This window comes from Phodopus roborovskii, unplaced genomic scaffold (assembly GCF_943737965.1).
Source record: "Phodopus roborovskii unplaced genomic scaffold, PHOROB, whole genome shotgun sequence".
Lineage (NCBI taxonomy): Eukaryota > Metazoa > Chordata > Mammalia > Rodentia > Cricetidae > Phodopus > Phodopus roborovskii.
The window spans coordinates 13,576,481-13,648,569 of NW_026126460.1; the positions used below are offsets into that span (position 1 = coordinate 13,576,481).

The 72,089-nt window shown below is 40.8% G+C and overlaps 1 protein-coding gene across 1 annotated transcript; it reads right to left on the reverse strand.

Annotated features, from left to right (window-relative positions):
- Window positions 1-250: 250 nt before the first annotated feature.
- Window positions 251-30,213, reverse strand: Acadl (acyl-CoA dehydrogenase long chain). The gene is made up of 11 exons (XM_051190399.1): window positions 30,068-30,213; window positions 25,485-25,640; window positions 23,993-24,130; window positions 22,079-22,243; window positions 18,092-18,158; window positions 14,726-14,890; window positions 14,038-14,139; window positions 13,013-13,126; window positions 7,160-7,287; window positions 5,819-5,905; window positions 251-937 (listed from the first exon to the last, which is right to left on the reverse strand). The coding sequence occupies exons 1-11, from the start codon at window positions 30,142-30,144 to the stop codon at window positions 844-846; spliced, it is 1,293 nt and encodes a 430-aa protein (XP_051046356.1). The 5' UTR covers window positions 30,145-30,213; the 3' UTR covers window positions 251-843.
- Window positions 30,214-72,089: the final 41,876 nt, after the last annotated feature.

A 72,089-nucleotide genomic window follows, 5' to 3' on the forward strand; every position in this document is an offset into this window, starting at 1 on the left:
AATGGCCTAGTTTATAGATGACACACAACACTTAGAAACTATAGTAAATCACATTGTTGAAGAATAAAAGCCTTTGCTTTGATACCTTCCAAATATCTGGAAGTTAAGGATGATGAATTCCTGAGTTCTCCTATTGAAATTAAACTGGAATGGGATCTCTTGAGAGCCCATGTGTCTTATCTAACAGCCTATGTGGTCTCATCAGAACACGGTCTCATTTTTCAGTGCCTCCAACATATTCAACACATGATTTGTTTCAAAGTTTTACTTTATTTTTAATTGATACATAATTGACTCTCTGTGTACTGTATATGGTTGTCTGTTATTTTCTGAAGAGAGGGTTCTATTCACTGCTTAAAACTCAAGGGGTACATGGTAAGATGCTGGGAACCAATGTTCTAGAGAATTTGGAGCAAAAAGGACATGAAATGACTTACTTTCTATGAGTGACAATTATTTTGCTTTTTCAAAGTCTGCAAGTATTTAATGTTACAAGGATATAAAATTGTGTCTGCCTCTACTTTAAAGATCAAAGTAATTTATGCTCTTCAGAATTTGAACGACAAGTCAGACATTAAGGCTCTCAAGTCAGAAAATCTTTCATGTTCACTGTATAAAAAAAGGTTAAGCCTTTTACGGCATAACTTTTCTCTTTGGGTTCAAAATGTTTTCTTTCCCCTGTGTTAATCTTTGTAATTATATTTTCTTTCTTTCTTTCTTTCTCTGTAATAAACATACATAAAAGAGCTTTACTATTCACCCTTCCCAGGTTACATTTTATCCCAAGTAGAGTTCAATCCAGGTTAGCTGTGTGTAATAGGATTCCTGGATGTAGGCAGCTGTCTAGCTGTCACTGACGATCTGTCTTGCGATCAGCTCTTTCATTATCTCGTTGGTCCCACCGTAGATTGGCTGAACCCGGGCGTCCACATAAGCTCTAGATAAATTAGAAGAGAGTAGAACTCATATAAACAAGGTTGAGATTTTAAATTCTGGATAATTACTAATTATTTAAGGAACTCTAAGCAATAAGAGCTCCTTGTAAATAACTAGTTTTTCCAGTATGGCCTTCATACTAGGTTGATATACTAAAAGCCATTAAGATGAGACATTACAATTCAAGATAACAGGTACACTAACATAATTTTATAAAACTGAACATAAATAACAATAATCTGAAAAGTCTGTTTTACAACTGCATAGAGCATCTTAGTTTCTTATCTTTTAGTCTCCCCAGAAAGTTGAAGTCCATTGACCTTAAGGAAAAAAAAAATACTTATTTCCAGCCATTCCTTTTAATTTCATCACTACAACCAGCACCTGGTATTTTAGAAAGTTATTTTTTTCCCCAGAAGTTAACAAGTAGCTTATTCTGGTGGGAAATAATTAATAGTAACTCTTGTCACAGCTAGGATTAAGATCCTACGTGACATACACAGCCATAAACATACAACCAGGCGTTCACCTTTTTCTCATTCTGATGAAGCTGGGACAGAACCCTGACTATCCAGGGTCTGAACTTGCGATCTCGATGGGGAGAGATAACTCCACTGCTGACCCACATCCCTAGCCTTAGGACTCACCTTTGACAGCTTTGGAAGCCACCATCTGTTCTCACCCTTTTTCCTTTCCCTTTAGCCCTCTGGAATCTAGAGGGATACATATTACTGCTCTGCAGGCTAAAAAGGAGATTTAGAATGGCCAATGCATTTGTTAATTAATGATTACCATTTACTGGTGACATAACAGATAATTGTCGGACTGGAACAAGAATGTGGGTGTCTCACCCCTTTGGCAAGAGAAGTTTTATTAAGTCACAATGCTTTCATTGTCCTGGTACTGTGCAGCTTGTTACTGAGCTCTGAACTTTTCACAGCAGGAAAATTTAAAGACCTTTCTCAAATATATAATTGGGGCTTTAATTATTTAATTTCTAAGACAAAAATGTGCTAACTTCTCAGTATATGACCAGCTTTGAAGTTACATTTTCCCATATTTACCAGGGTACCTTGCAGATAAGTAAGTAGGCCCTCATTTAATATTTACCTATGCAATGAAGTGCATTATAAAAGGAATTAGGACATCAGTGCTTTCTGAGATATATGACACCCATCCCCAACCCCGGGAAGATTTGGTTGTTCTCTACAGAACCAAGCACTTTATCGTCTCAAGACTGCAGGCATTCCAGCCTACCTGAGCATTCCCACCACTTGGGACATTTTTCAGCTGGGTTGGGTATTTATTTTCCTATTAAAGGAGTTTCTGCCAGGATATGTAATGACAGACCAGCAGATCTTTCATAAGTTACTAATTAAAATTTCTCTACTAAGATTAACAGAGAAAGGCAGTAGAGAAAATGTTTAACTGCAGTGATGTCTTCTGTCTCGGTGTCTCCACCCTAGAATGGCTGAGATCTTCTAGGGTCTAAAGCTAAACCCTTTATTTATCGATAAAACTTAAGTCAGCTCACAGGCCAAGAATTAGCTAGCTAAAAACTGTAAAAGGGAACAAAACAACCCTTTTACCTATAAAGCCAAGACTCAATAACTTATCTCTTTCTCCCTACTCCACTCCCACACTAATAATGTAGCTTAATCTGAGGCAGGTGTGAGAATCCCAGGTTGGATGATTTCTTCCATCTGTATACTATAACCACATACTGTCTAATGTGTAGTTGGCTTTTGTGCTATCAGGACTTTCCACATCATTGGGGGAAAGAACAAACTTCCTAGATAAAGATCCACACACTCTTTGAACTGGCAAGCCAGGCAAGAATGGTGGTTATTATTTCTTAAAGGAGTTCAAGTCTCCTGAGCTGAAAGCAGAAATTGTAAGTCATCAGTCCCCATATTTTCTTGCTACTGACTTAAAGCAGAGGACTCTGAGAAAGCAGCCACCCCAGCTTATGGCACACTATAACCTATCACGGTAGTGAGGTAGTGGACCCTTCTTCATTTGACATGCCTTTCTCAGAACATAAACTGAGCCACCAAGACACAGAGCCAATACAAGAGCTTAAACTCACAGATATAAACATCATGTCACCCACAAAGCCCTTTTATACATAGGATGGATGAGTGCTGGGAAAACAAAAATGCACAGGGAAAATGATAACATTTGGGCTAGCATAATTCAAATCTTCACTTCTTTTTCATGATCTAAAAAGAAGTTCTGTCATAGCAAACTATGGCCCAAAGTAGTTCTGAAAGGACAAACCAGAGTCTAAGTCAGATGATTTACTTGGAAAAAAAAAAAAAAAAAAAAAAAAGCAATTCCATGCTTATGTTCTCTCAAAGAGAGAAACACCTGATCAATGCTGAGTTTTATAAAGTTAGATAAAGTTTTATAAAGTTATAAACTACAGACACCCAGTAAGTAAAACCCCTAAACTGTATGGTAACTATGGAATTAGCAAGTTATACCTGTGCAGGGACTTCTGCTCTTAATCAAACCACAATAAAAAGTTCATGTGCCTCAATACGGATTAGAAACACATGGGAGACCTCCACTTAGGCTCGTTAGAATGAGAAATTCAGATGTATCAGGCAAACAGTGTGAATAATTATTTGTTTGATCATGTTTCTACTTATACAAAGAAATCCAGGTAAAAAATTAGGTCAAGTTTTTAGAAGCCTATAGCATTCCTACTCTGAGAACTAAATTGGGTGTGTATGTATATTCATCAAAAAACTTCCTCAGGCAATTTTTATAAATTGAATATACTGTTAAGTATGAGTAAAAATATTTTCTAAGGTGATAAGGAAAAGCAAAGGAGAGGCAAGAGACTATGAGGAGAAATGAACAAGGAAGGGAGACATATAGAAGACACTAATTGCAACTTCTACAGTTTCTATCTGAGGAAATATGTGTTTAACTCATTAAAAAGAAGCACCTCTATTTTTCTTGAAGATAAGAATTACATTCAGAAAAAGACTTATTTTTCAAGCAAGATACTGAAGGCATGATATGTTAATTCTACTCTGCAAGCGAAATAATCAGTGTTGCTATTTTGTTGTTTTTTAAAAAGTAGCTAGGGATGGTGGTCAGTGGTAAATCGCTTGTCCAACATGTGCACAGTCTGAGTTCAATTTTTACAATGGCCAATTTTGATTATCAACTTGACAAAAATCTGGAAACATCTAAGACACAAGCTTCCAGATGTACCCGTGAGGGGTTATTTGGATTAGGTCAGCCTCTGGGCATAGCCTGTGAGAGACTGTCTCGATTGGGTTGAGGTGGGAGACTCACTCCAAAGTAAGATGGCACCATTCCCTGGTCTTGGGTCCTAAACCATGTACAGAGGAAGATATCAGCTGAGCAGCAGCATCCTTCATCCTCTGCTTCCTAACTGCAGGCCCAACCTGACCACCCACTTGATGGGGGAATATCCTCCTCTGTGCTGTGAATCTATGTTTCTCTTATTGGTTGGTGAATAAATGCTGATTGGCCAGTAGCCAGGTAGGAAGCATAGGTGGGACTACCAGACTAGGAGTGCTGGAAAGAGGGAGAGAGTCTCAAAGGAGACACCATGTAGCCACCAAAGGAGTAACATATCAGAACATTACAGGTAATCCACAGCCTCATGGCAATACACAGTTTAATAGAAATAAGTTAATAATTAAGATAGAGCTAACCAGTAAGAAGCCTAAGCCATTGACCAAACAGTTTATAATTTTTTTTTATTTTATATAACCAAGTCCATTTAAATGAAAACAAACATTTCAGTTTATAAATATTTAAGCTTCTGTGTGTTTAATTGGGACTGCTGGGCTGTGGAACCAGGTGGGACAGAACCTCCATCTACACCCACTGAAGCGCCTCCAGCCAGGATGTCCCCACTCTGGTGGGTATACCCTGAAACTATGAGCCCAAATCAACCCTTCTCTCCCTTCAGCTGCTTTTGTAAGGGTACTTTATCACACCAATAAGAAAATAAGAAATACAGGAGTGTGTGGAGGGAGGGGGAGTTGGAGACAGAGAGTCAGACAGAAACGGGGAATGTGAATACATTAAGGGATGATTTTTTTTAAATGATGTATCTTTTAAAGCCAAGCATCATATTTTCTTTAAAAAAAAATCCTAATGAGAAGCTGATAAAATAAAGCCACTTCTATTTGTATAAATATATTCATTGAAAATGTAGATTTTTTTAGATAAACTTTCCCTGTATATTTGCCATATAAGGTACAGTAAAGAAAATTTCCTTTGTCCATATTCTTAAGAAAAGCATCAGCCAGATAGTGGTGGTGCACACCTTAGATCCTAGCACTCAGGAGGCAGAGGCAGAGGCAGGTGGATCTCTATGAGTTTGAGGCCAGCCTGGTCTACAGAGTGAGTTCCAAGACATCCAGGGCCCCACAGAGAAACCCTGTCTCAAAAAAGAAAGGAAAGAAGAAAAGAAAAGCTTTAGCTAAGGAAAGAGAGAAAGAAAGGGTGTGGGTTTAGTGTTGAGGAGGTGAGAAGGATCTGGAAGGAGTTAGAGAAGAGGAAACTGTAATTTGAAATATTGTATGAAAAAAAATCTTTTTAACTTTAAAAACAATCACAATTTGTTTAATAAAGAAACAAAGCATCATAGGCTGGGTGTGGTGGTGGTGCCCACCATTAATATCAGCACTGTAGGCAGAGGCAGGTGGAGCCATGTTAGTCTGAGGCCAACCTGGCCAGACAGGGTTAAACAACAGGATCCTATCTGAGAGGGAAGGAGGGAAGAAGGGAGGGAGGGAGGGAGGGAGGGAGGGAAGGAGGGAGGGAGGGAGGGAGGGAGGGAGGGAGGGAGGGAGGGAGGGAATAAGCATTATAGAACCCCCATACTTACTTTGAAATCGGGTACTCCCACATGTATCCCCAGCCTCCATGGAGTTGTACACAGTCATAAGCTACACTGTTTTGTAATTCAGATGCCCTAAATGATCGAAGTAAGAAGCAGAAGAAGAGATATAGTTCAGTTTGTAGAGTACTCACAAATATTTAGGGTCAAACCCCTGCCACACAGGCACATGCCTGTAACCCAGCACTCAAGAGGTAGAGGCAGGAGGATCAGAAGTTCAAGACTTACCTTTGCTACATAGCGAGTAGGAGGCCACCCTTGATGCATGCACCTTAAAACTTTCTCATTACTCAACAATTTATAAACCATCTTTTAAGATTCAGCACCATTATGTCTATAAGCCTGATGTGTTCAAAAACCAATTGACATTAGCTATGCAAAATTCTCTTCCCAAAAGTATATAAAATTCTTTTCTATACCTTTTCCCATAAGTCAAAGAACTTGTCATAAATGTAAAATGTCTCCCCCTCAGCCCAAAGTGTAAGTTCACATTAATTTCACATTCCTTTTTAATCTCATAATGTGATCATTATAAAATCATTACAGGAAGTGCCATTCTGCATATTTCCCTTGTCTAGTAATGACTGAACTGAACTTGAGTTAATAAATAACAATGGGAATTTTTTTCTAGGCTGCTTTGGGCTAGGGTGATGAAATGGGTTTGTTTTGTTTTCCTTCTTCCTCTTCTTTTTTAAAGAAACCAATCCCCATTATACCATTGGATCACACTTGTATCCTAAAACACGTAATAACTTTACAGGAGTCTCTTGTCAAGCTCACCTTTGACACCATTGCTAACCATCCTTAACTCAGAGGCAAAAGTTTATCTAAACTCAATAGGATCTTGGCCAGACAGTCAGTACTTCAGCATTTTCTTTAGAAGTGGAAAACATGTCACATTCTATCCACCCTAAACACTTCCCGGATAACATAAAGCTGTCCCTAGAGAATTAAATTCACTTGGAGTTATTTAATGGAACTTGACATGGCAAGACTCCAAAACTTTATCCTTTTATTTTTTTCTGTCTCACTTTGTTGCCACTTTTTAGATAATTTGAAATTAAACTTACCACTTGAATGAAGTACTCACTGACCCTACTTCAGGCTCTTAATATTTTACTTTTAATAGCACGTTATGAGTTGCATACCAACTCAAGTAATTTTTAAGACATTATAAACAAACCCAATGGGACTTTCCAGATTTTTTTTAATGCTGCTTTTCACTTACAGACTTCTTCCTTTAATACCATCAAGGCTGAGTTTAAAGGCTGGCAAAATCCCATGGCCATCTGAACAAACACCACATTTTAATTACAGTAGTGTACATACCAATATTTTGCCATGGATGCTGAGCCAGAGTCCAGACGTTTTTCTTCATGCAACTGCAGACAGCTGTCCACAAAAGCTCTCGTTACACATATGTTTGTTTTTAATTCTGCCAGTTTATGCTGCACTGTCTTGAGATGAAGGTGGGGCAGGAAGAATGTTAAAAGTACAGATTTCAACTCAGCACCTCAAATTCTTACATTATTACATAATAAGAAAAATTTAAAGCAAAACAAAACTGGAGCTACGGAGGTTTTCTTCCAATAAAAGGGCACATGTTAACTTAAATGAAAAAAGAAAGAAAGAAAGAAAACCCCTGTATCTTAGCATTTACAAAGCTGTAGCAAATGATGTGAAAACAGGTAAGTGCCTGGAATGGTTTAAAGGCAACTGCTTTAAAGAACAACAGGTTTTAAAATGTGAGCACCATCTTGTGGTAGGAGCCATCACATACACCCACCAAAACACCCATTTCTTCTGTGTGTTAATGAAATTAAGGATATGTGTTTCCCTACTGTGTCTCTTTGGCTTAAAGTAAAACAATAAAATAACATGATAGAGGGGCAAGGTGGATTTATCTAATCACATACACATCATCAAATTTATTAGATTAGTAATCACAGTACTAATAATGGAAATGGAATAGGCAGAGACCAAATGAAGAGTCTCATGTACCCGCCCACTAGTTCTGAATGGTCTCATTTGCAGGTGTTATTAGCTATGTCTATCCTTTCCTGCTGCCCATAGACAGCCAACAGTGGGCTTGGAGATCACTCTCTTTACCCCATTCTCAATTGTTCCTCACTGGTCTGCCTTATGTCAGTTCCCTTTCACAGTTTCTTGGCTCTCACGACCCTGAGCTTTGATTCTGCATCTGTCCTCACAGCACCAGCTCTTAAACCTGCTTCAGGCTTGGACTGGGGTGGAGCTCCCAAAAGCACACCCTCGTCTAACTGAGGCCTGAGGCCCATCTGTGGCCAGATGCTCACCGCTCACTTCCTTGCGAAGGTACAATTTGATCATTCTGCTGTGGGGTGTATGAGACATCCATTATGGCCAACAGACGGCACACCTGTGGAGGCCGTACTGAATACCTGAAATACCTTATATTTCAGGGTCCAAAGGCAGGCTTGAGTTCCCACGGAGGTTGTGGGAGCTGTCTCTCAGGGGATGTTGGATCTACTTTTATACTTGTGGCTATGGCAATTTTCAAAGCATAAAGGTGAATGTTAAATGTGACTAGTGCAGTGCCGGGCACAATTTTGATATTTTTCATTGTTGGAAAACCAAGATTGGGAATGGAACAATGGCAGGACCAGGAGAGAGCTGGGTAAGTAAGTTGGAGTGGGGGCTCTGAGGAACAGATGCCTCATGAATGCATCAACGACTGTGTTGATGAAACCAAGTGTCTTCTTGTGATTTTGACCTATCCTCTTCTACAAACTGCAATCTCATGATTCCAAAACCAAGCCGTGGCAGGGCTGGCAGCACTCAATTGCCACCGGTGAGTCCAGGCCTCCCATGTGAAGCATGCTAGCAGGCCATACTTTTTCTATCTCCTTTTCTAACTCTGTAGGTCCTTTGGCTAAATCTCTGTCTTTACTCAGCATAAAGTCCTCCCTCCTACCTTACACATTCAAGTTTACAGAGAGAAGAATCTGAAAGAGTGGTCAAGTCATTTTCTATAGACATCGAAAATCCTAGACCCTGAATTCTATGTCTCCCACTGGTTTAAATCCATGACCCTATATAACATTAATTTTGAGAGAAAGAAGCTGGGATGGGGAGGGGGATCCAACAATTCCTAAGTACTATTGTTCCTGTATGATGTTACATATAAGGTTTTATGCACTACTTAGACTATGAAAAGGTCAAGCCCTCTCTCTTCTGAAAGCTATTCTATACAAATGCTGGGAGCTTCTAGAAGCTGAAGTTAAAAATCAGACCCACTTAACATTCTTACTGCAGCACATCCTCTAGGTCCAAAGGTCTACAAAGAAGGAATGTTGCCAAGAGTTCACAATTTACCGTCTGAAGATAAAGAGATTAAATATTTACATATTCTTGGCACCAAACTGGGAGCTTATGAACAGAATTGGCCTCTGTGTTTCACCAAAGACAGTTCACTCTTTCTGAACCCACTCTCTGATGAATTGCTGGGAATGACTGCATCACGCAGTACGGGTAGGCTGCTTTTCATGAATGATTGACATGCTCACAGAAGTGTCTTTAATGGTTACTGATATTTGCTAACAGTAAAAAGTGTGGCTCAAATTTAGAGAGAATCTTACCCATGCACAGTGGCATGAACCTGAAATTCCAGCACACGAGAGGGAGAGGTAGGGGGTTGGGAGTTCAAGGCCAGCCTATACTCTATGAGCCCCTGTCTCTGCCTCACTGTTTCCCTCTCTCTCACACGTATACACAAAGAAATCTCTGTAAGTAACTAAGTGAACTGACTAAAATCTCTCTGGACTTCCTGAATGAAGGCCAGGTGATAGCTCAGCAGGTAAAGGCGCTTTCTGGCATGCCTGAGACCTGCAATTCAATTCCTAAGACCCATATGGCGGAGGGAAGAGCAACTCCACATGTGTTTCTAACTTGAGCTATGGAAATACTATGCAAAGATTCTTACGAAAGAAAATGGAAGGAAATCTCAACATCTAGTTACTAGGAAAACAACAATACTTTACATTAGCATATGAACCTATAGGGAGCTGGTGAGGTGCTTGGTAAGTGAACAGCTTCCTACACAAGAATGAGGCCCTGCATTTGGATTCCCAACACCCACATAAAAGTCATGTGTGGTAGCATGTCCCTAGAACCCCCACGTACTGGATGCAATGACGGTGGGACTGCCAGGGTTCATTGGACAGCCACTCTAGCTAGAATAGTGTCAGATTCAGTAAGAGACCTTTCTCAAGTGAGCTGGAGAACACTGGATGGAGAAAAATACCCAGTCAACCTCTGGCCTCCATACATGTATACACAAGTGTACCCACCTGCACAATTCACGTACACACTCACCACACACAGCATACACCCACCCATCCATGACCCCCCCCACACACATAAGTAGATAGACCAGTGGTTCTCCCTCTTCCCTTGAATATAGTTGCTCATGTTATAGTGGCCCCCAAGCACAAAATCATTTCATTGCTCCTTCATAGCTATAATTTTGCTACTCTTATGAATCATAATGTAAATATCTGATATGTAGGGTATCTGATATTTGATCTCTGTGAAAGGGATATTCCATCCCGATCCCAGGAACTGTGACCCACAGGTTTAGACTAGAGATTACTACTGCCACCTACTGAAAGTCTAGTGAAGTACTTTTATTTTGTAGAAAGGTAACAAATGGCACATGCTTCTTTTTGCTATGAACATAAAGTGCAGCCATGTATTGCTTAACAAGGTGAACCAAGTAATAGGCCATTAAACAACTTCACCATTGTGTGAGCCACAGTGTCTCAACATAAATCTAAATGGTACAGGCCAAATGTTTGGCAAAGCATCTTGTCAAGCAAGCAAGAGAAATTGCAAACATAAGGCGTCTTGGGATTCTGCTGGCATAACATATTGTTCTAATGCAAACTTCCCTTAATGAAAGTAATGTAGCCTGAGACAATGAGTGTAGCACAACACATGGGCAATACATTTATTATCAAGCGTTATATACTGCCTAATTGAATGCACTATGTATCTGCATGACCCACAGACTACACCAGCATCCCTGCCATCATATACTGAACTACCATGTTATGAATGTTCCATCACCAGGTCATATTTGGTGACTACATTTTGAATTATATGCATTTATTTCTTGTGTGTGTATGTGTATGTGTATACATATGTATGTGTGGGCACAAACACACCACAGTGCCTGAGTCGAGGTTTTCAGGAGTCGGTTCTGTCCTACCATGTGGGTTCTGAGACTCAAAGTCAGGTCATCAGACTTGGTGGCATGTATGTTTACCCACTGAGCCACCTCACCAGCCCCAGGACGCATTTTAAAGGAATCCTTTTCTTCTATAGAACAAGAGTACAGATCTGTAGTAGATATTCACTCTGCCCGTGACCTTGGTGTTTCTTGTCTGCCTACACAACCTCTTTTAAGGAAGGAGGTGGGGGTCATGCTCTCTTAGGTGGTGAAGACCGGGCAAGGTGGCACAAAGCAGCATGTGATAGGTCCCCAGCTTTCCAAGGACTCTGCAACTCTGTATTCTTGAGTGTATTTCTCCCCTTTCATTCTTAAGAAATCCTTGATGCCCCTTAGACAGATGCACATGGATTTCTCATTACACACAGCAATTGCTACTTCCTTTATAGTCTAGTCATGTGCTCTATGAATCACTCAGGAAGTCTGGGTAGCATATTTTCGAGATTTATTACTTACTTATTTATTGTATGAGTGTGTGTGTGTGTGTGTGTGTGTGTGTGTGTGTGTGTGTGTGTGCATGCGCACGCACACATGTCCATGGAAGCAATATTCCAAGTACTTTATATGTTACTGCCCCATCAAATCCTTACAGTAAGCATACAAGGTGGGTATTAGTATTATTCATAAATAGAAAAATTATCACTACTTGTGAATAAACATGTCTTACAAACTTTAAGAATTTTTAATAGTAAGATTTTTCCAGTTTTGCATACCAAATGAAGTTTTAAAATATACAAACATGAAAATATATCTTCCAGGACACAACATGCCTTGACTGTGAGGCCGTAAGCTGCATGTGACCATAATGCTCCAAGGCTACTTCTGTAACCCTATCAAGATGCTGCCATTTCTAACCTTCCCTTCACAAAGCAGCTCCACCAGAGTCATTCTACTTTAAAAGGATCAAACTTAATGCCGAGCCTAAGTCTGCCCATGAGAAGCTCCACCAACATGGTGATCGTATGGTTTACATAGGAGAGTAGGGAGTTCAAGCTTCCGTGCTACTCCCTGTTGGCCTCTGTGACAAGCCTCTCCTCTCCTCCTCTCCCTTCCTTCGCCTTCCTCCTCTCCTCCTCTCCTCCTCTCCCTTTTCTCCTTTCCTTCTCTGCTTCTTGCAGAATCTTCCTTTACTATGCTACCATCAAAGCTTTTTTAAAATAATTTTTATTTAAATTACAAACAATCTTATTTTACAGATCAATCCCAGTTCCTTCTCCCTCCCGTCCTCCCAAGCCCCCTATCTCCCCATCCCAACCCCCATCCATTCCTCAGGGAGGGTGAGGCCTTCCATGAGGGATCATCAAAGTCTGTCACGTCATTTGGGGCAGGGCCTAGGCTCCCCCACCCATATCTAGGCTGAGAGAGTATCCCTCCATGAATGGGCTCTCAGAGTTCTTTCGTGCACTAAGGATAAATACTGGTTCCATTGCCAGAGGCCCCATAGATTGCCCAGTCCTCCTAACTGACACCTACATCCAGGGGGCCTGGTTCAGTCTTATGCTGGTTCCCCAGCTGTTGGACTGGGGACCATGAGCTCCCACTTGCTCAGGTCAGCTGTTTCTGTGGGTTTCCCCCGAATGGTCTTGACCCCTTTGCTCATCACTCCTCCCTCTCTACACCTGTATTCCAGGAGTTCGGCTCAGTGTGAATCTCTGCTTCTGCTTCTATCAGCTACTGGATGAAGGCTCTATGATGGCATTTAAGTTACCATCAATTAACAGTTTTTTTTCCAGGACTCTGCTCTGGGCCTTCTTATCTTAATATTTCTACTCTTTCCTTTAGGCATCTTATCCACTTTCATGTTTCCAAAACCACCTTGTATCAAAATTACACTTAATTAACATTTCACCCTGACCCAACTTTGATGACTAACTTGATAAACAAATACGCAGCTGCTGTAAAGACAAACTTACCTGTATGTGTGCAACTGTTTTCCCAAAAGCTTTCCTTTGTTTAACATAGTTCCTGGTTTCTTCAAACATGAACTCACAGGCAGAAATTGCCAAATCTGCAATTAACAGCCTTTCCTAGAACCCAAGAATCAGGCAGTAAGCATTATTACATAAACAATTTTCATACCATTTCAATGAGTCCTATAAATAATTGTTATAACAAACTACTAAAGATCACAATTTAACTTACTTCTTAGCTCTAAGAACGGGCTCCCACAGAAGTCTGTAGTTATTATAACATGACTAAGAACAATGCTAAGGTGCTTGGCTTTCATCCATGCTGTCATTACCACACAGATGAAATCAACTGTCACAGCTGATTGCTTTCCCTCCTTATCTACTACAGAACAGTGTGTCTGTGGAGCATTGCTCCACAACTTCTTCAAGTACCCTGTTCGGATTCTACCAATTAGGGCAAAAAAAAAAAAAAAAAAAAAAATAGCTTTAGTCACCGAATTCCAGCACGCTGGGGATTTCTGTTTTCTACTTTACTACTGGAGCCACTGGCTCTTGTCAGTTTCATCTTTAGCAGGAGCCATAGCCACCACCAGGTGAACACACTATACCAGCATGTAAGTGCCAATGGTTAGGCAATTACAAAGACTAATCTGAGGAATTTTTCTGTTTAACACCTTCTTTCTCCCCTTTGAGCCACAGTAAGTTTACAACCTGCCAAATGTTCTTGGTGATGTTTCTTTACAAAGAGCTATAAGTTCTTCACTTAGGAAGACGCTGGAATCGTTTCAAGAATGACAGAAATAAAATCCCGATTTTCCTTACTGTGGTTACATTTGGTTTGGACCCTGCTGAGATGTGTTACTTCCTTATCTGACCTGTAAGAGCCGTCCTTCTTTATATGTACCTTCATACTCAGATGCCTGTTGGGAAAGTTTGAAATGGGTGGACCTACAGGGCTCTGTATTCTGCTCAGTATCTAACCAGAAGTATCTAACCAGAAGTAGACAGCAACGTTAGGCATTTAATACCTGTGGAAGCTCTTGCATGAGGTAGTAGAAGCCTTTATTCTCTTCCCCAAGTAGGGCACTAGCTGGCAATCGGACATCTTCAAAGAATAGTTCTGCGGTGTCCTAAGAAATGTGGATTAAGCAGAGAATGAGCACATTGGTTTCCCAGTAACCCAATAAAGTTCATAGTTTCTACAGAAGAACCAAAAAACAAACTGGAATGGACTTGGAGATCAAAAGTTAAGTAGTGATCCATAACCTAGGGCATTTTTATCTAATTACATCTCATCCCATGATGCCTGACTTTCTCACTGGAATACACTGTAATTCAGGCTTTGACACTATCCAGTTCTCTAGGTCCTGGGAAGTTAGAAATTATAACAGACATTACACAAAACATGTTTTCTGGTAATATATACCAAAATACTCTTATTACTGCAGAATCTTCTTTATAAATTCAACAAATGGTTTATTACAATTACAAAAGCTAACGTTCCCATTTCTAAAACAGATAGTAAAAACGCCCTGATTGCTTCCCATTGCTGGACACAACAGAGGCAGTGGCATCACTGAAATAAGTCTCCTCCACCATTTCTGGAAACATTCACTGGCAATCAGCACAGGAAGATGCCATGAATCACTGCATATCTGCTTTCTGACTGAAGTAAACACAATGAATTGCCAGAATGTGACTCATACCATTACTTACCTGGGCTTTCATTCCCATTTTGTTTAGCTTCCGGCCCTTGATAAATCCTTTCATTCCATTCTCCACCAAGAAAAGGCTAATACCATGGGCAGGTGACCGAGCTTCACGATTGGTGATGGCAACTACGATCACAAGGTCACTTAACCAGCCATTAGTGATGAACACCTGCAAATATCCACACACCCTGTGATGCCCTGGAATATTCTGGTCCATGTGCAAGCTAATACTGGGGAGGAAAGTCTAGCAGAGGCAGGAGAAGCTAAGCTACCCCAGCTCTGCACACACAGAATGGTCTAGTCACAATGGAGGTGTAGTAAATAGCATGGGGTCACCAGGGCAATACTGAAGCGTACACATTTCTCCACTACTCAACATGATAAATAAAAATAGGAAACTAATAGACTATGTCTCTAAAATAAAACCAAACTCCCCATTCACTTGATAAACTGAGTTTTAGAGGGGAGCTACAGAGAGGAAAAGAGAATTGGCTTTTAAAAGATAATTTGAATTGATAGGTTTTTGAAAAGACAGTTTGGGGTAGTTTTTTTTTCTGTTGTTTGTTTGTTTTGTTTTTAATAAATAAAGATTGACTACTTTCAAAATGGCCTAAATAAGGGAAGCATTGTAATTAAGTTGTGTGGGGGTGGGGAAGGGGATGACAGCAAGCCAAACAGGAAATATGAGCTGATGATCCAAAGCAACTACCACCTCCTTCTATACCTTGCCTGGCTTAGTCACCCCCTAAGTCACCCCTGGAACTCCAAAGCTATCTCCTTCATCTTTATGAGATTGGATCTCACTAAATAGGTGGCCTGAACTTGTTACATAGCCCAGGCTGGCTCAAAATTTAAAGTCTTTCTGCTTCAGCCTCCAGCCACAATTCTTGATTCCATTTAGACCTGTACACCTACCTGGATTCCACAAAATGAGTAATGACCACAGCACATCTTTCCCATGCCATACTCCTACCCAATAATGAATGCTAACTCACCCTCTATTGCAACAGATGCTTTGATAAACTATGCTATCATCTGCTTCACATTCAGCTCTACATGATTCTTGCTGGCCCCGTTTACCGTTTGTGTCTATTTAACTTCCTTTTCTACTACTGCCGTTACTGTCCTCCCCTACCCTCATCAGTTCTTACACAGGGTTCTATGACAGCTCTATCATCCTCCAGGGTCTCAGAGGAACAATTCAAAAGGGCAATGAGATCTCACCATGTCCACACTCCAACATCCTTGAACAGCTAGGCTTCAAGACAAATTGTAACCCCTTAGAGCAGGCATATAAAACTCCTCACAAACAGATGCTAGTTTAGACCTCCTAACTCCTGTCTCATCCTATTTTGCCTCCATTTTCTGTCCTCGGCTCAGCTCTACTCAAGGACCAGTTGTCTCACACATTCTAAAGCCTTCCAGACCTATGTGTCTTTGGAGACTGCATTTCCTCCCCTATGGAGGCCCTTTCTAACTCTGACAAAGTGAATCCTTCTCATCTAGGTTGGATTAAGGTGTGTATCACATCATCTAAAATTCTTCCAGCCCTCCACATTAAGTATTTCTAATGGGCCATCAACTTATCTCCATGCCAGGCTTAGATGTTTCCTTTGGTTTTTTAGGCATCAAAATCAGAGCCTGGACCATAGAAGACACAGTCTCTCCCACTGAGCCATATCCACTCCTAGGACACTGCTTCTTAAAGAATATTTGAATGATGTCGGTGATTCACGACAGTTTATAAAAGGAAATTTCCTAGGATACAAGATACACTGTCTTCAACTTTTAGACACTCACAATGCACATATCAAAGAACGAGAAGTTCTTCCCACTTCTCCAAATTCTGCTATTTTCCTGTACAGGAATTACTGATGTCAAAAACAAACTGTTACTTGACACTAACAACATAAGTTGGAAAATCAGATTTTAAGGACCTGACAGTACCACAATATTGTTTGCTTTTGTAAAGATAAAAGCATTAACTTAAAGCAAATTGAAAAAAAAAAGTTAAGTGAATAAACACAACATAGTTGTATATGCTTGGAATGCTAGCACTTGGGCAGATAACACAGGAAGATCATGAGTTCAAAGCCATCCTGACTTTATAGCAAGACCCTGTCTCAAACAAACAAACAGCCCAAATAATAAAAAATGTTCCCCAACCCCCACCTCCACCACAGTGATAATATTTAGCATTAGAGAAACCCTGGGCTCAAACTCTTGCATCAAAAAGAGAGCAATCAAACAAGAAAATTCATCTACAGTAGGCCTTGTATTAAAAAGGAACATCTTTCCTTAACATTTAGTCAACTGGAACAGTTCTTTGGGGATACATTTGCTCTTGAGCCACTTGCACCTGTTTGGGGAGCTCTTCAAGTCTATCAGTAAGTTGATTCTCAGGTGAACTGGAGGTTCTTGAAATCCTATCACCTGCACTTGTATCTCTTAAGATCCTTTGAAACTTTCTGATATTTGCTTGAAAGCTTCCTCCCCCCCTCCCCCGCAATCTTTCTTTTTTCCATCTTGTTTTGTAAGTGTTGGGGTAATTTTTCTTACATCTGTGCACATGCATACTGTACCCACAGAAACCAGATGAGGGCATCAGATTCCCTGGAACTGGATCTACTGCGAGTTATAAACCACCATGTGGGTACTGGTAATTGAACCTAGGTCCTCCAGAAGAGAGGCCAGTCCTCTTAATTGCTGTACCATCTCTCCAGCTCCCTCTTCATCCTTTTCATAAAATTTACTTATACTTATTTGTTTGTATACATATGTGCGAGGTTCCTCCTCTATCATCCACCACATTGTTCTTTGAAAGCAGGTTCTTCTCTCCTTAAACCTGGGGCTTGCATTTTTCCCCTCTGCTAGTAGCCAGCAAGCCCTGATGATTCTCTCATCTGTCCCCTTCAGTGCTGGGTTAAAGGTCTTCGTGGAACCACACCCACCTTCACCCAATCTTTTATCAGTGTAAAGTTCACCACTGTTTGTCTTCATTTTTGACATTGTTGTCGTCGCCTCCCCCTCCTCCTCTCCCTCGTCCTTCTTCCTCCTCCTCTTCCTGTTCTTCCTTCTTCCTATTCTTCCTACTCCCCCTTCTTCTCTTCTCTCCTTGCTTTGGGGGCATTTATTTCCAAGGGTTATTTAGAAGTTAGAAGAACCTTTGCAGTAATTGTCGAGGGTCATGCAACATGGAACATGGAAGAGGCTAGCTATAGATTCTGCCATATAAAAATTGTAAATTTCTTACTACACTGACAACTCTAAAACAATTTCTGTCAGAGTCCTTAGATTGCTCATATCATCAACTATGTGTGGTTTTTGGACTGGTACCCATGGCCCGCACTCAGAGAAGCCCTTCACACACCTTGCTTCCATTGAGAATCCAATCGCTCCCAGACTTTTTGGCATTGGTTCTTACTCCCTGTAAGTCACTACAATGGAAAACAAAGGTCATCAATTAGTAATAATCAAATTATGCTAAAGCTATTATGTAAAGTCTCAGGTATTAAAAAATCCTAATATCAGAAATGGTCAAGAATTGCACTAAAAATACATCTGATATATTTTAAAGATCTTACATAAATGAATATATGATGATGGTAACATTTCAAGTCTTACTATCTCCCTAGAGTATGAATCAGCATGTACTTACCTGCCTTTATTTGGTTCCTATTACTCTCTTTAAAAAAATCCAGGGCCTAGAGAGATGGCTCTGTAGCTAATAGCACTTGCTGCTCTTCCAGAGGATCTCGGTCTAGCTCCCTAGAATCTCTGGTGGCTCACTGCCATTCAATGCCCTCTTCTGACCTCCATGGGCAGCTGTCATACAGGAGGTACACATATATACATGTAGGCAAAAGCAGTTATATATGGAAGATAAATCTAAAAATGTTAAACATTTTTCACCTGCCTTCCTCCTAGCAAACCAACTGGAATAGCAGTGTATCTTTCTAGATATTTCTATTTAAAATACGAAAAGGGGCTGGAGTGAGGCTCGGTGGTGAAGAACACTGCCTGCTCTTCCAGATGTGGTCCCAGCATCAACATCAGCTGGCTCAAAGCTACCTGTCTTCCAGGGGACCCAGTAAACACAACCACACACACACACACACACACACACACACACACACAACCACACACACAAAATCACACACACACAACCACACACACAGAACCACACACATACACAAAATCACACACACAACCACACACATACACAACCACTTCCACCCCCCACATATACATAATTTTAAAACAATAAAAATATAAAAACATTATTCGAAGAAGAAAATTTTTCCATTTACTTTTGAGACAAGATTTGATATGTAGCTCAGGCTGTCTAGAACTCACTATGTAGCCCAGCCTGTCCTCAAACTAAGAATCCTCCTGCCTCAGCCTCACAAGTGCTAGGATTTCAAGTGTGTACCATGAGGCCTGATTTTTTTTTTTTTAAAAAAAAATGTATTTCTTAAATGAACATTCTTCAAATATACCCACCTAATATTTTCAATGGATATAAGCATAAATATGTATTTTTTTATAAAATTAGAACCACACATGGCTTTATCTTCATATCTAATATTTTTTGGTGAGATAATTTTGGGTCTTTTTTGTGGGTTTTTTGTTTGTTTGTTTTAGCTTTTGGTTTTGTTTTTTGAGACAGGGCCTTTCTATTATGTAGCTCCAGCTGTTGTGGAACTTGCTTGTAAACCACATTGGCTTTAAACTCATCTGCCTATGGTTCAATGGTATAACACCACACCCAGCCCAGTAGGACAATTTTCATTCACATAAGTTCTTTTTGTTTTAACTACATGATTTATTTTGTGAGTGTGTGTGTATGTGTGTGTTCACGTGAACACTACTACAGCATTCGTGTAGAGGTCAGAGGTCAACTTGTAAGCGTTAGTTCACCTCCATCATGTGGGTCCTGGGAGGAGATCAAACTTGGGTTATCAGGCTTGGTGGCAGACATCTTTATCCACTGAGCCATCTCACCAGCCCAAGCATTAGCTTTTCATTTTCTTTAATACTCTACAATGAATAGCACAGTGTATACTAATCCACACTACATTATTGTATGTGATCCTTGTATTTTTATACTGCACAGTCTTAAAAAAAAATACTTTCTACACTAGGTTAAATAATGCTACCCACCATTCCAAAGACACCGGGTCCTAACCTGGGATAGCTATATTACATCATTCTGGAATGGGGATCTGGCAGATGTGACCAATTTAAGGATGTTTGAGGCAGAAAAATTACCATGGACTATCTGGTTGAGCTCTAAAACCCAGATAAACTTAGGAGAGGTGCAGGGTGAGAAAGGAGGGGGCAACAAAACCAAGGTAATAAGCAGTGAACCCCAGGATCCACCAGGAGAAGAGAGGGCAAGCAGTGAGTTCTTCTTGTTACGCTCTAGGGGGTATGCCCAACTAATACACTGATTTGGGACCAAAGATGCCAAATGTGGATTTCTAGCCCCCCAGAAATGTGAGAGAAACTCATTTAAAGGGTAAGTAATGTTGAATTCCATTAAAATCAGTTCCTAAAATCTGTAGGTTTCATAGGTTGTTAAAATAGTTGTCCCAGAGACTGGAGAGATGAGTCAGAGGTTAAGAGCACTTGCTCCTCTTGCAGAGGACCGGGGTTCAGTTCCCAGCACCCACAGCAGGCAGTTCATAATGGCAACTCCAGTTCCAGGGAATCTGATGCCCTCTTCCAGCTTCCATGGGCACCCACCCACATACAGCATATGCACACAGAGACACAAACACATACAACAACAACAAAACCTGATTGTTCCATGCAGGGTCATAAACACAACCACACACATACAAACACACACACACACACACACACACACACACACCATACACACACACACCTGTAACATAGGTTAGTGGCCTGTCCTTTAAACTTGTCATGGTATATATGAAACACTGAAAATGTTTTAAACATAATACAACCTAGTAATGTCAAGAACCCATACCCTCATATTATCCTCGAGTATTACCTCAGTTTCCCTGATTCTACCATTGAGACTTAGAGATTTCCACAACACCACAGATCTGGTGTCATAATACCCCAAATACAGTATAATCAGCAATTTGCTATATGTATTTCTTTTAAAAAAGCATGTTCTCTGTTTCCTTTTTTCACCTAACCCAGGGACTATAATAATTCTCTCTTATATGAATTATTATCTCCAAATGGGAGTTAATGTGAGAAATTAGTGTGAGAACGCTTAAAACACTACAGCATCGTGCAAATGTATGTAAAGTGAATATAACAAACTCAGGAGGGGAAGGGCTGGTGGTACGGAATGGTTTCCAGCAACTGCAAACATTTTAAAACTGTATTATCTTTATTACTGGGTTTATGCAAGTTTGCACGCCATGACATGCACACCTTGTACAGCTCAATTCCTCCTTCCATCTTTATGCACAGTCCACTCAGGTTGCCAGGCTTGTGACACAAGCAAACACTTTTCCTGCTGAGTCATCTATTGGTCCAGCAATGGCAACCTTTCTGTGGAGGCCTAATCTAAGTTAAGAACATAGTGGTCAACCCATCTCTGACATAAGGCAAAGCATACTGTGTCCCATCTCTTCTATTCTTTCCCTCTCCTACATGTGTCCTTGTTTCTCAACATTTTTACATTCTTCTTAATTCAAAATGTTCCTGCTTTTGCATTCTCTTCTTTTGAAAATCTACAGCCTCCACAGCCTGTGTCCAAGAGTTTCCAATAAGCATGTTTAACAGCCCTCTCAACACATCCCATTAAAAAAAAACTCATCATGCTAAAGACTGACGTCATACTCTACTCCTGTGTTTTCATTACACCACATTGCTACCTTACATAGCAGATATTACAACTACTTTGCCATTATTTGTGTATCAAAATGCCTTGTTTTCAGCCTGGAGTTTCACATTGTGAATTATGTTGTATTCACTTTCATCTTGTATACAGCTCAGAATCACTTATAAAGTGCAATGGTCACCTAGTACCCAGGGACTTGGGGAATTGGTTCCAGGACCTCTGTTCCCACATACCAAAACCTATGTTTTTATACATAGTTTAAAATTGAATTTCCACATTATTTATAGAATCCAGGCCAATGTAAATGTTATGTAAACACTTGCTATGTTTTCTAGCAATTAATGACAAGAAATATATTTATACATATGGTAAATATGAAAATATTTTTTCCAAATATTTTCAATCTGAGATTATGTACATCCTTGGAATCAGAGCCTATATTTATGGGGCACTGTGGAGTGCACCTAGCAAATGTTTCTGTTTAGCTACTGCTTCTGAGAATTCAGAACCAGCTAGATGTTGACTCACCTTCCAGCACCAGGCTCTGTCATCGCTATGGCCCCGATGCACTTGCCGGCCATCATCTGGGGGATGAAGTGGTCAATCTGTTCTTTTGTGCCATAATGTACAATGTAGGGCATGACAATGTCTGAATGAAGGCTGAAACCAGGGCCTGAGCAGTTTGAGTATTGTCTTAGAACAAAAAAGAGAGAAAACAGAACCATGAAATAGCTAGTTGATTGTTTTAAGTTTCTCTAATTTTCAATTTGAATGAGTAATGTCACCAAGGTCTCACTGTGCTGTGTGGTAAGAGCCTTTCTCCTCATAAACCCACAACCTTCCAGAACACCATCTTGTTTCTACTAAACCTTTTCATTGTGGCTCTAACATAGCAATGGTGCTTTAGAAGCCCCCCCCCCCCGCACCTCCCTCTCCCATACTCATTTGATGAACTAAGAGATGAGATACTGACCGCCTGCAGTTACAACACTGAAACTGTCTTAGTATGGAGAACAATGTGGGGATACAGTCTAATGTAACTGCAGTCGATATTTGAACTTTCTTTACTGTTTTCCTTGTAAATTTTATGAAGTCCCATTGCTTATAACTTTTTAAAAATTATATTCCTTTTTTCTTTATTTTTTTATGGGGGGGTTTCCTCTGTGTAGCCTTGGCTGTCCTAGAACTAACTCTGTAGACCAGACTGGCCTTGAACTTACAGAGATCTGTCTGACTCTGCCTCCCGGTGCTGGGATTAAAGGAGTGTGCCACCAACCACCCAGCTAAGTTATGTTCTTAAACAGATGTAAAATATTCCAAATTATTTATGTCACATAATTATGTATTCCTCTTTCTAATGTAGTACATTTAGTTCACATCACAATTTAAGGAAATATGGTCAGACATAATATGGACTTAAGAGCACAGCTTCCTCCTTTCCTAATAAATTACATCCTTACAGTAAATTCCCCGAAATAGCACCCTGGTGGAAACATGTCCAATCATCTTTCATAGACTTACATTTAAGTCCTAGAAATGTTCATTTTTCTAATTCTTTATGCAACTAATGGTAAGTGGGTGTGTTACTTTCACAACTATCTTGTCACTATTGGTTATGAGGATTTGTCCATATTCACAAATTTTGCAAATAGGCAAAATGATAATTCCAGGTTAAGGTAGTATACCATCACCTCATAGTGAGATCGAACTTCTCTCATTAAATAAAATCTAAGTGCATTTCGCTTATGATGAGCAGTTGCTCCAAAATCTTCTGCCATTTTAGATGAAGCCTCTGTATTCTTACAATGTAACCTTTGGCATATTTCAATGGAATATCTTCCCAATCTGCTATACTCTTTAAAAGAGGTTGGGGGAGAGAAAACTAACCAGAAATAAAAAATGAAGCTACTTTTTGTTTCCTTGGGTTTTTGTTGTTGTTGTTTTTTGTTTTGTTTTGTTTTTTTTAAGACAGGTTTTCTCCCTGAAGTCTTGGCTATACTGGAACTATCTCCATCTACCAGGCTGGCCTCAAACTCAGAGATCCACCTGCCTCTGCCTCCCGCGTGCAGAGATTAAAGTCGTATGCTACCATGCCTGGCTATTTTTGTTTTTTAAGGCAGCGCCTTGCTATGTAGTTCCACCTGTTCTAGAACTCTATGTAAAACAAGCTAGCCTTGAACTCTCAGCAATCCTGCTTTTGTCTCCTGTGTGCTAGGGTAACAGGTGTGAACCACACCTGCACTGCCAACAGCATCCAATTTAACAATTAATTTAAAAATAATGGCATACCTTCCCACATCAAAGACTGAGTATACACATGGGTCACCCCCATATTTTACACTGAATTTTCAGTCTTCCAATAACTTCAGAAAGTATTTTCATTATAATGTCGGGAAGGACAATTTAAAGCAAGACTCCACCTTTAAATGCCTCCATACTTACTGCTCTTCCCAAGTAATTGCTGTTGAGAACAAGTCTCCACCAATACCGCCATGTTTCTCTGCAATGTTGACGCCGAGCAGACCTTGCTTGCCAGCTTTCTCCCATAATTCTCTACTCACTTCTCCAGCTTTCTCCCATCTGCAAAAACAAAGTTGAAGTCAGACAAACTTTCTGAAAATTACGCAAATGGCCACACTAGGAACTTGAGATTTGTGCGGGACCATGTCTTTAATTTAAAGTAACCGGTGGCACTGGTCACAGGCCTTTCAATGTGTATCTGACCCATTTCTGCCCCTTTTTTTTCCTTCCTTGTCATTGCCACCTTTTGCCCCCTTGTGATCTATTATCTAGACCCACAACAGATCTGCTGCTCTCAGGGGTCCCTGATGCTCTAGGGTATAAGCTTAGTTTTACCCTATAGCCATGAAATCTCCCGAACAGGACTTGTAAAACTTCCACATATTCCGTAAAAATGCTGAATTGGAACTGGGCATGGTTGTGCATGCCTTTGATCCCAGCACTGGGAAGAAGAGGAAGGTGGATATCTGTGAATTTAAGGCCAGCCTGGTCTACCTAGACACTTCCAGGCCAGCCAGGGCTACATAGGATCTGTCTCAAAAAAAAAAAAAAAAAAAATCACAAAAGATATTCTTAAATAATATTTAAAAGCCATTTGCAATATAGCAAAATTAGTGAATTTTGAAGTGACAAAATTTTACTTTAGTACCAATGAAATTTTTCTTCAATAATAAAGTGATTAATCAAGAGATACTGGTAGGAGGGCTGAGATGGGTCAGTGGTTAAGAACAAAGGACCTGGGTTCAATTCCTAGGACCCACAGAGTGGTTCATAAGTATCCTTAACTACAGTTCCAGAATCCACAGGATTCACAGAAATGCATACAAGCAAAACATTCATACCCATAAATTAATCTATAAGACTTTTTAGAAACAAAATCAGTGATAAAAAATATTTAGAGGTTGCCAATGACCTACCAAGCTGCACTATGCTGACCTTTTAAACATTTACATTCATTCATTCATTCATTCATTCATTCATAACACAGAAAAAGAAAGACTATAAAACGGACTTGGGATTTGACAATTAACCATACGTTTTGTCTCGTTTTTGTTTTGCTTTGTTTATTTTTTAAATGTTATTCTTAGGTTCCATTGTAAATCCATAAACTTTCTCACTCTTGAATGACACTCTAAAAGGTCAAATGTGACAACACAAGCTTGTAGCCCCAGATACTTGGGCAACTGGGGAGAAAATACTTGTGCCTAAGATTTCAAGACAAGCCTGGGAACACAGTTGAGGACTTGAAAAACAAAATTAAGAATATTCACAGTAATAATAAACTATTTACAAAACTAAGAAATCCCACCTATGATCTCAACAGTAGTACAGTAAAGAAGAGTGAACATGCAAAGAAAGCACTTTTGGGTCACGAGCATGACATTCCAGGAAAGTGGGGAAGGAGGGCACTTACTCTGCATGGTAGGGGACCACTTCTTCCTGAAAAAACTTCCTTACACTTTCCCGGAAAATGTCGTGTTCAGAGGAGAAGATTCTCCTGACTCCGATATCAGTTAATTTTTTAGCAGAAGGGGTTTCCAGGCGTGCTTCTGCTCCAGAATGAGAACATCTTAAAGAAACATGCATTAAGGAAATTAAAACAACTGTTACTCTTGACATCCAAATGAATGCCAGTGAACGAAATGGAACCCTGAGATATGCTTCAGATAGGACCTCCTTACCTCCCAGACCCTGTCAAAAGCCCTCCCCTCAGCCCTCCCGCCACAGTCAAAAAGAAGAACAGCATTTTGTCACAATTCAACAGTCTCCATTCAGAAATCTGCAAAGTGGATCATGCTTGATCCAACCACAGATGTGAGCTGAGGCGAGCACACTGTTCCCAAACAGCGCACAGACTCACCTGCATAAAAGCCAAACACTACAACAGAATAACAGTGGTAAATTTTCACATCACATACGATGTTTAAAACAATGCAAACCCTCCCAAAGTAGCAAAGTATCCAGAATCACAATTCCAAATAGCAGGAGCCTAAGATGCGAAGCGTGTCAATGTCACTGCCACGCTGCAGTGTCAACCAAAATGCCACTGGGGTCAATTGGAATGCCAATCAAAATGCTCAGCAAGACTGAGTGGATTTGTATGGACTTCTTGAGGCTCCTCAGCAGACACTTCCCTCTCCCCTCCATCCCTCTCCTCCACTGCCCTCAGGGAACATGAAAGGACTTTTTGTCAGTTTTCTCAGTTCAAGGCCAGCCTGTCTACAGAGCAAGTTCCAAGACAGCAAGGGCTACATACAGGAGAAACCCTGTCTTCGAAAAAACCGAAAACCGAAACAAATGAATAAAGAATGACAGCTAATCCTGGCTGGGATATGGACAAGCCATTACACACGTTGGTGGTGGGAGTGGAAACTAGTGAGGCCACTTTGGAAAACAGTGTAGAGGTTTCCTAAAAGAAAAACAGTATATTTATTTCCATTAATTGATGAAACTTACCACCTTCCACTGCTGTGTGTAAAGTAGACTGTGCGTGCGTGCGTGTGTGTGTGTGTGTGTGTGTGTGTGTGTGTGTGTGTACTATTTTCCAAAAAGAAAAAAAGAAAAACAGTAAGAGGGAGAGAGAAAGAGAGAGAGAGAGACAGAGAGAGAGAGAGAGAGAGAGAGAGAGAGAGAGAGAGAGAACTAGAAACAGAGCTAACATAAGACCCAGCGATACTGGGCGTGCACCCAAAAGATGCTGTATCCTATCACAGATTCTTTTTTTCCCCTTTATTTATTTTACATCCTGACTCTACCACAGATTCTCCTCCCTCCTACCCTCCCATTCCCTTCCCCCACCTCCCCTCCACTTACCCACCCCCAATCCACTCCTCCATTTCTGTTCAGACACGGACAGGCCTCCCATGGATGCCAACAAAGCATGGCATATCAAGGTGACTAGGACTAGGCACCCTTACCTTATATAAAGACTGGACAAGGCAATTCAGTATGAGGAATTGGTTCCTCAAAGCCAGCCAAAGCATTAGGGACAGCCCCTGTTCCCATTGTTAGGAGTTTCACAAGAAGACAAACCTACACAACCGTTAACATATATGTATAGGGCCTAGGTCAGTCCAATACAGACTCCCTGGTGGTTGGTTTAGACTCTGAGTTCCTATGAGCTAGGTTAGTTGATTCTTGGGTTTTCTTGTGATGTCCTTGGCCCCTTCGGCTCCTACAATCCTTCCTCCCTCTCTTCAGCAAGATTTCCTGAGCAGGGGCTGATGTTTGGCTGTGGGTGTCTGCATCTGTTTTCATCAGTTATTGGATGAAGGTTCTCTGATGACAATTAGGGTAGTCACCAATTTGATCATAGGAGATGGCCAGTTCAGGCTACATATCCACTATTGCTAGGAGTCTTAGCTGGGTCATCCTTGTACAGTCATGGGAGTTTCTACCTGACCCTGAAATGACCCACCTTTTCTAATCATCCCTTTCATTACTCTCCCCCTCCAGCCACACCCCCAAACTAATCCATCAGGTCCCCCCCCATCCCCAGTCCACTCAGGAGATCTCTTCTATTTTTCCTTCTCAGGGAGATCCATGCATTCCCCCCCCCCCCCGGCCCTCCTTGTTACCCAGCCTCTCTGGGTCCATGGATTGTAGTATAGTTATCCTTTACAGTTAATATCCACTTAGGAATGAGTACATACCATGTTTGTCTGGGTTACCTAACTAGGATGATCTTTTCTAGTTCTATCCATTTGGCTTCAAACTTCCTGATATCGTTGTTTTTAGCAGCTGAGTAGTACTCCATTGTGTAAATGTACCCCATATTCTTCATCCACTCTTCGGTTGAGGAGCATCTAGGTTGTTTCCAGGTTCTGGCTATTACGAATAAACCTGCTATGAACATAGTTGAGCAAATGTCCCTGTGGTATAATTGAGCATCCTTTGAGTACATGCCAAAGAATGGTATAACCGGGTCTTGAGGTAGATTGATTCCCAATTTTCTGAGAAATCGCCATATTGACTTCCAGAGGATCACCGAGATTCTTACACACCCACATTCATTGTTGCTGTACTCACAACCACCAGAAAATGGACTACACGTCCAACAGATGAATGGATGATGAAGCTATGGTACTATATTAGTCACTTTTCTGTTGCTATGATAAACACCATATCCATAGAAGAAATGGTTTATTTGGCCTTATAGTTCTAGAGAGATAAGGGTCTTTCACTATCCTGGCAGGAGAGCATAGCAGTAAACAGGTTCTGGGGCAAGAAGCTCACATCTACAACCATAAGCACAAAGAAGAGAAAGCAAACTGGTCCACCCACCAGTGATTTACTTCCTACAGCAAGGCCACACCTCCTAAATCTCACCAGAGTCATTTAACTAGTGACCAGATTTTCACACAGTCAGACTCACAGAACACAACCATGTCATATCAACTAGACAAACATTTACTTTAAGTTGCTATTAGATAAACACTTTAAAGCACATGCATTTCCATACAGATTTTCCATACATTGGTTTCCCCTCCATGTAGGAGCAGTGCTGGAATTATGATACTATGCTTCTTAGATTCAGGTAGGATCAATTAACAATATATAGACAGAACTTGTGTGTAACTCTGCCTGGGTCTTAAAATATTACACAAAATTTCTTGAAATATTTCTAAGTATAAAGAAAGAAATGCACAAAGATTACACACCTGCCAGTTCAGTTAAAGGTGCTGAAGGGAATTTGGGGAGGACAGAAACCAAAACATGTACTTAGCAGTTAAGTTTGTTGGGACACCTGTACTAAGTCAACAACTGTCCGTTTTCTCTGCTGTTTAAGTGAGCCTCACCAAGTGGCTCAAGCCAGACTTGAAATCCCTCAGCATCCCCTTGTCTCTGTGCCACCACTTTAAGGCCTCATTTACATAAAAAACAAAAAGGAAGAAACTAAATGAACCACTAGCACACTCAGCCCTTAGGAGTCAGTTATAAGTACATGCTCTTGGCTTCGCCTAGGCCTCACTCCATAAATGCTGAATCAGAGGGTGTTTCAACAAGATCGTTCATCATTATGATCGGAAAAGTTTAAGAAAGTTGTGAAGATAAAACTGTAGCTCCTGACTCATTATCTTCCAATAGTCTCTTTAAGGTAGGGCCCCCCCTCCCCCCGCCGCCTCCGTGTGAATCAAAATAAGATCATTTCTGGGTTCTCTAATTTTAAAAGCGCGAAGAAGACTGGGTCAAAATGCAGAAAAAGCAGAGTGTTCTGCAGAATAGAAAGCATTCCTATCTTAAAAGTTCTTGGAACTTTTCCGCGCCTCCCAAACCCCTCCCAATGGGTAAGCCTCACTTCAACACTTTGTGCTACTCCACAACAATGTGCTAATTAGCTCATTTAAATGCCCGGCCACCCTAATTAACAAGGCTTTGAGCCTCCAGTTTGCTTTATCCAATGAATGGATTTTAGGATAGGTAAGACTTTTGATCTCAACATAACCACCCGCGTCATAGTCTCTAAAGCTCTTGAAAGCTGTCTATTAATCCCTCTACATTTAATTAGCTTAAAGATTTGCTAATAAGTCTACAGCTAATTTATCAGATGGGGCCCTCGCCTGAACGCTGGAGTCGGGATTATTAAAGTTGCACGGGTCTTCCTTTCCGCGCCTCTGTACGCGGAGTCCTAAGTTCACGGTCAGGCTTGACAGTCCCCAGCCTCGGTTCCAACTGGGCCAAAGGCCTCAGCTACTCGGTGGCAGCGCGCCTGGGAGGTGACTGCCCCCGCTTCGGGGCAACTCTTTGAAAGACACCGGGTAGGACGCGAGGCGGGGCCCAGGCCCGGAGCGAGCATTCGGGCCGAGCCTTGCCATTTGGGGTGCATCGGCCGGTGGAGGGGAGCAGGTGGTGGCACCCCGAGTTCTCCGCGCCGCAGCGGGCAGCTCCGGGTTCCGGAGAGAAGGCCCCGTCCCTCCCCCCGACCGTGTCGCCACACCCCATCCCCCGAACGCCGTGACCCCGGCTGCCCGCACCCCAGGCTGGACTCGCACTCACCGGGTGGAGGGCGGCGGGCGTGGCACGGAGCGGGCGCTCGGGACACGCAGGGAGCGGAGGAGCAAGCGCGCAGCCATGGCGGGACAGCGGGCAGAGGACAGGGCTCCGGCTCTGCAGCGGACGCAGGCGGGACCGCCGGGCGGCGGGGCGGGCCTCGGGGACAGCCAACTGTGGGCGGCAGGGCGGGGCCGCCAGCTCGGGCGGGGTCTGCGCCCCGCCCCAAGTTCCTTCCCCTTCCAGGTCCTGAAGTCCGGCACAGAAATGTGCACGAAACTAATTTCCTAACGCAGGAAGGCTCACTTCACATAGACAACTCTATGAATACTCTCTGTAAAAGGATTGCGCCTTTTTTTTTTTGTTTTGTTTTTTGATTTTTTTTTCCTTCTTGCAAAAGTTTGTAGCTACCCTATGAAAAAAAATAGGAATATATTTGATATGAAAACAACAACAATTGGTTCAGTTCTCCAATAGTACTTGGACTCGTACAGGATCATTTCTTTTCTTTTTTTAAGTTCAACAAAATGTTTGGTAATTAAGTGTTTGAATTTGACGTTTTTGTGATGGGGAATGCCTGCCTGAAAGGTTTTGACCTCTAAACAATGTCCAGGTTAGATCTCTAAGGAGGCAAATTAAGGGGTCTTTCTAAGTCAAGGAGAAAAGTCATCAAATATGAAATAATGAAAAAGTGAAGGAGAAAGATATTTGGTGTTAGAAATCAGCTGGCAGCTCTCTGAAAGGAAGGCAAATAGAAATGTTTTAGAGAAAAGTTTTAGTACTTCACAGAACCAACAGTCTGGGAAGCCATGGAGTCTTGTTTGTTCTTTTAATTTTAAAAAATATTTTTACTTATAAGTACTGTGTATTGTATGTAGGTGTTATTTTTGTACATCTTGGTGTGTGTGTGAGTAGTAGTAGTAGTAGTAGTAGTAGAAGAAGAAGAAGAAGAAGAAGAAGAAGAAGAAGAAGAAGAAATAGAGTCCCTGTCAGGTGTCAGGTCTTCATCTTCGCCCTCCAGGTTTCCTCACTGAACCAGAATCTTATAGATTTGGCTAGCCTGTCTGCCCAGTGAACTCCAGAGATCTGTCTTTTATCCCCCCTAGGGCTCAGCTTACAAGCACACTCAGGAGAGTCCAGCTAATGCATGGGTGTAGGGGTGTAAAGGAACTTCTAATAGGAACTTCCCATTAGAACCCCTGCCCCCGTCTCCTCAGACTTTTAGGCCCCAAAGTGTGTGAACCACTAATTTCCTCTTAAAGGTTTTGTGTCTAATGAAATGTCACAGTACTTCAACTCCCAGAATGATAGCTGTTTTATTTGCCATCGTTGCATGCATTGGCTGGCTTCTGCCTTTTTGAGGGACGGTCATAATGACCTATTACAATCATGCCTCCTTTCCCATCTAGTGAATTAATGCCAATAGTGTCAAGTACGGCACTGCTGAGATAGGCCTATGGAGGCCTTATCTGGGGTTATTGGGCCCATCAATGCTCCTCAGCTCTAACCCCATTCACTGCTATCCATCTTTCTAGTCTGTTGGTTTCTAGTAGGGACAGGGGTGCACATTCAAATAATATTTCTTTTAGAGGCTAAAAATTACTGCAAGGACCTGAGAAAAATCTTTTGTCTTCACAACAAGTATTTCTCAACATATACAGAGATCCAATTTATTATACACACTTGGATAAACATATGATCCAGTGATCTTTTCTTGCCTTTCCACACCACTTGAACGACATATAAGCCCTCTTCCTTGTGATAATAATAACTAGTTGGCTTGAACTTTTACTACACTGCCTTTTTATGGTAAGCTTCTCGAATTGCTACTGGATTCTAACACTGCTAGTGTGTACTTTATCTTAGATAATCTCCCTTTTCTCTTACATTTTTCAAAATTAAATGAGCTCAATATCAATATTCACATCCAAATTTCTTTGTTAGCTTACTAAGAAAAATGTCAGATATGAACAAAAGTTACCCAAGGCCATTTGCCCTTTCCTCAGATGTTCAAATATTAATATTTTTTACTTATTTGCCACATATAAAGAGGTTTTTCTGAACCATTTGAAAACCTATTGTATATATTGTGCCTCCTTCCTCCTGTTATTTGCTAAGAACAAAGAAATTACCTTAATAACCATAGTAGAGTTATTAAATATGGACATTTAACACAGTAAAACTGTGGTGTGTCTATTGAGACAGGTTCTCACTTAGTAGTTCTGGCTGACCTGGAACTTGCTCTTTAGACCAGGCTGGCCTTGAACTCCCAGAGATCTGCCTACCTCTGCCTTCCAAGCACATACATAATGTACATTAATTCTGCTACTAGGAAGCAGTGGCAGATTAAAGTTGTGTGCTACCATGTCCACCTTAGGTAAAATTCTCCAAAAATGTACCGTCTATTTTCCAATTTCAGCAAATCTCCAGTAGTTCCCTTTCATTACAGTGAGCTTTGACCCCGTACTCCACCCAGGCCTGATGTTTTGTCTCTAGGTGCTGGGAATGGACTTCAGGGCCTTGTACGTGACTAGCAGAACTTCTGACACTGAGTAATGACGGCTCCTCCCCAGGACACCATAGGCAATAATGGCAACCCTGGCGCAGGTTGCTTTGCCTTACTACTCTGTTCTTTTAAGTTTGCTTAGTTTTAGTTTCATTTCCTTTTTGCCTTTCTTTTATCATTCATTTTCTAGAAGTAACTTAATCTGATTGTGTTTGGGTTTTTTTTTTTTTTCTTTCAGGTTTCCAACTGGCAGCATTAATATAAACTATGTGTGTCCACTGTCTTGTTCGGTTGCTGTGTTTTGTTAAGATCTTGTTTGTCAGGTTTCTTTATCATGAAGTTACTGTTTCCTTTTATCAAATGAAAACAAGGAAGCGCAAGTTCTCTGTGTCTCTGTCTCTCTCTGTGTCTCTGTCATCTCTCTCTCTCTCTGTGTGTGTGTGTGCGTGCGTGCGTGCGTGCGTGCGCGTGCGTGTGCGTGTGTGTGTGTGTGTGTGTGTGTGTGTGTGTGTGTGTGTGTGTGTCCCTGGGACTAGAACTCAGGCCTCCCACATAATGCAACAAACCAGCTTCTAAGTGTAGAATCAGCTGTGATAAACTATATAAAAGGTTAAACAATAACCAGGATTTCACACACCCCTTTGAGTCAATTATACTTCCCCGAGAGTTCTACAAGGCATGCCTTTTTAGAGAGGGTGAGATAGGGTTTCTTTGTATTGCCCAGACTGATCTCATGAACTTCTACACATTTAAGCATCCTCCTGCTTTAGTATCTGAGAAAGTAGACTACTGGCATTTGCCATCATGCCCAGGAAAGGGCATACTTTCATTAATTGAAATGTCAATGGCAGCCAGAGCCATATACTAATGGATATTCCTGAGCTTGGAGCATTAAAAGATAATGAAAAAAAAAAAAAAAAAAAAAAAAAAGGCTAGGAGGAGTATAACAAACTGAGGAAAGCTCATCAGAAAGAACAAAGGAAGGGATGGGTAGAGGAACTTGTCTAACTGGAAAGTGTATGTTGGGAAATAAGAAATCTACCTCAATTGGTAATCTTAGGGCAATGCCTTAGCAGAGAGTTTCCTGCAGACTTGCCTCTGAGACTACCTGAATTTGACATTCCTGTCTGTAAGATCATGGGTTGATGCTTGCAAAAGGCCAAACACACAGATTTGCTGCCATCGTTGGAAGGCAAATGTTGGTGGCCAATATTTTTATAAGTAGTAAATATCAAAGCAAGGAGTTTACATTTAGTGTGATAGGAAGTAAAGAGTGCTTATAGCTAAGGGGGGCAAAAATAACCCATTAATTCCATAAATGTTAAGTTTTTTCTAATCATGAAAACATAAACTTGTATAAGATAAAATACTTGCTTTCAGAGGGCAATTGTATACCTATGAGCTGGCTAGGTGGTTAAGAGCACTGAATGCTCTTCCAGAGGACAGGGGTTCAATTTCTAGCAACCATATGGTGGCTCACACCCTCTGTAACTCTAGTTCTAGTGTTTCCAAAGTCCTCTTTGGCCTCCACAGGCACTAGAAATACAGTTGGTGTACAGATGTACATTCATACAAAAATAAAACAATACTTAATATTTTTAAGACAAGAACAATATTATATCACATAAGACAGAGTGTGATACAAGGAGAAAAGTGATGGCAATTAAAAAAAGAAACGTGAGCAGTGGAGACCTTGATTTCCAGCCTTTTTCACTTTATGCCACAATACGAAACACATGGGAAAGAACATTCTAGACTGAGACTGAAAAATCTTCTCTTGAAGTTCCCTAATCACTCCTTTCCTTATTTGTCACATGGAGATATTAATAGCAGCTACCTCATACCCTTGTTGTGAACCTAACTCAAAATATGTAGAGAATCCATTCCAGGCACAGTAGGAGACCAGTACACAGTAATGCATGACTGTGTCTCCTCCCCTAAATCTAAGAAGACGGCACACTCTGCCCAGGTTGCCAAGGAAACATAAAAACCAGAGGACCTGACCCTTCCTCAGATTCAGTTCCCATCTATTCATTTAGAAAGTGTTTGCAGCAGTTGATCCTGCTAATCCTTGTATTTTGTTGTTTGATTTTGTTTTTTGTTTTTCCTACTGGACAGTTTGGGTAGTTCTTGTATTGAAGGAAAGCGTTGGATAATAATCTCTTCTCTTCATTTCTTGTTCTTTCCACTGGAGAAAAAAAAAACTAGACAGATAATGTCAAAGCCTTGTTTACATGGTTAGGGAAATTATGACCTTAGTACCATCTAATCCAGAATTCATAACAACATAGGGAGTTTTAAAGTTGTTGTTAAAATACATTGAAGGACAAATGAATTTCATTTGTCTATTGTCTAAAACCAAGTACTATTTGTGAGTTGTTGTTCTGATCTGGTATAAGCAATTGTTGGCAATGTTAAATTTTAACCTTTTCATCTTTAGGGGATCAGAACATTCATTTCTCAAGGGACATCATAACATCTAGGCCATGAGGGATGCAGAGGTTGAGCAAGTACTTGTAACCTTTAAAAATCACTTAGTTATGAAAATAAATAAGACAGTATCATAACAAGCCATATATTAAGATATTAGGAAATGTTAGGAATATGGAGCCAATGTTCTGTTCCAATGAACTTAGTGCCTCTAACATATACTATGTAAGCCTTTGTTTGCTTGAGATCAAAGTAAACAGTAACTGTGTCGTAAGATTGTTGGGGAGATTTTCATATAATGGAGACAAAGCAATTAGCATACAGATAGAATTACCATAAGCACTTGTAACTAATATTGACATCCATTAGAAATGATCACGTTTTGGAGAAGTGAGAACAAAGGCATTTTAATTCAAGAGCATTTTCCCTCTTTTTCTTATCAGCCTCTGCTTAACTCTATGTGCCGTAATCTTTTTCAATCCCCTTTCCCTCAAATTTGTCTTCAGCCCAAAGATTAAATAAATTCTCCATCTTAAAGTGGCCTGCAGGCAAGTGCTGGAGCAGTAGCTGAGAGTTCCATGGGCAGAGAAATTGCACATCTGAGGCACTGGGCTTCTGAAACATTAAAGCCCGCCCCAGTGACATACTTAACTCAAGAAGGCCACACCTAAGCCAACAAGGCATAAACTCCTAATCTTCTAGTCCTTCTCAAAGAGTTCCACTCACTGGTGACTCAGTATTCCAATATATCAGCCTATGGAGGCCATTCTTATTCAAACCACCACAGATTCTAATTCTATTCACAGAGTCTCTTCTCTCTCACCTGCTTTGTTTCCCAAAGTCTAGAACTCTTAACACACTCAGAATATTAAAAGTTGTTCCATGTGAATATTTGTGTGTGTGTGTGTGTGTGTGTGTGTGTGTGTGTGTGTGTGTGTGGCACAAACACTCAGGCAATTGCAAGAACCTATCTTTGCTGCTCATTTAAAATACTTTCTCATATGAATTCTTACATGTTGGGATCTGTCCATAAATTTTTTCCCCTCTGTTCTGTTTCTCTACTGGTCTATGTAGCCCTGATTGTTTTGAAACTCTCTATATAGACCAAGCTGTCTTTGAACTCACAGACATCTGTCTGACTCTGCAACCCAAATACTAAGACTAAAGGTGTGTGCTACCATGTCCAGCTAATCTCTTATTCTTTTTTAAATTTAACTTATTTATTTTACACCCTGACTACAGTTTCTGCTTCCTCTTTTCCTCTGAAAGATTTTTAGTTTGCAGAGCAAGCATGTAGGAAAGGGGCAGAAGAATAATTCTTGCAAGCAGAAAATAGAAAATCATAAAGAATAGACATTGACATAGGAGGAAACATCAAAAATTATGAGAACAAGAAAGGTTACTATGATGATGGGGCTAGTGGTTATATGATAGACTGATCTTGTTAAACAGGGCTAGTTGCAGCCAAGAGAAAGCCAGAGTATGAAAAAAGTTTCTCACAGGTGTTGGCCCACAACAAGGAAATAGGCCCCCAACCCTGGAACAAATGATTCCAGATGAACAGCCCTGTCTGGGTCCCTCCTGGCCAACGGACAGTCTGGGGACTTTCCAAGTCATTCTATGGTTTATCCTTTGAATAAGAACAGGTCATACCTGGGTGATCTCTCAAACATGAGATCATACTTTGTAATCAATCACCTTGTGCCCCATGCATGTATGTTGATTTGGGGCTTGTCTCTATAAAAAGGAGCCTGAACCCTTTGGGGGGGGGTGTGCATCTTTCCCCGAGATTGCTGACATCCAAGTGCTTTCGTTCAATAAACACCTCTTGTTGCATTTCCTGGTTTTGGTGTTTGTGTCACGGGGCTCTCCCATCGGCCCATCAGGACCCCAGAATTAGGGTTCAACACCTCCCATTCTATCTCTCCAACTCCCTTCTTCCCCCTCCCAAAATCCACTCCTCCTCTGTTTCTGTCCAGAAAGGGACACCCCCCCCATAGATATCAACAAAGCATGGCATATCAAGTTATGTTAAGAATAATCACCTACCCTTGTATTAAGGTGGGGCAAGGCAATCCAGTATGAGAAATCTGTTCCCAAGAGTCAGACAAAGCTTTAGGGACAGCCCTGTTTGCATTGTTAGGAGTCCCACAAATAGACAAAGCTCCATAAGTCCTAATCACTTATTCTTAAAATATTTTCTTCTTGGATCCCAGTTCCTCTGGAGGTGTGAATTATAGGCTGGTGATCCTTTGCTCTATGTCCAAACTGGGATACAAGGAGGATTCTAAGAGATTCATATAGGGTCCCTCACAGAAGGCAGAAGGGGGATCTCCAGAACACATGGGGGGGCAGTGAGTGGAGAGGGAACTAGGAGAAAGAGAAGGGGGGGAGAGGAAAGCATGTGGGACTAGGAAGATTGAGTCAGGGGAGGAATAGATGAGAGAAGAGATAGATAGACAGACAGACAGACAGACAGACAGACAGACAGACAGACTGTAAGAGAGGGAGCCATTGTAGGTTTGAAGAGAAAACTGAACCTGGAGGAATGTCCAGAGACCTACAAAACTGATGCCAACTAACAATTTGAGCAACAGTGGAAAGGCTCCAATGGGTGCCCTTTCCTGATAATGTGATTGATGACTAACTTATCCACCATCATAGAGCCTTTATCTAGTAGCTTATGGAAACATAAGCAAACACCTACAACTAAACACTGAGCTGAACTGGAATCCAGATGCAGAGAGGGAGGACACGACCACACTGCAAAAACACATAGAGTCAGCTGACCTGAACAAGGAGGAGCTAACGGCCCCCAGACTGATAGCTGGGAAGCCAGCATGGGACTGACTCAGGCCCCCTGAACATAGGTCTCAGCTAGAAGGCCTGAGTAATCTAAGGGACCTCAGAGAGTGGAACCAGGATGTATCCCTGGTGCACAGGGGGACTTTGGGGGCACATCCCCCATGGAGGGATGCTCCCTTGACCTAGAGGCAGGAGGGAGGCCCTGGTCCCTGCTCCAGGTGACTTGACAGATTTGGGTGGCCCCTCCTGGAAGGCATCACCCTACATGTGGAGTGGGGGGGATAGGAGGGGAGGGTGGCTGGGGGGCATGAGAGGGTGGGACAGAAGGAAAGAGGAAGGGAGGAAGGGAGTGAGAGGGAACTGGGATCGATATGTAAAACAAAAATAAAAAATAAATTAATATAGAAAATATTTTCTTTTTGATCTCTTCACCTGTTTTGGAAAGATTCCTGTCCCTTAATTATGGATCTCCCTGTTTTTCTTTTTTCCACATTTATTTTGACTTGGGGTGGGTGGTATGTGCCACGGTGCACATGTAGAAATGAGAGGACAATGACAGGAGTTAGTTTTCTCCTTCTACTGTATGGGTTCTAGGTATTAATCTCCGGTTATCATAGTTGGCAACAACTACCTTTCTCTACTGAGCTGTCTTCCCAGCCCGACTCGACTGCCTATTTTTCCAAAGTGATATTTTTACAACAGAGTCTAGGGCTTGTGGTTGGGGCTTTGGAGTGTTGCATACAAGAAAGACTATACTCCTCCATGAAATTTAGCGAGAAAGCATCCACGCCTGTCTGACTCTCCAAGTCCAAACTTCTTGGGCCTGATTCAATTGCAATCGAAAAAAGAAGGAAAGAAAACGCAAGACACTGATGCGGACCATTGGCATAAAGAGAGAAGGTGAGAAGAGAATATCTTTTGGGACTTGTTGCCCTGATCCAAGTGCTTAAGCTTCCTGTCCAAGGGCAAGCTTTATTGCCAGTGATCTGGAAGGAACAGAGCCAAAGCCTGAAGAATCTAAAAGCATTCTGTCCTTGGGGCTGTGCAAGGTTGTGCCACATTTCAGGATTCTGGATGCTTGCCTAATCTCACCATGTAAGTTCTATTTAAATCTGTGCTTCTGGCGCCTAGAGGCCACAGGGCTGCTAAACCTACCTAGTAGGCAGAAGCAGCAGAAAATCCCAAGGGTTTTCTCAGACCATGCCTCCTGAGCACCCAAAGAAAATTCGAGCTGAGTATTGCTCACTAAAAATTCTTGGGGCCAGAACTGTCTCAAATTGGGAGCTATAGAATATATATTTTGAGATATCTTCAGAATAGGGCCTGGGTCTAAGCACAGAATTCTCTCTCTCTTTTTATACAGATCTACGTGTAGGTAGTTAATTTTATGCTGTGAGTTTTTATCCAGTTGTTTAGGGATCAATGTGTGTTATCTGCGATACAATGTGTCACCTTTGCAGCTAAAGAAAGTTAATTTCATGGGAAGAGTTGATAAACATCAACTATTTTTAATTTTTTTGGTTTTTTGAGACAGGGTTTCTCTGTGTAGCTTCAGAGCCTAACCTGGCACTCGCTCTGTAGACCAGGATGGCCTTGAACTCACAGAGATCTGCCTGCCTCTGCCTCCAAAGTGCTGGGATTAAAGGCGTTCAACACCACCGCCTGACCAATAAACATCATCTCATTCTTTCCATTTAAAAGAGTTTATAATATCTTTTGGGATATTCAACAGATCCACATGATCCACAATGCTAGACATGAGTTTGACATTATACTTAAAGTTTCATTTAATTAAGCAAGATCAAGATAAGCTTCTGAAAAGTTTGTATTTTTAAAAATAATATTACACATGCACACACATATAACACTATATATAAATATATAAAATAAAATACTATGCACACATGGGATTGGAGGAAGGGAGGGAGACTATTTTCCCTTTTGCCTTCATTATCACCTTTCTATAACTGTGCTATTGTAAGACTGGGACTGGACTAAACATTCTTGGAGTTTTAATAATTACATTATAATACGTAAAAGTGGAGTGCATGTTTCTTTTCTATTATATTTGAACTTTCTTCCTACAACAGAGGTTGCTCCTGGTTCCTGGGCAAAGTGTACAAGTATTCATTGTTCCATTAAGTTTGTGTCCCATTCTTATAATCCAAGATTATACAGTTTAGCTAAGAATGCAGTCAGGGCCTGAATCCTTATTTCCATACTTAGCTCTTAAAACAGAAATAACTTACAATATTGGCCATTTGGAACTTCAGTTACCAATAACATGCTTACGGGCAATTAAGACACTAACTCTATAGCAGCAAATCTGGATTTTCTGAGCAGAATTAGAAATAATTGGGAGTGAAAAAAATGATTTATCTTATCAGGATACTTCAGCCTTTCTTCAAACAAGTGCTTTACTCAAGGTGACCACTGTTGTGAATGAACTTTCACCTATTAGGCCACATACAACTTTTGGCAGATAGCAGTAACTAAACTGTGGAAAAGTTTGATATGGGTAGAAGCTGTCCATTTCACAGTATTCTCAACTGGGACGCAAGGTTACAAGAAAAGCAAGTTTCAAAACTGTGTCACTTACGTAGACACTTGCCAAACATAAATTTGTCAGCAAGCGCAAAACAATTCACACAAGATTTAAACAAACAAACAGCTCTTTGTTCTCTAATAAGTATTCCTGATCTTTGGTTTATTTGAAGACGACTCAAAGACATTCTACAAACAGAGTTCTGTTATTATTTGTGTGAATGTGTGTGCTGTATACAAGTGTTCATGTTTGTGCATATGCATATATGTGAAGGCCAGAGAATGACTTGAGTGTCTTTGCTCTCAATGAATCATATTTCTTTCTTTTCTTACTTTCTTTTTCTTTTGTCATTATTGAGCGTACTGGCTAGTGTTATGTCACCTTGACACAAGTTAGAATTATCTGGGAGGAGGGAACCTCAATTGAGAAAATGCCTCCATAGACTATAAGCAGTCTTGCAAGGCATGGTCTTAATTAACAGTTCATAGGGGAGGGCTCAACCCATTATGGGTGGTAGCATCCCTGGACTTGTGGTCCTAGGTCTTATAAAAAAGCAAGCTGAGCATGCCATGGGGAGTAAGCCAGTAACCAGCATTCCTCTGTGGTTTCTGTATCAGCTCCTGCCTCCAAGCTCCTGTTCTTCTTGAGTTCTTATCTTGACTTCCTTTGCTGATGATTGTGTGTGGATGCATAACTGAATAAGTCCTTTCCTCTCACATTATTTTGGTCATGGTGTTTCACCATAAAATAGTAACCCTAACTAAAACATTGAGACAGAGTTTTATTATATATCCAAGGCTGGTCTTATATAATTACTCCATAGCTCAAATTAGCTTCAAGTTGGTCAATCTTCCTGTCTCAACCTCACGTGTGTGAATTTATAGGCATGTGTCATTCATGCATGACTAGTATTCACTATTTCTCATGGAGATTTGTGATATCAAGCATTTTGATATAGTTATGGTATCAGTAGAGCATTATTGTTCCATTTTTTACTTCTAGAAAACATAAGGATTTTTATAAATTCCTTCAAAGAACCATTTCTTTAGAATAAAAGCAGAATGTCTTTAGGAATTAGGATGTATAGGGAAACTATACAATTCAAAATACAGTTTCTAAAATGCATTGAGTTCATTTTAAATAATCCAAAGCCAACTAGATGGACAACAGTGGTTTGTCTGTGTTCTCCTTTAGTATTTTTTTATTTTGCACTTGGTATGTTCAAATCAAACATTCCATTTCACTCTGAAATCCCCTAAGTCTGTTGAAGGTGCTATTGCTCTCTGGGCCATTTAGGTTCTAAGTATGTGCCGTTTTTGCACAGACATTTCAATATCCACATATGTTCCCATTTTAGGACCCCAATAGCTGTAACTGAGACCTCTAGAGTAGGCAGAAGAGAGGAAAAGCCTAAGATTCATGAGTGGGTTTGAAAGTGGCCAGCCAGCATTCCCTTAACTCATGCTGCATGGCTCATAACTAGTTATGTGCTCCACATGGCCATGCTTTGCCCTTTGTCCATGTGAGGAAACTAGAGAATATTGTCTTCCCTCATACTGAGGGAGGAAAAAGAAATGGCTGCTAAACATATTGCCTCAATTCTGCCACACTGGCCACCTACAGCTAGCCACATCTTCCCAGTGTAATGTAGATGCCATTTTATAAAGAAGAGTTATACATTTCTATTTTATGTGTGTGAGTGTTTTGCCTCTGTATTAACTGTACCGTGCACAGGCAGTACAGGAAAGGCCAGACGAAGGTATCACAACCCCTAGAACTGGAGATGCACATGGTTGTGAGCCCCTAAGTGGGTGCTGGAATCTCCTGGTGTTCTTAACCTGCTGAGCAGGCTCGACAGCTCTCCAAGTTACCATTTTCAAACTTTGATTTGACAAATGATTTTCTGTTGTGTTATTCTCAATCAAGTACATGCATACAGGTATAGTTATAAAACTCCATTAAAAATGAATATTACCCAGTTTTTGACTGTAAGTCCTTGTCTCTCGAGGGAGATATAGACATGCACAGTACTTTGGAGTAAGAGGCACACCAGAATCTACAAATTGCCAGTCAAATATTAGGGAACACTATGTCTTGTTTGTGGCCTCCACTAGGTACTATCGTGGTAAGTATAGAGGGGAGTCTTGCACAGTATTAAAGATTTAATGATATTTGATAACTGAGTGTAAGGGGTAAGGAAGCTAAATGGGAAAAGGCGAATAGACTTCTAAGCATTTTGAAACAAGCAGAGGAGAGTTTAGAAGAATCTGTGTAGATGGGGGTACAGGTTTTTAATAATTAATTATCAAATAAAATGAATTCAGATGACATCTTTCAGTGTACACAGAAAATGCAACGTTAGAAAGTCACAAAGAATATTGAGACATGAACCCCCCCCCGCATCCATTAAGTGATAAATCCATGTGGGTGAAAGTATATTGACAAAATTGTGCTTTTTAAAGATTATGTGATCAAATTATACTTACTCTCCCAATGTAAATTTTTTTTTAGTAAAATTTTGTTTTTTGTAACATTTACTTTTTACCCAACATATTTATTTAGTTCAGGGCTAAGTTTTGGTCAGTGGGAAAATTTAACTGCTTAGGAAAGTTATAAATTATTATTAGTTACAAGGAAATCTCATAAGCATTCTCCGACCACACACACACACTCCCAGTTTCTGCTGCCCAATACTGGGGTTACAAGTGTGCATCACTGTCAGGCCTAAGAAGCTATATTTATGGCAGGAAATTTTAAGAGTCCTCATCTTTTATTTATCTGCTGAAATTTTTTATTTATTGGTGAGTGAATATCATAATCCCCTTTTTCCCCTTAAATTATTTTTTCATATTTTACATATCAATCCCAGTTCCCTCTCCCTCCCATCCTCCTATGTCCCACCCCAACCCCTCCCATTCCCCACCCCATCCACAGGGAGGGTGAGGCCTTCCAGCAAAGATAATCAAAATCTGTCAAGTCATTTGGAGTAGGGCCTAGGCACTCCCTCCTGTCTTTAGGTTAAGAGAGTATTCCTCTATGGGGAATGTGCTCCCAAAGTCCTTTTGTGCACCAAGGATACATCCTGGTCCCACTGTCTGAGGTCCCTTAGACTGTCCAGGCCTTCTAACTGAGACCCATGTTCAGGGGTCTGGGTTGGTCCTATGCTGGTTTCCCAGCTATCAGTATTGGGGTCCATGAGTTCCCCCTTGTTCAGGTCAGCTGTCTCAGGGTTTCTGTAGCCTTGTCTTGACCCCTTTAGTCATCATTCCTCCTTCTCTGCAACTGGACCCCTGGGGTTCGGCTCAGTGTTTAGCTGTGGGTGTCTACTTCTGTTTCCATCAGCTACTAGATGAGGGCTCTAGGATGGCATATAAGGCAGTCATCAATCTCATTATCAGGGAAGGGCATTTAAGGTAGCCTCTCTACTATTGCTCCAATTGTTAGTTGGGGTCATCCTTGTAGGTCTCTGGACATTTCTCTAGTGTCAGTTTTCTCTTCAAACCTATAATGGCTCCCTCTATTATTGCATCTCTTTTCTTGCTCTTGTCTGTTCGTCCCCCAATTCAATTTTCCTGGTCCCTCATGTTCTTCTCTCCCCTCCTCTTCTCCCCTTCTCTTGTTCCTACTCCCTCTCCACTCACTTGCCCCCTCCACCCCCGCTCCCAATATGCTCAGGAGATCTTGTACCTTTCCCCTTCTGTGGGGGACTGTCTTAGAGTCCTTGTATCCTAGCTTCTCTGGTGGTGTGAATTGTAGGCTGCTGATCCTTTGTTCTATGTCTAAAATCCAATATGAGTAAGTACGTACCATGTATATCTTTTTGTGACTGGGATACCTCACTCAGGATCGTTACTTCTACCTAACTTTATGGACTATCAAAGGAAGTGTCATTCAGAGAATGAACAGCGAGTGGAGTATTATTACGAGTAAGGTATTTCCCTGCTGGCCTGGACCCACCACAGCGCCATCCCCAAATAACACATAGAGACTTTGTATTTGATATAATGCTGTTGGCCAGTTACTTGTTTCTTATCAGCTAGCTCCGTCTTAAGTATTAACCCATTTCTATTAATCTAAGTATTTTTACGTGGTCTCATCTTACCGGAGAGTGGGCCCGGACCTGTTGTCTCCAGTCTCTTCATCCTGACTCCCCCTTACTACTTCCTCTAATCCTCCTTGCCTATTAGTCCCGCCTATCTTGCTTTCCTATTGGCCAACAGTGCTTTATTTATTAATCAGTATGAGAAACATATTTACAGAATGACATCTCCCATCAGTGGAGGGTCATCAATGTGATTCCATTGGTCTACCTGTCTATTTCTGTGCCAATACCAAGCTGTTCTCAGGACTATAACTCTATAGTAGAGCTTGAAGTCAGGGATGTTTGTTTATTGTACAGGGTTGTTTTGGCTATTCTGGGTCTTTTGTTTTTCCATATAAAATTGAGTATTATACTTTGAAGGTCAGTGAAGAATTGTGCTGGGATTTTTATGGGGATTGCATTGAATCTGTAGATTGCTTTTGGCAATCTGCCATTTTTACTATGTTGATCCTACCTATCCAAGAGCATGGGAGATCTTTCTATTTTCTGGTATCTTCTTTAATCTCATTCTTTAAAGATGTAAAGTTCTTGCTATATAGGCCTTTCACTCATTTGGTTAGCATTACCCCAAGATATGTTGTTAGTGGATATTGCAAAGAGTGATGTTTCTCTGATTTCTTTCTCAGCCCCTCTGTGTATAGGAGGGCTACTGATTTTTTTTTTTTTTTTTTTTTTTGAGTTAATCTTGTATCCTGCTATTTTGCTGAACGTGTTTATCAGCTGTAGGAGTTCCCTGGTAGAGTTTTTCTGGTCACTTATGTAAACTATCATATCATCTGCAAATAGTGAAAGTTTGACTTCTTCCTTTCAAATATGTATCTCCTTGATCTCCTTTTGTTGTCTTATTGCTCTAGCTAGAACTTCAAGTACAATATTGAAGAGATATGGAGAGAGTGGACAGCCTTGCCTTTTTCCTGATTTTAGAGGAATCACATTTAGTTTCTCTCCATTTAGTTTGATGTTGGCTGTTGGTTTAATATATATGGCTTTTATTATGTTTAGGTATGTTCCTGTTATTCCTTATCTCTCCAAGACCTTTATCATGAAGGGGTGTTGGATTTAGTTGAAGGTTTATTTAGCATCTAGTGAGATGATCATATGATTTTTTTTTCAGTTTGTTTATATTGTTGATTACACTGACAGATTTTCATATGTTGAACCATCCTTGCATCCCCGGGATGAAGCCTACTTGGTCATGGTGGATGATTCCTCTGATGTGGTCTTGGATTCAATTTGTCAGTATTTTATTGAGTATTTTCCAACAATATTCATGAGAGATATTGGTCTGTATTACTCCTTTTTTTAGTTTTGTGTCTTTGTGTGGCTCATGTTCCAAGGTAATTGTAGCCTCGTAAAAAGAGTTTGGTAATGAACCTTGTGCTTCTATTGTATGGAATTATTTGAGGAGTATTGGTATTAGTTCTTCAGTTCTTCTTTGAATTTCTGGTAGAATTCTGCACTGAAGCAATCTGGCCGTGTTTTTTTTTTTTTTTTTTTTTTAGACTTTTGATGACTGCTTCTATTCCATTTGGGGTTATGGGTCTATTTAAGTTGCTTATCTGTTCTTGATTTAATTTCGGTAAGTGATAGCTATCCAGAAATTTGTTCATTTCCTATGAAGTTTTGAATTTGAATTTTGTGGAGTGCAATATGACCTGAAGAGTCTCTGATATCCCCAGGGTCCATTGTTATGTCTCCCTTTTTATTTCTGATTTTGCTGATTTGCATGTTCTTTCTCTGCTTTTTGGTTAGTTTGGATAAAGGTTTGTCTATTATTGATTTTCTTGAAGAACCAACTCGTTGTTACATTGATTCTTTGTATTGTTTTCCTAGTTTCTACTTTATTGATTTCAGCCTTCAAATTGATTATTTCCTGGCATCCACTCCTCGGGAGGGGTGAGTTTGCTTCTTTTTGTTCTAGGGCTTTCAGTTGTGCTGTTAATTCTCTAATGTGACTATCCTCCATTTTCTTCATGTGGGCACCTAGTGCAATGAACTTTCCTCTTAGCATTGCTTTCAAAGTGTCCCATAAGTTTGGGTGTGTTGTGTCTTCATTCTCATTGAATTCTACAAAGTATTTAATTTCTTTCTTTATTTCTTCTTTGACCCAGGGATGGTGCAAATTCGTATTGTTCAGTTTCCATAAGTTTGTAGGGTGCCTGCAATTTGTGTTGTTGTTGAATTCCAACTTTAAAGCATGGGCTATTCCAATTTTTTGTATCTATTGAGGTTTGTTATGTTGCTGAGTATGTGGTCTATTTTAGAGAAGTTTCCATGTAGAGCTGAGAAGAAGGTATACTCTTTTATGTTTGGATGGAATGTTCTATAGATGTCAGTTAAACCCAATTGGGATATAACTTCTGTTAGTTCTTTTGTTTCTTTGTTAAGTTTCTGTCTGGTGGTCCTGTCTAGTGGTGAGAGTGGGGTGTTAAAGTCTCCCACTATGAGTGTGTGAGGTTTTATGTGAGCTTTGAGTTTTAGTAATATGGATGCCTTTGTATTTGGGGCATAGATGTTCAGAATTGAGGCTTTGTACTGTTGGACTTTTCCTGTGGTGAATATGAAATTACCGTCTTCATCTCTTTTGATTGATTTTGGTTTAAAGTCTAACTTGTTAGATATTAGGATAGCCACACCTGCTTGCTTTTTGTTTCCATTTGATTGGAAGATCTTTTCCCAACTCTTTACTCTGTCTTTGAAGTTTAGATGTATTTCTTGTATGCAGCAGAATGATGGGTTCTATCTTTGTATCCATTCTGTTACCCTGTGTCTTTTTATAGGCGAGTTAAGACCATTAATGTTGAGGGAATGTAAGGGCCATTGGTTGTTAACTCTTGTTTGTTTTAGCTTTGTTGTTGACGGTGGTATTGTGAGTATATTTACCCTGCTTTTTATTTTGGCTTCTGGTAAACTGGGATTATCTGTTGCCTATGTCTTTGTGAGTGTAGTTAACTTCCTTGGGTTGGAGTTTTCCTTCCAGCACTTTATGTAGGGCTGGATTTGTAGATATGTATTGTGAAAATCTGGTTTTGTCATAGAATATTTTGTTTTCTCCATCTGTTGTGATTGAGAGTTTTGCTGGGTATAGTAGCCTGTGCTGGCATCCGTGGTTTCTTAATGTTTGCAGAACATCTATCTAGGACCTTCTGGTTTTCAGAATTTCCATGGAGAAGTCAGGTATAATTTTCATAGGTCTGCCTTTATGTTATCTGGCCTTCCCCCCTCTTCTCTTAATATCTTAATATTCTTTCTTTATTATGTTAAGTATTTTGATTATTATGTGGCAAGGGGCCTGTTTTTTGGGGGGGCTCTGGTCTATTTGGTGTTCGGTATGCTTCTTGTACTTTCATAGGTGTGTCCTTCTTCAGATTGGGAAAGTTTTCTTCAATGATTTTGTTGGATATGTTTTCTGCACCTTTGAGTTGGGCTTCTTCACCTTCTATGCCTACTATTCTTAGGTTTGGTCTTTTCATAGAGTCCCACATTTCCTGGATATTTTTATGTTAAGGATTTGTTGGATTTAAGATTTTCTTTGGTCGATGAGTCTATTCTCTCTAGTTATGTTCAGGGCTTGAGATTCTCTCTTCATTCTCTTGCATTCTGTTGGTTATGCTTGTATCTGTAGTTCCTGATCATTTACCCAGTTTTTCTATTTCCAGCATCCCTCAGTTTGTGTTTTCCTTATTGTATCTATTCAGTTTTCAGGTCTTGAACTGTTTGAATTGTTTCCTTCATCTGTTTGATTGTTTTGTCTTGGCTTTCCTTGCTTCCTTTAAGAGATTGTTTATTTCTTGCATTTTTTGCTTGTCTTTTCCTCTGTTTCTTCCAATTTTTTCTTCCATTTCTTTAAGGGATTTTCTCATATCATTTTTGAGGGCCTCTGCCATTTTCATGAAGTCTTTTTTTAGATGATTCTCTTCTTCATCTGCTTTAGTGTGTTCAGGTCTAATTGATCTAGAATCCATAGATTCTGGTGGTGTCATACCAGGTTTTCTATTGTTGGGTGTTTTCTTCCCGTCTTCCCATTGCTACTTCTAGTGGGTGCAGGTGGGGGTCTCTCTCTACCCTCCTCTCCTGGTGGGTGTTTGTGTGTCAGGACTTCGATGTCAGTAACTTTGGATAATCCAAGTTCTCTTGGAGGTCTTTCAAGCAGAGGCCACAGCAGGGCCAATGATATGGGGAAGGCAGGCTCCTGATGGTCTCAAGCACTCAGGTAGAAGGCAGTCAAAGGGCCCAAAGGTCAGGTGAGAACAGGCTCCAGATGGTCCCACGTGGAGGGGTAGATCCAGTATTTGCAGAGCGGACCCAGGAAATTCCAAGGAGATGGTGGCGTTATTGGACCAGAACTCTGGCCAAACACTCACCCGGAGCAGTGGGGCCAGCCCAGAATCTCTTGAGGAAAGTTCTCATATCCGATTTTGTGAAACAGTCAAAATTGGACAGCAGAGATTTATTGTACTGTGTATAAACTTCTTGCCCACTAATATCAGTTTCCTGCTGTTGTTATAACAAATTGAAATTCTGAGTTTAGCATTTAAAGAACATAAATTTTTACCTGACTTCTGGAGGTCAGAAGAATGAAATTGATTTCACTGTGGTAAACTCAAGGTACGTACATGCTTTGTTCTTTCTGGTTCATCAAGGGAAGATATCGTTCCAACTTCTACTGTCTTCCCAACCATTTCCTGGCTGATCTAATCCTCACCACCTTCCGTAAAGGGTTCTTTTGACTGATTACATTGTGCCTACCAGGTATCCAGAGTATTCTCTTCATGTTATATGCTTTATTCTAACATGTCTACCAACTTCCAATTTGCCATAGAAACTAATGAATTCATGGGTTCTAGAGATTCACATGTCCATATTTTCAGGTTACCACATTTGCTTAACATGTGGTGTTAAGAACAGGAGAAAAAAAAGAACAGGAAAATATTTAGGGATGTAAGGAGTAAATACGACATCTGTGTCTGCTACTACCACTTTTTAAAACTCTTTCTTCCAATAGACTGTACATCTGCAACACTCACTTGTTTTGTTCAGTACCTGCTTGTCTTGGACATGGTAAGTGCCCAATAATATTGCCTAAAAGTGCCTCAAACAGAATGTTTCAGTGGACACCTACTCCCTTCATCTGACATCTCACCTCTTTCCATCTTGTGTATCATCAACTCAATCAATAAGCTTTCACAAGCCAGAAATCCTGGTATTTCATGTGTATTGTGCATTAGCAAGAGACTGCTAATTCCTTAGAAGTCGGAGATATAGATATTCTTCAGCAAATACTTGTTTAACAATATGAAATCCTCTTTAGATTAAGAAAAAAGTCAGGTAATTTTTATGAAAGTGATTCAGAAAGTAACACTCAGTGAACAGTACAAAATATAGCACATCGATAAAAACTACTGGGGAGGAGGAAGGGAAGGGTTGGCTTTCTAGATAAGACTCCAAAAGGCATTGATACATTATTAACCACACAAAAATGATTCTCTATCTTTAAGACTCTCAAATCCTATTTTATGAGTTCTTAAGGTGTGTCAGTTTGGCAGTGGGAGAAAAAACACAAATCAAACCTTGTAGAAATCATGAAGTGAGAATGTGAAATTGCTAATTCACAAAGAGAAATACAGTCATTACCAGAGTAAAGTAATGAAGTTAGCATTGCTTTTTTAGGCAGATATTATGGGAAGCCAAATTGTAATCATGAGGTCACCTAAGGAACATGGTTTCTGAAGAAGGGCTGTTACATAACTAGGACATGGGGTAGGATCAGGTTACAGTGCCCTTGGCAGTGCTGGCCTTCATGAGGGAACAGTTATATCCAACTCCACAGACTATTCCCTACTTTGTCTGCTCTGCTTTCGAAAGTATGCGTGCTCTAACTCTGTACTTTCATTGCTGACTAGTACCCCCTCCTTTCATCAAGAGACAGGGTCTCAGTGCATATCTCAGGGTAGTTTTGAACTCATGGCAATCTTCCTGACGCTTTCTCTCAAGTGTTGAGGTTTATTTTACAGGCATGAACCACAATAGCAGTTCTAACTTTCCCCCAATTTTAATTAACACAATGTTTCAAGTAATAAAAAATTGCTTCAAGTTGTCTTATTGAAAAATATTCAATCAGAAATTAATCCTTAGATTAGATAAGAGAATACTAAGACATGCTCAAAAGGATTAGATACCAAACACATTCCTGCCTGCCTACTTCTGTTATGTAATGGTACCTTAATTCCTGCTGAAAATGAAGTCAATTACCTCTTACCTGCTGTTTTGGAATGTGTAAGGCCTAAGCCTGGACATGAAAGTTGAATGGGACTCTTGTTATGTCTCTTGGTAGAAGCAGTCTTCTCCTGGTGTCCTCGTTCTTCAAACATACAGAGCCCCAGAGTTTCAGGATTAGAAGTATAAACTCTCCAAGCAAGTCATTAGAAATGCTGATAGTAGAGACACTAATTCAGGACCATGTCCATGTATCTTTAGTGATGATATGACATCATAATATAAAGGTATCTATCTGATTACTAGTGTATTTCGAGACTGGAAGATGAAGTCTCACTTGGAGGATGCCTCATTATCATCTCCATACTGGTGTCTCAGCTTTATTGCTAATAGCTCATTATGCTGCTCTACTGGGCTATCAGCTTTGAAAGTAAAGTTAGTAATAAGTAATAAGAAAAATGAATCTTGTTGTTTGAATCTAATTGTTCCCATAAGTTCAAAGGGAGTGACACTGTTAGGAGGTGTGGCCTTGTTGGAGGAAGTGTGTCACTGTGAGGTCTCCTAAGCTTATATGCTCAAGCTACACCCAGTGTCTCAGTTTACTTCTTGTTGCCTGTGGATCAAGGTGGAGGACTCTCAGCTCCTTCTCTAGCACCTTGCCTGCCTGCACACTGCCATGTCCTGCCATGATGACAATGGACTAAATCTCTGAACAAAAAGCCATCCCAATTAAATGTTTTCCTTTATAAGAATTGTTGTGGTCACACCTTTATTCCTAGCATTCGGGAGGCAGAGGCAAGCAGATCTCTGTGAGTTCGAGGCCAGCCTGATCTAGTGAGCTAGTTCCAGGAGAGGCTCCAAAGCAATACAGAGAAACCCTGTCTGGAAAAAACAAAAACAATAAAAATAAAAAAATAAAGAATTGTAGTAATGGTGTCTCTTCACAGCAATAGAAACCTTGACAAAGTCATGGTAATGTGGCCATTGCTGGACTCCTTAACTCGACTTGTTCAACTTGGACACTATTTAAGATTTCAAGTAATAAAAAATTGCTTCTAGTTGCCTTATTGAAAAATATTTTTTTCATCAGAAATTAATCCTTATCCTTAGATTAGATAAGAGAATACTAAGACTCCACAAACTTCTGAATATTGATGCTTGCTGAGGCTTTAAAACAAGAAAGGGAAGAAAACCACATCAATACTACATATCAATCCAGAATAATAGGAATCCCTACCTGTTATAGTTAAAAAGGGAAATGCTGCCCACAGACTCATGTATCTGAGTATTTGGGCTCAGTCAAGCTGGTGGTATTGTTTTAGTGTTGTGGAAGCTTTGGAACATGTGACATCACTGATGTCCAGCCTCAAAAGTTAGATCTACTTTTGGTCCAATTGCCTTGCTTCTTGTCTGCTGCTGTGATGTGAGAAGCCCTGTACATACACTCTTGCTACCATGAACTCTGCCACACCTTTTCCACCATGGATGGATGGAGATGTCCCTAAGACTGTGAGCCAAAATAAATCCCTCTCCTTTAAGATGCTCCTGTCAGGTATTATCTCACTTTGGAATGCTCCATTTATGTGTGCACTTTATCAACACCTGACATCCACTTATATAGCAAAGCTGGCTGGCACCCATTCTAGGGGTCGTTTAGTGCTTATTCCAAAGAAAATCCACCCCGAGAGATCTTGACTTTGAATATATACACATATATACAGTGTGTGTGTGTAATGTATCATTTTGTATTATATTACATGTTTATGTATGTGTGTGTGTGCATAGCAGGATAAGAAGGTCTGAAGGCAACTTATAAGTGTTTTTCTTTTAATGTTTTCACCCTTTTATGCTACTGCTATCCTCAACTGCAGCTCCCCTGCTACCTGCAGGGAATAGATTGCAAGAGCCAAAGCCCGAAGGAATTCTGTTTCCTCAGAAACTATTTCAAAGCTACTAAGTCCAGGAGGTGGTGGCACACGCCTTTAATCCCAGCATTCAGGAGGCAGAGGCAGAGGCAGGTTGATCTCTGTGAGTTCCAGGATAGCATGGTCTAGAGAGTGAGTGCCAGGACAGCCTCCAAAGCTACACATAGAAACCCTGTCTCAAAAAAAACAAAACAAAACAAAAAACTAACAAATAAAAAACCAAACAAACAAATAAAAAAATTCTTATTTAAATCTCCATCCCACTAAAGAACCCAAGATTCAAAGGTTGAGGTAGAATTCTGCTTCCTAGAGAGGCTGAATAGGAAGCAGCTCACTTCCTCAAGCCCCCCCCCCAAGTCCTTGTGCTTGTGTTTTCTCTCCCTTCTTTATAAACCCTCCCCACCTGCCTCCTCCCTACAACTTCCTGTCAGCTATTTGCTGACCCAGCCTCCTGACAGCAGGTGAATTTCATTTAATCAAGCACATCTGTCCATCATTAAACCAATGTTTCAGGGCATAAACAAAAGTAACACACCTGAAATTAATATTCTACAACATACAGGAGTTGATTTCATAGCACTAAGTAGACCACTGAGCAGGTTGCAGGCACATGAGTTCCTGGGCTGATTCTCCTGTCCTTGCCTCCCATTTTACAGTGTGAATAGTGGAGCTACAGCCTGGCAGTGGTGGCACATGCCTTTAATCCCAGCACTTGGAAGGCAGAGGCAGGAGGATCTCTGTGAGTTTGAGGCCAGCCTGGTTTACAGAGCAAGTCCCAAGACAGCTAGGGCTACACAGAAAAACAGTCTCAAAAACAAAATAAAAAGAAAAATCCAAAACAAATAAAAACCAAGACAGACATTTGCTGCTGCATCTGGCTTTTAGGTTGGATTTTCCCAGTTCAATTAACACAGTCAACATAATCTCTCATAGGCCTGCCCAGATACTACATAATCCTTTAAGGGTAGATCTGGAAGTTTGTTCCTAGGTGGGTGATTCCAGATCCTGCCAAACTGACAATTAATGTTAACCATCACATCTTGGCAACAGTCAAGGAAACAAAGAGACACTGGACTAAGTAAGTGTCAGTGCAACCTTCAAAGGCCTGCCACTAGTGCCGCCCACCACATAGTAAACCAGGTCTTAACTCCTAAAGATGCTATACCCTATTCTACCAAGCATTCTACCAGATGGGGAAAGCATGTTCAAAGCATAAGAGACATTTCAGATTCAAGCTATAACATATATTAAACTTTGTGGGCATGGATTCCACATGCCTTTGACCCCAGCACTCAGATGGCAGAGGAAGGAGGGTCTCTGTGAGTTTGAGGTCAACCAAGTCTACAAAGCAAGTTCCAGGACAGCCAAGGATACATAGAGAAATCCTACATCAACTCCCCACAAAACAAAAACCCTTGTGTCCTAATGGTTTATATGGATAGATTATTCTTATTTAACTTTCCTCTTGGCATATTACTTTAAGGCCTCATTCTTACCATGTTCTATGCCCTTTGCAGTTCCTTTGATGCCTGTTCTATCCATACATCAGTAAACTTCATACTTCCTATACCAGACCATTTTGCATTTCACCCTTGGTTACCACTATTGCTGCTAGAAGTGAGGCGAGAGGAGTAGATTGCAAAGAACACAGAAGTCTTTGTCTGGGAACTACACAGTGCTAGCCTTTAACAGGAAGAAAGATGTGGGGCGTTTCTGTGGACCTGAGGATTCAGGATTTGGAATTTAAGACTTTTGAGTATTCCAGGCCAAGGTCCTCCTTCCTTGCTTACAGACCCAGTTCTTTCTGACTGGTGGACCCTCAAAATTGCCTGATTGCAGAACTCCATCTCTTCTGGAGCTCCTTTGTAAGGAGACTTTTTTTTTTTTTTTTTAAACTGGGATGTAGGCACCTTCACCCTCTCACTGTTTTTGTAATGTATCTATCTGTTCTTTACCTCTCTGTCTCTTCTCCATTGTTCTGCTTCCCCTGCCCATTCAACTACTGAAGTGGGGAATCCCATTGCATCAGACGGACACCACATTTGGAAATAGTGTCTATAGACATAATTAATTGATTTTGCCCAGTTAAATATACTAGCTAGAATCCTTATAAAAATGGGATTTTGACAAAAATAGAATATGAAATCGGTGCTGGGTGTTGGTGGAGTGCACCTTTAATCCCAGCACTGGTGAGGCAGAGGTGGGTGGATCTTTGAGTTCGAGGCCAGCCTGGTCTACAGAGCTAGTTCCAGGACAGGTTCCAAAGCTACACAGGGAAATCCTGTCTTAAAAAAAAAAAAAAATGAAATTGGAAATCAAGCTGATACGTCTGTAAGCCAAGAATGTCAAAGGTTGCCACCAAGCCATATTAGTGAGGCATGAAGTGGGCCACTTCTTAAAGCTCTCAGGTAGAAACATCCAACCTCTAGAACTGAGTTCCATTTTTGTGGTCCTTTAATAAAAGAGCCCATGCTGATATGAATGAGATGTATCCTGTAAACTCAAGCTGTGTGATATTTTATGATCTAATAAATAAAACTTGCCTGAAGATCAGAGTGCAAAGCTAGCCACAGCCATAAAGGCCAGGCAGTGGTGGTACACACTTTTAATCCCAGAACTCAGGAGATAGAGACAGCCAGATCTCTGTGAGTTCAAGGCCACACTGAACTACATGAGATCAATCCAGTTGTTGTTATTTTTTTGTTTTGTTTTTTAAAAATCGATCCAGTTTAAAAGAGAGACAGAGTTCACACAAGGTGACCTCACTACTTGGGATCCCATGCCTTTTATCCCAGCACTAGAGAGGAATATAAGGTGGGAGGAGACAGGAGCTGAGGGCCTTCTGAGGTTTGGTGGAGAGCAGCACAGTCTGACTGAATCTGAGCAGTGCAGTCAGGAGCAGTCCGAGGTTCAGTGATCATTCCTTTGGTCTGAGAGTTGGTAGAGGTGAGGACTCTCTAGTGGCTGGCCACTTGGCTTCTCTGATTTTCAGCTTGAACCCAGATATACATCTCTGAGTTTTTATTATTAAGACCAACTAGAATGTGTACTACATCAATCACTACATCAATCGGTTGAATACTTGGCTCTCAGCTGGTGGCTATTTGGTAAGGATTAGGAGGTATGGTCTTATTGGAGGAAGTGTTTCACTGTAGGTAGGATCAGGTTTCCAAAACCTCACCCCACCCCCAGTGCTCTCCCTCTGCTTCCTGTTTGTGGCTTGGGATGTGACTTCTCAGCTGCTTCTCTACTCCACTGCCTGCCTGCCTGCTGCTGCTGTGCTCCCTGTGATAACAGTGATGGACTCCAGCCCTCTGGCCCCATAAGCCCCAAATAAACCCTTCCTTCTATAAGTTGCCTTGGTTCTGTTATTTTATCACAGACATTTAAAAGTAAGACACAGTCTTAATAAGCTAATGTATCTCCCAAGGCAATCTAATAGTTACCTCTTGCACAGAATTTCTCAAATACCTTGGACTTTGCACCTTTCAGTACATTCTCTTTATTCAAAGTATTAAGTGCACTGTTGTAGCATGCCAGGGCATATGTGTGTAATTTCTCCATCCAGTGATGCCACTTGGTAGCATATGATACATGTTCATAATCTCATTATACAATTTGGGCCTGAAAGACAAAAAAGTAAAGTTAAAGAAATCCCCCATTTGAAATGAAGGACAGACTAGCCTGGAAAGCTAACCCAGACCAATATCTGTTCCTTGGAATTTGCTAACTTCCCCTCATAAGGCCATGAGATAACAAGATACCAAGAATTCACACTGCCCCTCCTTTCTTGTGAGTCAGCAGGTGGTGAATAGGGTCCTTAAGAAACAAAGAGATAACTGTACCTCTGGTTTGCCCAGACAAGATTAATTAACACACCCTGAGGCCCTAAGGTCTGTTGACCCTAATAGCAAGACTATCCAGCCTCAAAGGGTCAGTACTCAATGGGTCCCACCCCCTCCCTAAGCTTGTGGATTTTGCCTTTAAAAGCACCTGTGCCTAGGGGATGGGGCTTCTCTCTAGCCTGTGTGCTGGAGGAGCCCGTTTGGAGGAGCCCGTTTGAGCAAATGTTTCCTGTTTATTAAGGCCTCTTGCGTGTTGCAACTGGATTGGACATTGAGTTTTTGACGGTACTGACAGAAACTGGGAGACTCCTCATTCTGTGGGTCTTACAGGCCTAATTACCCCAGAAAGCATGTTGATTTTTTGCATATTAGAAGTTATGGGGTAGTGTTATTAGTGATAAAAGCATCTGAAGAGTAATGACAATTACATTAGGTAGAGGTTGGAGTTAAACTGTAGTTGGGTTGTAACAATGGCTTCATCCAATCCCATTGAGATCCCAGGAACTGAGATGACTTGCAAAAAGTTTTCTAAATTGAAACATGGGTGATAGCATAGACCAGCTTTGTTCTGGTTTTAGAAGTAGGTTGATTTTGAAGAGAGGGCTGAGGGTTGAGTTCCCCAACATTCTAAGTGTTTGAGGATATATGTCCTTTCTTAAAAGAGACAAGGGAATCTAAGCAGTGCATGGATTGCTTCCATTATACAGAGTCTTAGTTAGGATTTTATTGTTCTGAAGAGATTCTATGAGCATGGCAGTTCTTATACAGAAAAACATTTAACTGGGGCTGACTTACAGTTCAGAGATTTAGTCCATTATTGTCATGGTGGGAAGCAGGGCAGCATGCAGGCAGAGGCAAGGGACTCGCTCTGAACTGTGAAGGTAATATTTCTTATTTATAGTATCAGCTTGGAAGCTGAGCTATTGGTAGAAGGCCAGACTTGTTCTTTGTTTCTGTATTTTAAAAACAGGCCCAATTAGCTAAACTTGATGCTCACAGCAGAACTGAGCAGAAAGTACAGAGAATTCCCATGTATGTGATCCTTGCATCCTGCCCTACCAACAGTAACACACCAGAGTAGAGCATTTGTTACAATTAATGAGTCTCCACTGGTACATCACCTAGAACCCATAGTTTATGTTAGGGCCTGCTCTTGGCATTTGTATTCTTTACAACAATGTAAGGGACAACAAAATACATCCACAACTGACATCATACAGAACATAAATTAATATATACAGGACAAAAAGCTCTCTGTGTTCTGCCATTTCTTATTTCCTTTCTGCAAATCTCTGCAAGGATTTAGTCTAATGATTAGTCGAAGTGCTTGGGATCTAGCCACATTCCCAACCCAACCTCCAGTACATGAACCCAGAGGGGACATTTCACATCTAAATCACAACAATGACCTTTACAGAATCAGGAATGTGGCACAAGGTTAAACAGGTTATCCTGAACTGGAAGATTTGACAAGGACTAATTCACTACTTTGTCATGTCAGGGTGTCAGAAGGCTAGAAAGTCAGGAGAGTTTAAGTTGTTTTTCTTGCAATACAAAGCCTAGCTTGATGGCTCTTGTGTGTAGATACTATTTGGTTTATTGATGAGTTCCTGTTTGTTTATTACTGCTTGTTTTTCTTCAAGCTCTTTCCCTTGACCTTCTTCTGCTCCCTTGACCCATTTCAGTATTGCTTTAGCTCTTTGTCAAAGATCAACCAATGCTGTTTAAGTCTATCTCGTTTGGGCCAGCCATTCTGTTCTACTAATACTTGCCCGTTCTTTCACCAGCTCCACACTGTATTTATCATTGTAGTTTTACAGTAAGTCTTGAAGTTGGGCGATATCACTCCTGTTTTCCTTTAACATGGTGTTGACTCTTTAGCTTTCTCTGCTCCTTTAATGTTATTTTGGCCTTTTACCTTCCATGTATATTTTAAAATTAGCTTGTCAAAAATCAATTTAAAAAAACCCATGAAATCCTATGAAAACACAAAATCAGAAAACATATGTGCTGGCTTGTTTTATGTCAACTTGACACAAACTAGAGTCATCCGAGTGGAAGGAGTCTCAATTTAGAAAATGCCTCCATAAGATTGGTATATGGGAAAGCCTGGAGGGCATCTCCTTAGGGATTGATGGGAGAGGTCCCAGATCATTGTGGGTTGTATCATCCCTGGGCTGGTGGTCCTGGGTTCCACAAGAAAGCAGACTGAGCAAGCCATGAAGAGCAAGCTAGTAAACAGCACTCCACTATGGCCTCTGCATCAGCTCCTGCCTCCAGGTTCCTGCCCTGTCTTTGTTTTTGTCCTGACTTCTTCTGATGATGAACTGTAACTAGAAGCATACTTTTCTTCTCCAGGTTATTTGGTCATGGTGTTTCATCACAACAAAGGTAACACTAGCTAAAATAATATGATATACACACAAAGAACCTATCAGTTAAGAGAGAGAAAGAAAGAAAAAGAAAAGAAAGACCCATGACAAAGTTTTATGAGACTAAGAACACCACGAAATGTCATTATTTTGGTTATGTTGGCCATCTCCTGCTGGATATGGGGCCTGGCCTTCAGAGTGGTTTGTGCCCATTGAAAAAAAAATGAATTTTTCATTTGTGAGCAGTTGTCAGTTAGAGATAGCGTCTGGGTTAGGGATAGGGCCCTGTGTCCACCTCCCCTCCCAGCACTGGGATCCCATCTGGCCCAGACTGGTGCAGGGCTTGTACATGCTGCTGCAGTCACCTTGAGTTTATGTATTCAGCAGTTCTGCTGCTTAGAAGGCCTTGTTTCCTTGGTGTCCTCAGCCCCTTTGGGATGATACAATCTTTCCTCTTCATCTTTCACTGGATTACCAGAGCCCTAAGAGGAGGGATTTGATGGAGACAACCCATTTCAGGCTGAGTGTTCCAAGGTCTCTCACTGTCTGTACATTATCCAGGTGTGGGTCTCTGTATTTGCTCCCATCTACCACAGGAGGAAGCTTCTCTGATGATGGCTGAGCAAGTCAATGATCTATGATAATAGCAGAATGACATTTTATTGCTATTTTCCTTTAGCTGAACAGTAGTGTCTTATTTGAGATGACTTTCTTTTTAAAAACACCATGACCAAAAGCAAGTTGGGGAGGAAAGGGCTTATGTTGCTTAAACTTCCATATTACTGTTTATCACTGAGGGCAAGTCAGGACAGGAACTCAAATATGATAGGAACCTGAAGGCAGGAGCTGATGCAGAGGCCAAAGAGGGGTGCTGCTTATTGCCTTTCTTTCATGTCTTGTTCATTCTACTTTCTTATAGATCCTAAGACCATCAGCCCAAAAAGGACCACACTATCAATCAATCCCTAAATTGGAAAGGAAGAAATTAAAGTATATTTATTTGCAGATGGTGTGGTGTTATATATATATATATATATATATATATATATATATATATATATATATATATGTTGTTCTAAAAATTTCCCCAGGAAACTCTTCAAGCTGATATATAATTTTAGCAAATAATGTAAAATGTTTTGGAGTGACTCTAACCAAGCCAAGTGAAAGATTTGTGTGACAAAAGCCTTAGACATCAAAGAAAGAAATCAAAGGAGATATCACAAGATTGAAAGCTCTCTAGTACTTATGGAAAGGTAGAATTAATATAGTAAAAATGGCTATTTAACAAACACAATCTACATATTCAATGCAATCTTCATCAACATTCCAAAACAGTTATTCATATATCTTGGCAAAACAATTTTCAGTTTCATATGGAAATACAAAAATATTCAGAATATATTTTCTGTGCCTTTGACTTGGGTTTCCTCTCCTTTTTCTATTCCTATTATTTTCATATTTTGTCTTTTCACAAAGTCCCAGATCCTTGGTAAAATGTATTTTTAGGCATTGGGAGCTGACAGAGGAATGGGGATAGGCTAGTAAGGGAGACTGAGAGTGTCCCCAGCAGAGAGGAAGGCTGGGTCAGCCAGGAGGGTCTGTGGAGGTCCCAGGGAGTGGGGGAAGAGAGAGAAGACAGGCCCTTGCAGGTGGTCTGCCACAGGGCTGGGATGAGACTGGGAAATTGGAATTGGAGGCTGGAACTAAAAGTGAATATTACCTACCTGATTCTCTGGTCAGCTCAGTCAGTGATTTCCCAAGGAGAGATATTCTTAGTTGTTGGCAGCTGAGATAAAAGTTCTGAAAGAAACTCTTAAAATTTAAGTTTAAGATGCTTAAAAATCTACGTGCAAAGTGAAAAGGCCAACAGAGAAGAAGTCTGGCACCCAGCATAGACAGAACAACAAGGAAACCTGTGATCCCCAACCTTGGCTTTGGGCACCAAGATGATAATCTAAAGACTCATAACAAGGGCCCGACTGCATTTGGATGTTAGTTTCAAAATAAACAGAATGGATGAGATGAAGCAGTGGTCATTTTACCTCTACTCTTCAACATTGTCAGGAAAAAAAGAAAAGAGCACATTAAAAAGCATGGGTGAGGTACTACCCAGAAGTAGTTCTGGCTCTGGTCTTTAACCCTAGCACTGGGGAAATAGAGACAAGTGTATCTTTGTGAGTTCAAAGCCAGTCAGAGCTATATAAAGAGACTCTGTCTCAAAAAGAAGGGCTAAGGACATATCTCATTCAATAATGTACTTGCCATGGACGTAGAAAAACTCAACTAATGTTAATTATTTTATTTGTTTGTTTCATATTACTTTGTTTGGGCATCCCCCCCAACACAATGTTTTTATTGATTATTTGGGATTTTCACATCATGCACCCCAATCACATTCCCTTTCCAGTCCTCCCAGGTCTGTCTCTCTGCCCTTGTAACTTTGAAGAAACCCCAAGTCCAATATATTTGTGTTGCCCATATGCTTACTGGAGCATGGTCAAACTCCCAGTGGCCTGTTCCTTGAAGAAAACTTAATCCTTCCCCACCTACAGCCCCACCAGTAGCCATCAATTGTAGAGAGATACACTTCAGTGTCCTTATGACAAGTCTTAAGAGTTTTTGTTAATGGTTTCTTGTCTAGGCTGTTACTTTTTGGAGGGATGCAGTGAGGATGATGTGTGATGGCCTTCTATGTCCCTTTCAACTGTGAGCCTAAAGTCATTGATACCACTGCAAAAGTAGCTTCCTTGCCCTTTGCAGTCAGTGGGAGCTTAGATGGTGGACTTTGACATGGTTTCTAGCAATAGTACAGACATCTACATGGTCTCTGACATCATCATATGCCATGGTTCTCAGCATGGTCTCTGTGGCAGTACAGATCACAGACATCAACAAAGCCCTCTGTTGTAGCATGGGCCATGGACACCAACAAAGCCCTTGGTGGCAGTACAAGACAAGACATCAATATGGCCTCCCAGGCAACACAGGCCAAGGACACCAATACGGCCTCCAGCAGCAGCAGCACAGTCTATTGATATCAACATGATCCCCAGAGGCAGCATAGCCCATGGATATCAACATGGCTTCAGGACGAAGCACAGACCAGGGACATCTGCATGGCTCTTGGTGATACCACAGATGGCAGACATCAACACAGCCCTAGCTGTAGCAGGATCATGAACACTAACATAACCCTACTGGCAGTACAGGCCACTTAGTACAACATAGCCTTTAGAGGCAACTTGGACTACAGACACTAATATGGTCTCCTGTGGTAGCATAGACTACAAAAGTCCACCTGGCCTCTTGGGGTAGCAAGGGCCTTGAACACACCCACATGATGTCTAGTGGCAGCCCAGACAATGGACATCCTCACAAACCTCAGACTTGATCATGGCCTGGGACAGTGAATCACGGATACTAACATGGCCTCCAGGGACATCATAGATCATAGAGGTCTTTGGAGGTGGTCCAAACCAGGAAATGAGCCGTTCTTCATCACGCGCATGCTGTTATTACTTAGAAGCAGCTTGACTGTTGCGGCTGCTCGGTGTGTTGGGGGCTGAGTCTCTCCTCTCTCTCCCTACCACACATCCACCTCCATCTTTCCCACCTCTCCATTGAGTATTCATTCATCATAGTGTCATTGGAAACTAGAGTGTATCACACAGTCTATTTTTTCACCCAAACAGTTTTACTTGCAAATATTCATTGCACTCAGTTTTTGGTCTGGTTCAAGGTTTCTGGTTTCTGAAGCACCATAAATATTGGAGGATTGCCAAGATTCAACTTGAATATCTTGCTGTTGCCCAGAGTCAGAGTGATGTTACAGCTAGGCAGGGCAGGTTCCCAGGGAGCTCCTGGCTTCCACACACCTCCCTAACCAGGATATCTGTTCCTTTCAACTTACTGGGCTTTTTACCTTTGTGCTGTAACAGCAACTCTGCCCCATACTCTCCGAGGGAGCTCCAGGTTGCTGTGTCCTCCAGACCTGTGGCTTATGAAATGCAACTTTTTTTTTGTGATAATATTTTTTAAATTTACATTCAAAACAAGCTTGTTTTACATGTCAATCCCAGTTCCCTCACCCCCCCCCCAAACACAACTTTTGTGTTTGCAGTCTGCTGGCTGACATGCCTCAGCAAAGGGTGTATACTCTTCATTCTCCAACACGTGTGACTCTGTTCAGACACCTTTGTCTCCAATTTCATTAGCCCATTTTTAAAAGTATCTTTCCATAACCTTTGCCTTTTAACTCTTTTTATTTTTATTTTTAGATTGTTCCGGAGCTATTGTGGCTCTAAACACTCCTTTCCCACTGCCAAGTCCCCCTTCGGAGCCTCCATGGGTCTCACGGAGTCCACAGAGCTCTGAGTCAGGTATGGGAGCTGCAGCCATCGTTTGGGCATTTTTATCTTACTTGTATATAATGGTTTCTTATTTGTGTTTTTTACTTTATTTGTATGTGTGTTTCTTGTGCTTTTTCTTTTTAAAAAAATTCTGATTTTTTTTTTAATTGCTGCTTGTTTTCTAAAGAAAGAGAAAGGCAGTGTGGAATTGGGTGTATGGAGGGGGGGTACGGAAGGGTCTGGGGAAGGGGAAACAGGGATAATATATTGCATGAAGAATTTATTTTTTGATAAAACATTAAAATGGAAATACAAAGAAGTCAGGCATGGCTGCAGGCACCTGTAAGCCCAGCACTGCTAAGGCAAAGACAGGAAGATTTCCCTAGGGGCTTGCTTTTCAGCCAGAGACAAATGAGTGAGCTCCAGATTCAGGGGAGACCATATTTCGAAACATATGGTGGACAGTTGAAGAAGACAGAAAATATCAGCCTCTGACTACACATACACACATCACACACATACATGTGCACTGTCACAAAACTATAGGTAGTTTTATGCAAAGTTTTAAAAATGGCACATTCAGTTTATGAATGTAGACATTTATTACAGAAGCACAAAATATCCTTGGGAATAGTGGGAACCAGTTCAGAATAGGGTCAGGGGAGAGTTGGAGGAGACGTCATTTCTATCTGTAAACCAACCTTTCACAAGCCTTTTATCAGTACTCAGATGGTTGTTACATCATTCTGTGCTTTTTTTTTTATGCTTGACATATTGTATTAGTTTGAGAATAAATGTCACACACAAACATGGACCATGCAGCCAAGTGGGCACTAGGTAAACAGAAGCCCCTCTCCACCAAATGGCTCAGCATTTATGCTCAGTTAGCCCACCGTCACCATGCAACGGTGCCAACCAATCGTGGCTCTCCATACTTTTATTTTTTTTTTAAGTACAGTCAAATGTTGATGAATACAAGAATACAGGAATATTGTGAGACCCAAACAGGAGCAATATACCTTTCAGGTTAAGGGTTCTGTTTGTAATAACGAAGTTCTTGTTTGTCCTGTGTAGGTTAAGGTTTCTGTTTGTAGTTAAAGAATAAGCTCCTGTTTATCCTGTGTGAAGTCCTTGCAAGTTGTAAGGTTTCTATTTGCAGTTAGAATAAGTTCCTGTTCTGGTGTAAACTGTAAAATATAGTTTTCAACCTACACTATGTCACATGGTTTATACCCACCCCCTTGTTCCTTCCCTTCCACTGTGTCTTTCTAACAACGCTTAGCAGCCAACTCTTGAGCACCTGTGAACACCTTATCTCCTCTTTCAAAAAGACCTCAAGAGGCTGGCAGGTGCTGCTTCCTCAAATCCCAACTTAGGATGAGACAGCCAGTTGGACAGTCCCAAGTACACCCCCAAATACAGCTTTCTTTAATTGGACAATCATGGAGTTGGCCTTTTCTTCCCATGGTTCTCAGATTTAATAACAGCCAGCTATTTATATGTAGCTACGGGTGTAACCAAAGCAGGTTGAAAGTAGCTTTTGTTAGGTAATCAGTGGGCTTTCTTTTTATGCCTGTGCAACTCCAAGTCATTAAAATTTAAGGGGAAGTACATCTGATTTTAGATTTATCTTATTGTATATGTATATTTGTATATGTTGATCCAGACCAGAGACGGCTTTGCAGTTGTGATAAGTGTGATAATGAACAGATTTCCTGTGTGTGTCCATACAAAGCTTAAAAAATGCTAAACATTAAGTTTAAAGGGAAGAAGACTGGGGTCAGATAAAGCTGGCTGTTGTTTCTCCCATTTCCTTACAGCACTGTTCAACATGCACTAATTAAAAACATATAGACTTTTAATGCAGTGACATGGGCTGTTGGTGGAACATTTGAGTGCCTCTAGATGTCTTAGCTTCCTTGGGGCTCGAGCCTTTCTGATAGAATGACCCACATTTGGGATACTGTAGGCACTTAGCCCCATTCAGATTCATTCACATTTGTTTCATTAATAAGTCAGTTAGCAAATCTGCAAGCATTTTAGATCAAGACACTTTGGAAGCAGTGGCAAGAGAGGGTTGCTTGAGCCAGCCTTGAAAACACAGAACTCATCTCAAGGAAAAGCCAACAACTTAACAATCAGCTAAACCAACGGGAAGTGTTTGCTCTGTAAGCCGCATTGTGTGTATGTGTGCCTCCCAGAACTCAAATTCTGGATGTCACTGCTGTGAATGTCTTTCTCACCTATGTCCACAGCCAGAGTGACAATGGTGAAATGCATTTTATAATAAAACCAGAAGATGGCAATAGAGTAACATCAATTTAAACACTAGCAGCTTTCATGTGGTTGTATGTAGCCTTTGTCCTTCAACATAAGGCTATAGACTAGTTCTCCAACATTTGTCTCCCACTTCCTGTAAAGATCTTATTGTACAGTGGGCAGAAGCACTCACTGTACTTAGAAACAACAGAACAGGCCGATAGCAAAGTCCCACATAGAATCAACATCTTTCTGTGTGAACATACGTGACCACAAGGAAGTCTGTCTTGGTCGGGAGAGTCCTTATATTAAGAAGTTTGTGAGAATACCAAAAACAAACAAACAAACAAAAATCGCCAACAAAACAAAACAACATGACAAGACTGTCCGGGTACAGTTCAGAGACATCTGTGATCATTTTTGTTTCCAGTTTCTGATGTTAATGTCACAATACGGTTAAGTACTGAGGTTTGTTGAAAGATTCCCGGTCAGAACTCCACTTTCATTTACATGTTGTGTGCACATGGGCAATTTTTTTTCCATTATGACAATTTCCTCTTCTGCTAAAAAAAAAAAAGAAAAGAAAAGAAAGAAAGAAAGAAAGAAAGAAAAGAAAGAAATAGTCCTCGCAGTTGTTTTGTGGTGCTGCCATAGGGATTGGAGAAAATGACACATTTAACTCCCTGGCATGTACTAGGAAGCTAAAACAAATGCGGGCTATTATTCTTGCCGTTGGACACTTGCCTGAACGAAGCTTACATTGTGTTACTTGCAGCTGAATGCTAACCATTGGATTGTACAGAATGTTTTGTTGTTGTGGCTTGTTAAGTGTGTAACTGAAGCAAAATGGAAACAGCCTGCCTGCAAGTGTCCCTAAGCAGGCTACAGGTTTGTTCTTTCAAGTGTGTGACAAGTAGCTACAGCATCCTATCAGAGCTGAGAGTGTGCTGTTCTCCCCATCGGTTCCTTCTGTGCCCAAGATCTTCTACTAGCACTGCATTCAATCTCTTTTAGTCAAATTACCAAATGCATACGGGGCTATTTCCCCTCATTGATGATGTGATTAGAAAGTCATAGAACAGCAGGTCTACGTGAAGTGGTCGTATTTGGGACTGCCATAGTAGTAAGCGAAATTAATAAATCACGGTTCTGTTCATTGCGCCTGTGACGCCAATATTCAGTAGGAAGGCGAATGTTTTCCCACTGAAGTTTTCCATTTGAATTTGCGTATGCTAAAAGGCTCTATTGAAATCAGTAGAAAGGTTCCAACCCATTGAGAGAACTAGCGTTAGGGATCAATGGCCTTTGAAAAAGTCTGTAAACCCTGTAACGACAAGCCTCCCAATTGGCAAGCTCGCTTACACCAGTCAAAGAGTGGTAGTCCACACAATTACATTCGTTGTCTTCCTGGGCAACCCCCTCTCCCATTCCCCAATACATTTTTTGCTACCTTTGGAAGGCAAGCAGTGCCAATAAAGGAAGCAATGTACTTTCCCTTTAAATAGTAGCATTCTACCAAGGCAATGATTTTCATTGCTGGCAACACCGGAATGTTTAAAGAATGTCAAAGCCAAGGTCTCACGCCAGGTCTCGGGAAATCAGCATTTCCGGAGGCAGATCACTAACTTGTTTTTAAATGGCGCCTGGCTTAGTCTAGTGGGCTCTCGGGGTTGAGCCCACCTGAGCTCAGTGTCAGGAGGTTAGTATTTCTAGCCTGGTCCTGGTTTTTCAAGCTCTTTTCTGGTGCTTCGTATTCTCCTCTCATCCCCAGTGCACCTTTCAGCACACCAATCACTAACAACCGAGTTTATCTGGAGGGAGTTCCTTGGCTTTGTGTGGCTGTTCTCATGACGGACAGGTCTGGCCGGTTTTTCTGCCTCCAAGTCTGAAGGGCTTTTTCCCTGCTAAGGCTTTCTCTCCTACCTCAAGCCTCCTGCTACTTTCAAGACTGTGGCTTCTCCGTTATCTTCTCACCCGAGATAAACAAGTCAGACTCAGCAAGTTTCCAGCAGCCACTGTGTGCCAGGTGGTAGATATAAAAAGGAGAATGCAATAGAATCCTGTTGAGGAAGAAAGGAACGCAGACCTAATTAGACTGTGGCGTGAACTGAGCAACAAGGGAAATATGTGCAGAGTACAGAGGGAGCAAAACAAAAGGCAGTTGCCAATTTTCTCGTACTTACTTCTTTCTTCATATGCCGAGAAAATGTCACCTTGCGTAGTTTAAATGACAGTTTTCCTCAATTTTAAAATCAATTGCCCTTTTAGTTTCCGTCTTTTTGTTCAATGCCAAATTTCATGAAAGAGCAACTTATATTTTGTGTCACAGGTTCCCCTTACATTTATTTATTTATTTATTTTTAAATCTTTCCTCCATTTTGGCTTGGGTTCATACTTTTAATGTTTTCTGATTTACATCTTGAAGACCCCCATTCATGACCATTTCCCTTTAGACAGTCAGTTTCAGGAACGATTGTAAGCCTGATTAGCCACTGAAGCACATTCCAAAGGCAACAGCCAAGTCATCTTTTGAAAAGATTTCCAGTGCCTCAAACGGGCTTTGGGAGCCCATTCCCTATGGAGGGATACTCACTCAGCCTAGATACATGGGGGGGGGGGGCTGGGTCCTACCCCAAATGATATGACAGTCTTTGATGATTCCCCCATGGGAGGCCTCACTCTCCCTGAGGGTGAGATGGGAGGTTGGTGAGGGGAATTGGAGGATGGGAGGGAGAGGGAATTGGGAAGGTATGTAAATTAAGATTGTTTTTAATTTAAATAAAAATTAATAAAAAAAAGAAAATATTTCCAATGCTAAATAATTGTTTGAGTCAGGGTTTCATTCCATTGCCCTGGCTGTTCTTATGCTCATGGAAATCCTAAAGTTACACACACATACACACACACACACACACACACACACACACACACACAAGTTCATATAGAGCAATTCATTTTTGAATGCCCCAGTTACATTTAGGCATTGTAGTTGCTTGCTGATTATACTTACATGCTCTGAACAATTTAATTTGTCCCCAATCATTCATTTTACTTATTTTCCTAAGTGAAACCATTCATCTTTCTCCCTCTGTGGTGTGTGTGTGTGTGTGTGTGTGTGTGTGTGTGTCTTGGGAAAGGCAAGAGCAGGACATTGGGTGTATCTTCCTCGGTTGCTTTCCACTTCATTGCCCTGAGATAGGATCTCTCTCAAGGGGCAGAAGCTTGCTGTTTGGGCTAAGCTGACAGGGCAGTGAGCCCTGACTTATAAAACATATTAACCTAGATCTCTGGGGTGCTACAGAGCAGAGAGGCAGTACTCTGAAATGGATTTACCTCCTCTCCAGACCCTTATTCACTTGACAGTTAAATGACTGTATGAAGCAGACAGCTCCTTTTTCATGGAAATCCTAGTTCTTAGGGGACCCCAAGCCCTGTCCTAAGAGGAAGGGAGCCCTAGAAGAAGAGCCTGAGAAACTGTCCCAGTTTATCTCACAAAGCATTTCCTTTAAGAGATTCACACCAGTCTGCTTTGCTACAAACTATGGTTACCCATCATCAAGATATTAGCTGGTGATGAAATATTTATAAGGTAATCCATATTATCCTTGGGAAGCATCGATTTTTTTTTTTAATGAAAAGAAAGTTCAGTAGAATCCTCTAATGAACATAATCTAGGCTGTAACGATCTAACTCATCTAGAAAGTTGAGGTAAGAATGAGATTGGTTTCAGCAGCTCAGACTCTCTGAACATAACTATCTGTCTACAGGAACAGTATTTCTCAAGGCAGCAATTATATGATGTCTGTGAATTTATTCCATGTGTGAGGGTGCTTTGGAATCCACAGAAAGGGATTCATTAAAGCTGGAGTTGCAAGAGGTTGTGAACTGTCTGACATGGGACCTGAGAATCAACCTGCTCTTGCAGGTCTTCTGCAAGAGCAGTGTGCACTTTTAACATCTTCCCCAGCACCTGCATGCACATAGTTTAAACTTAAAAACCATCTGAGTAGGTAAAAAAAAGCTAATCCTGTAAATTTTGTTTTCATTACAGTAAAAAAAAAAAAAAAAAAAAACAAAGATCACTATAGGAATAAAAAGCAAACTAAGGTTTAGGTATTTAGGAAGTGTGTAGATATGGAATAAACAAGCGGTAAAGGTAAATCTCATGAGTATGAAATAGTTTTAGAGTCAGATTTTGGTTACAGTTACATGAAACTATACATGTGATTAAATTTTGTAAGACATATACACCCACACATATGTAGGAATGCTTGTGTAATTGGGTGACCTTTGTAGATTGTGCTAATGTCAACATTATTTATTTATTTTATTATTACACAATATGTCAACATTGGGTGAAGGAGGATGAAAAATTCATAATTTTTTTTCTTTTTTCTTTTTGGTCTTTCAAGAAAGGGTTTCTCTGTTTTTTTGGTGGCTGTCCTGGAACTAGTTCTTGTAGACCAGGCTGGCCTCCAACTCACAGAGATCTGCCTGCCTCTGCTTCTCGAGTGCTGGGCTCAAAGGCGTGTACCACCACCTCCCAGCTAAAGTCATGACTTCTCTATACATTTCTGGTAACTTCTTTTGAATCTACAAAACTTAGAGTTTCAAAAACTGTCACTAGTTATTCTAAGAAATTCAAACAGATAAGAAGAATGGGCACACATCTACTGCATATTGGCTTCAGCCAGCTTGTTCATTTCTCAGAGAAATGGCCTCTGCTTGGTTATTTTACAGCAACCAAAGTTCCTCTTGTCTAGAACGATTTATACTCTTTAATTCTGCAAGAGACTTATAAGAGGCATGGGCAAAAATAGCTGAAGCTGGTTCTGGTAGTAATTAAAAAGCATCCTCAGGTTTCTTCATGTAGGACCAGGAGTGTAGGCGAGGATGTCCCCTAATGCTTGACTACTTTTACTATTTGTAGGATCCTGGAGGGGAAATGTGAATACTCTACAGACCCTGTTCACACCCATACAGCTGTTAGAAATTGATTCAGGGATCCAGATTTAATGTTGTAGCTTTTTCCAGATATATCTTAAGGGTCCGAGATAAACCCATGCACAAAGCTTTTCAAAGAAAAGAGTGATTATGCTTTGAAATTTAACTGGCAAATGCTTTGAAATTTAACTGGCAACCAAAGTATTAAGTGATCTGAAATAAAAGGAGGATTACATATGTTTTATGTTTGATAATACATGTTTTATGTTTGCTTTTCTTTTTCTTTTTCTTTTTCTTTTTCTTTTCTTTTCTTTTTCTTTTTCTTCTTGAGAGAGTGTCTCCAGATCTAGCTCAGGCAAGCCTCAAACCCATGGCCATCCTCTGGACTGTGCAGAGTTAAATCAAGCAGTATTTAACTATTTAACTCACATTTTATTTGTGTTACCTGAGCCATTTCAGGTTTTGCAAATTGTGGGAACAGATGGGCTGAAGATAGCAGCGAGCCAAATATGTCATCACTTTGGCCATGCATGTGTTTTTTGATTTGTGCACTTTACAGAGGTTCCTTCCACTTCTGGCAGCATTCATGTGGGAATACATTTTGTCATGTTTTCTAGATGCTTCTGGATAGTGGGTGATGATTGTGGCTTCCTTTTTGTCTGGTGTCCTTTTGAGTTTCAATAATCTTTATAACAATATGCAAAAATGAACAGAACTTACTATTTTCCAAGATAACTTTTAACTTTTATATGTATGAGTGTTTTACCTGAAGGTATGTCTGAGCACCATTTGGACCCTAGTGTGTCAGATGCTGGTTGTGAGCTGCCATGAGGGGGCTGGGGATTGAACTCAGGTTCTCTGGAGGAGTAGCAAGTGCTCTTAGGAACTGAGTCATCTCTCTGGCCCTAGTTCTTGGAACCAGGGAGGGAAAGATGATTCTGATTATAACATAGCAATTGTCTCATGATTTATCTACTCCCACAGCTTCACCACAGGATGTCTGTCCTTAACCTGCTTTCAGCCCTTGCAACATGGTTGTACAAACAGGTACCTCATTTGGACAGATGCAAGCCAGGAAGCTCATGTCTAAGTAGTAGAGCAAGATGGTGGGTGATGCCTCTGTAGGAACAGCTTCTCCTTTTCCAGGATACGAGCTCCTCACCATTGGTTTACCCAGCCAACTTTGGCTCACGGCCTTGAGTCCTCTCTCCATTTGCTAAAACAGCATCCTTACACCCTCTGGGCAAGGTCCAAAATCACACATTAGAACAAGTTGCATTGATACTGTAAAATGTTAGCCAAGCAACAGCCCTGTGAAGGGACTCTAACAGAATTTATTCAAAGGCAAGACTGACAATGACTGTATCACTTCTAGGGAGAGAATTGTGGCTCATATGTTTAATCTCAGCACTCAGTAAGCTAAATCAGGAGGAGGAGGAAGGCCTTAAGCTTGAGAACAGTGTGGATTACAGAGTGAGATGTGTCACAACAAAATGGAACAGCAACAACGAAAAGAAAATCCCACTGTTCTTACCGTTTAAGAAGTTTTAACGAGTCTGAATGATAGAAGAGAGTGGTTCTCAACAGAGATCACTGTGTGTAGCTATTGCTCATCACAGACCACAGGTGTCTAAACAATGGTCTTGTACCCAATGACTGCCAGTGGAACATGGCAAGTATGAGGCAAATTTTGTAATAGCAAAGTCATACCAAATTTAATTGTACAA

Bases quoted from the DNA above. Each gene is read 5' to 3' on its own strand.
- Acadl (XM_051190399.1), bottom strand. From the start codon at position 30,144: ATGGCTGCGCGCTTGCTCCTCCGCTCCCTGCGTGTCCCGAGCGCCCGC. The intron at 24,131-25,484 runs GTAAGTGCCCTC...TTGTTTTTGCAG, and splicing joins GTGGTCCCCTACCATGCAGA to ATGGGAGAAAGCTGGAGAAG. The intron at 7,288-13,012 runs GTAAGTTTGTCT...CTTCATCTCAAG, and splicing joins AAACAGTTGCACACATACAG to ACAGTGCAGCATAAACTGGC.